Source organism: Schistocerca nitens, chromosome 5 (genome assembly GCF_023898315.1).
Source record: "Schistocerca nitens isolate TAMUIC-IGC-003100 chromosome 5, iqSchNite1.1, whole genome shotgun sequence".
Lineage (NCBI taxonomy): Eukaryota > Metazoa > Arthropoda > Insecta > Orthoptera > Acrididae > Schistocerca > Schistocerca nitens.
The window spans coordinates 321,704,052-321,776,140 of NC_064618.1; the positions used below are offsets into that span (position 1 = coordinate 321,704,052).

General features: G+C 41.7%; 1 protein-coding gene across 1 annotated transcript; it reads right to left on the bottom strand.

Moving 5' to 3' along the window:
• Positions 1-5,530: 5,530 nt before the first annotated feature.
• On the bottom strand, positions 5,531-49,735 carry LOC126259954 (uncharacterized). Its single transcript, XM_049957064.1, has 5 exons — positions 49,606-49,735; positions 47,789-47,908; positions 24,063-24,355; positions 15,297-15,479; positions 5,531-5,900 (listed from the first exon to the last, which is right to left on the bottom strand). The coding sequence occupies exons 1-5, from the start codon at positions 49,639-49,641 to the stop codon at positions 5,864-5,866; spliced, it is 669 nt and encodes a 222-aa protein (XP_049813021.1). The 5' UTR covers positions 49,642-49,735; the 3' UTR covers positions 5,531-5,863.
• Between the last annotated feature and the right edge of the window lie 22,354 nt (positions 49,736-72,089).

The window sequence follows — 72,089 nt, forward strand, 5'->3', positions numbered from 1 at the left end:
CCGACGTACCGTCTGGAGTCTTGGTATGAAAGATCAGTGTTCTGGACAATGTTGTTGTTGTTGTTGTGGTCTTCAGTCCTGAGACTGGTTTGATGCAGCTCTCCATGCTACTCTATCCTGTGCAAGATTCTTCATCTCTGAGTAACTACAGCAACCAATATCATTCTGAATCTGCTTAGTGTATTCATCTAGTGGTCTGCCTCTACGATTTTTACCATCCACGGTGCCCTCCAATACGAAATTTGTGATCCCTTGATGCCTCAGAACATGTCCTACCAACCGATCCCCTTCTTCTTGTCAAGTAGTGCCACAAGCTCCTCTTCTCCCCAATTCTATTCAATACCTCCTCATTAGTTACGTGATCTACCCACCTTATCTTCAGCATTTTTCTGTAGCACCACATTTCAAAAGCTTCTATTCTCTTCTTGTCCAAACTAGTTATCGTCCATGTTTCACTTCCATACATGGCTACACTCCATACAAATACTTTCAGAAACGACTTCCTGACACTTAAATCTATACTCGATGTTAACAAATTTCTCTTCTTCAGAAACGCTTTCCTTGCCATTGCCTGTGTACATTTTATATCCTCTCTACTTCGACCATCATCAGTTATTTTGCTCCCCAAATAGCAAAACTCCTTTACTACTTTAAGTGTCTCATTTCCTAATCTAATGCCCTTAGCATCACCCAAGTTTACTACATTCCATTACCCTCATTTTGCTTTTGTTGATGTTCATCTTATATCCTCCTTTCAAGACACTGTCCATTCCGTTCAACTGCTCTTCCAAGTCCTTTGCTGTCTCTGACAGAATTACAATGTCATCGGCGAACCTCAAATTTTTTATTTCTTCTCCATGGATTTTAATACCTACTCCGAATTTTCCTTTTGTTTCCTTTACTGCTTGCTCAATATACAGATTGAATAACATCGGGGAGAGGCTACAACCCTGTCTCACACCCTTCCCAACCACTGGTTCCCTTTCGTGCCCCTCAGCTCTTATAACTGCCATCTGGTTTCTGTATAAATTGTAAATAGCTTTCGCTCCCTGTATTTTACCCATGCCAACTTTAGAATTTGAACAGAGTATTCCAGTCAACATTGTCAAAAGCTTTCTCTAAGTCTACAAATGTTGGAACGTAGGTTTGACATTCCTTAATCGTTCTTCTAAGATAAGTCGTATGGTCAGTATTGCCTCACGTGTTCCAATATTTCTACGGAATCCAAACTGATCTTCCCTGAGGTCGGCCTCTACCAGTTTTTCCATTCGCCTGTAAAGAATTCGCGTTAGTATTTTGCAGCTGTGACTTACTAAACTGATACTTCGCTAATTTTCACATCTGTCAACACCTGCTTTCTTTGGGATTTGAATTATTATATTCTTCTTGAAGTCTGAGGGTATTTCGCCTGTCTCATACATCTCGCTCACCAGGTGGTAGAGTTTTGTTTGGACTGGCTCTCCCAAGACTGTCAGTAGTTCTAATTGAATGTTGTCTACTCCCGGAGCCTTGTTTCGACTCATATCATTCAGTGCTCTGTCAAACTCTTCAAGCAGTATCATATCTCCAAATTCATCTTCATCTACATCCTCTTCCATTTCCATTACATTTTCCTCAAGTACATCGTCCTTGTATAGATCCTCTATATACTCCTTCCACCTTTCTGCTTTCCCTTCTTTGCTTAGAACTGGGTTTCCATCTGAGCTCTTGATACTCATACAAGTGGTTCTCTTTTCTCCAAAGGCCTCTTTAATTTTCCTGTAGGCAGTATATATCCTACCCCTAGTGAGATAAGCCTTTACATCCTTACATTTGTCCTCTAGCCATCCCTGCTTAGCCATTTTGCACTTCCTGTCGATATCATTTTTGAGACGTTTGTATTCCTTTTTGCCTGCTTCATTTACTGCATTTTTATATTTTCTCCTTTCATCAATTAAATTCAATATTTCTTCTGTTATCCAAGGGTTTCTACTAGCCCTTGATTTTTTACCTACTTGATCCTCTGTTGCCTTCACTATATCATCCCTCAAAGCTACCCATTCCTCTTCTACTGTATTTCTTTCCCACATTCCTGTCAATTGTTGCCTTATGTTCTCCGTGAAACTCTGTACAACCTCTGGTTCTTTCAGTTTATTCAGGTCCCATCTCCTTAAATTCCCACCTTTTTGCAGTTTCTTCAGTTTTAATCTACAGTTCATAACCAATAGATTGTGGTCAGAGTCCACATCTGCCCCTGGAAATGTCCTACAATTTAAAACCTGGTTCCTAAATCTCTGTCTTACCATTCTATAATCTATCTGACACCTTCCAGTATCTCCAGGTTTCTTCCATGTATACAGCCTTCTGTCATGATTCTTGAACCAAGTGTTAACTATGATTAAGTTATGCTCTACGCAAAATTCTACCAGGCGGCTTCCTCTTTCATTTCTTAGCCCCAATCCATATTCACCTACTATGTTTCCTTCTCTCCCTTTTCCTACTCTCGAATTCCAGTCACCCATGACTATTAAATTTGCGTCTCCCTTTACTACCTGAATAATTTCTTTTATCTCACCATACATTTTATCAGTTTCTTCGTCATCTGCAGAGCTAGTTGGCATATAAACTTGTACTACTGTAGTAGGTGTGGGCTTCGTATCTATCTTGGCCACAATAATGCGTTCACTATGCTGTTTGTAGTAGCTTACCCGCATTACTATTTTTTTATTCATCATGAAACCTACTCCTACAATACCACTATTTGATTATGTATTTATAACCCTGTATTCACCTGATCAACGTTTGTTCCTCCTGCCACCGAACTTCACTAATTCCCACTATATCTAACTTTAACCCATCCATTTCCCTTTTTAAATTTTCTAACCTACCTGCCTGATTAAGCGATCTGACTTTCCACGCTCCGATCCGTAGAACGCCAGTTTTCTTTCTCCTGATAACGACGTCCTCCTGAGCAGTCCCCGCCCGGAGATCCGAATGAGGGACTATTTTACCTCCGGAATATTTTACCCAAGAGGACACCATCATCATTTAATAATATAGTAAAGCTGCATGCTTCTATATTTTAGAACGTCGTTCTCAAGGATGAAGTAATCCATTCCCCACTTTATTACTCATAGCATTGCCGCTTTGCCACTGATTCCTTTGCTTATAAAACAAGTAAAGTCCACATTTTTTAAGGATAGAGGACCATGCTATTATCCTAAAAAATTTCATGCATATGGCACAGTAACTCCATACAACATACAGTTAAGCAGTTGTGATTTGCAATGGATGTATTATACTACTACATACTCCTAAGGTTTTCGAAACAAGATTTTACCACCAGTAGATTAGATTGCCACAATTTCAATGTAACATAGAGATGTATGAGTAAATTACCACAATACTTTTGGCTTACCTGTAACAGAGAATACTATCGAAGATGCTGAGAGAATCTGCTATAAAAACCGATTTTGATAAAATATATAGCGAAGTTTTTTAGCATTATATACTTATTAAACGGTAGATATGATTCTCACATGGGCTTCACCTTAACAAACATAAAATTTGTTAGTCGAAAAACTGTACAGCACCACCAACGATTTATAAACAGTAGCTTAATACCATACTATTTAGCAGGGAGTAGTAAGGTCGATAAGACATCAATTTACATATTTCTTTCCTGTGCATGGTGCTGACTCCACATCCCAAACTACCTACTTAGGAATGAAATTGTATGACATATATTTATTTAAGCACTCTTTTCAGTAAATTCTTAATGTGAGGTCACATATCACATAGGCATCTGTATATAACAAATTAACTACAAGTCAAGGTTCTGCCAGCCAAATGTTATCAGTTTTAGTTACCCTAGCTTGATGATTACTACTATGTGCAGATGACATTTATACAGAATAAATAAGAACTAAAGTGATATTATAGCTTGTAGGCCATTGTTTTTAGCGCTTTAACAATGGTGTGACAAGTTCGTCGTGTGTTTTCTAGAAGTTATAATAGTCAATAATTGTTAATCATCTTTTAGTATAGCAGCCTTAATGATGTACCGTCTCAGTAATACACTCTAGGGCGCTGATGACCGAGCAGTTGAGCGCCCCACAAACCAAACATCATCAGTAATCCACTCTGGAAGTTGGGAAATATTAAAAGTCTTGTATTTATTTGTGTCTGTGGAGGATGGTCTAGAAAAGTGAGTATTTGGAATGCTGGAAGAAAGTAGCACCAAAACTGTAACTGCCCCAAAACTGTAAGTGTGAATGTAAGTTGGCCATGTGTTGCAGAAATTGCCATTGGGCAGCCATGGCGTAGTTAAATTATAGCAATTCAGCTGACTGGAGACCACACTCTTGCTTTCGCATGTACACTGTACTGTCAAATTGTATGACTTCTATTTTGGTTTAAAAACCATAGTATTCCAGCTCAACTTGACAATAATGCAACACTCAGTTGGCGTAGAGGAGTGGGGGCTGAAGGAGGGAGGGGAAGGAAGAGGAAGGAGGAGGGGTTAGATGATCCTCCAAGATAAATAAACAGTAAGAGCAGTGGAGCAAGGTTAATTTACATTAGGATCATAAATTATACTTGCATAATCATAAGTTAGGAGCATGTGTACACGGTTTGATTATGTAAGAGGCAATGCCACGTGAATTCGTGTTCATAGTGGGCCACAGCGAAGTGAGTGGTTTGTTTACAATAGAGTCCTGAATTAGACTTACATAAAGATAAGGGTTTTGCACTTTTTTTTCATTAGGAGGCGACCCCATGTGGCTGTGGGTCTATTTACGTAAGGAGAACAATGGCCCCTTTGTCCCAGGGTGGGGTGTGGGTAACCTTGAAAGTGACAAGTGGTGTTTCTTTACATAAGTCTCACAAAGAAGAGTTACGTTCTCCCCTTCCTCCCCTACTACTGAGATCATATATAAAGCTGTGTTCGGCTCTGCTGAAACCATCAATTCCTTATTTGAGTGACACTTGCGCAGTCACACCAATGTGAGGAGTGATACAGCTGTGAGCAGCAATATCATGCGAGCAGCAATAGTCTCTATTGGCCACACTCTATCCACTGGAAAGTTCCAGCATGTGATGCTGATAGGTATTTCTGCATCTAAAGCGAGACATGGCGCGATTTTCTCCAAATTTACCAACATTACAATATGTTTCCCGTATAACAAACCCACTCTCTAATCTTTCCTTGTATGTAGAACATAGGTGACGTTACTACTGCCTATGTTGTGCGGATGCGCTGAAATGCTAACCATTTCTGTATCCAAGGACATAGCACACCTCACGCTGTCTCGGCTTGTATTGCCTGCCGCCTTTATAGTGAACAAATATTAATGGCCAGAAGTGTTATGTCGGAATGGTCTGTTGTATTTGCTTGCATTCAGCATCAACTGCTATTGTTTGAATATCATTGTTGCTGAAATCAAATTTCCAAATTGCTCAACTACTTTTTGGGGTAGCGTACTAGTCTTCTGTTTGTATAAATTTAATCAATTTCTAGCAGGAGGAAATAAAGAACAACGCAATAGAGTTTATTTCTTAAATTTTATGGCAACATTGATACAAACAGCCAAGGCAACCACAAAATTAATTAAACACCTGTATAATCTAGACACTAAATATTACACTCTCACGAAATTAGCAAATCCAGCTATTGAAAGGTACCAAAAATGTAATAAATACGACACTCATCCAGACAAAAGTGCTTCATGTGACTGAAGTCATACTCCCAGTGCATATAGGATGTGAGACAAATCAACACTGCAGACGGTGAGAATCCACACGATCGGAGTAGTTCATCACGTCAGCGTGCTGAGTGCTTGGAATCGGGGTCGTGGTTGCTTGCCGATGGCTGCACTACCGTTTACGGTAGCATGTACTTCAGAGAGGAGTCAACACATCTGCAAAAGAAAAGTTTTAATGACGCTATAGGAAATTTAGAGATCTGTGTTTTGGAGAATACACATGGAAAACAGCGTTCATGTACAACTCTACACAAGCGCCAGCTTCAACTACTGTATTATGTTCTCACACAGCACAAAGTTCAATTGCATACTACACTCCTGGAAATGGAAAAAAGAACACATTGACACCGGTGTGTCAGACCCACCATACTTGCTCCGACGGACACTGCGAGAGGGCTGTACAAGCAATGATCACACGCACGGCACAGCGGACACACCAGGAACCGCGGTGTTGGCCGTCGAATGGCGCTAGCTGCGCAGCATTTGTGCACCGCCGCCGTCAGTGTCAGCCAGTTTGCCGTGGCATACGGAGCTCCATCGCAGTCTTTAACACTGGTAGCATGCCGCGACAGCGTGGACGTGAACCGTATGTGCAGTTGACGGACTCTGAGCGAGGGCGTATAGTGGGCATGCGGGAGGCCGGGTAGACGTACCGCCGAATTGCTCAACACGTGGGGCGTGAGGTCTCCACAGTACATCGATGTTGTCGCCAGTGGTCGGCGGAAGGTGCACGTGCCCGTCGACCTGGGACCGGACCGCAGCGACGCACGGATGCACGCCAAGACCGTAGGATCCTACGCAGTACCGTAGGGGACCGCACCGCCACTTCCCAGCAAATTAGGGACACTGTTGCTCCTGGGGTATCGGCGAGGACCATTCGCAACCGTCTCCATGAAGCTGGGCTACGGTCCCACACACCGTTAGGCCGTCTTCCGCTCACGCCCCAACATCGTGCAGCCCGCCTCCAGTGGTGTCGCGACAGGCGTGAATGGAGGGACGAGTGGAGACGTGTCGTCGTCAGCGATGAGAGTCGCTTCTGCCTTGGTGCCAATGATGGTCGTATGCGTGTTTGGCGTCGTGCAGGTGAGCGCCACAATCAGGCCTGCATACGACCGAGGCACACAGGGCCAACACCTGGCATCATGGTGTGGGGAGCGATCTCCTACACTGGCCGTACACCACTGGTGATCGTCGAGGGGACACTGAATAGTGCACGGTACATCCAAACCGTCATCGAACCCATCGTTCTACCATTCCTAGACCGGCAAGGGAACTTGCTGTTCCAACAGGACAATGCACGTCCGCATGTATCCCGTGCCACCCAACGTGCTCTAGAAGGTGTAAGTCAACTACCCTGGCCAGCAAGATCTCCGGATCTGTCCCCCATTGAGCATGTTTGGGACTGGATGAAGCGTCGTCTCACGCGGTCTGCACGTCCAGCACGAACGCTGGTCCAACTGAGGCGCCAGGTGGAAATGGCATGGCAAGCCGTTCCACAGGACTACATCCAGCATCTCTACGATCGTCTCCATGGGAGAATAGCAGCCTGCATTGCTGCGAAAGGTGGATATACACTGCACTAGTGCCGACATTGTGCATGCTCTGTTGCCTGTGTCTATGTGCCTGTGGTTCTGTCAGTGTGATCATGTGATGTATCTGACCCCAGGAATGTGTCAATAAAGTTTCACCTTCCTGGGACAATGAATTCACGGTGTTCTTATTTCAATTTCCAGGAGTGTATATACATCGACGCGACAGTCATAACACCACTAACGTTTCAAAAGCTCAATTACATACTACCTACATCGACGCCAGAGTCATAACACCCCTAACGTTTCAAATGCGATTCAGTATATATTTGCTGCGTTTTCTGAAATAGAGGCAAATATTCTTTTTTCACTGCGACAATGTATTTCTTACATTATTCAATCGCTCGTGAATTGAGTTTAGTTATGCATTATATCTCGGTATACAATATGAACAGAAAAAAGAAAGATCATAATATAGTTATCCTAAATATAACGTGAAAGTTGCTGGTACAGAACTGTTTTGTGTCTACAGTAGTGTCAAGTTCACTATTAGAAACATAGCATAATGCAGCATAAAAACAAAAAAAAAACATTTAGACAAAGAAGTTTGTGTCTAGAAATGATAACAGAAGGGGCAATGAACGCGCATAAAAGATAGGAACAATAAAATTAAGTTACATTCTCGAATTATAAAGAATGCTTCTATAAGGCACTTAATACAATAACTTAACGACTCATAATTATAATAATTATTTCCATTGTACACTAGTGAAGATACCAAAAACAATTAGGGGACACATTCGTTCTCAAGAAACGAAAATAAAATTGTTGCATCGGAAGAATAGATAATTATTTAATTTTAATCTCAAGACAAAACTACAGCTGCTTCTACGTCTCTGCAGAGAAGCACTGAGTATTAACGACGCAGTAAAACATTCACCTAATCGTCTGCTATAATTTTCCTAGAATCTCGTATGTCACCTTGAATTAATAATAAAAGTTTATGCCTGTTGTGACCATGGCGTGGAACATTAAGTGTAAGATTGGATGAACGGAAGCGGTACATAGGCAGTAGCACAAACACAATTAAAATACTAATCAAGTTCTCGTGTGATTATGAAAAACTTTTTGTTATTAGAACCAACAAGAAAATTTATTATTTTACGTAAACAATTTTATACTCCATCTCAATTCTACAAACTAATGTATATGGGAAGTCGATGACGTAATCACTCCGTTAGTGGTAACGGGACACGGGTCCCGAATCTCTGCTTTAAGCTGTTCGAGATCATTGAAGGTGAAACACGTCTGCAGATGAAAAGAAACGAATAACCTTATCGAATGTGGTTTGTCAGCGCAGTCAACCCAGTGTTCACGTTAACTGATGACAGGAAACCGTGGGAATTGTAAATCTCTATAACCTCATACGGATTTGAACCCTCTGCTGAGTACCACGTGTACACATGGTGTTAGGCGAGACTACCTAGCACGAAGTCCTAATTTGATCGCCCGTGTATGCTATAGAAGTCTTCTTACTGAAAACGAAAGCGTGTTGCTGTTCACGTTGCTGTGACGGTCTTCATTCCGAAGAAGAACTGTTGATACAGCTTCCCACGCTACTGTTACCCTGCTCGCGACCTGTCATCTCTGCGTAAGTATTGAATTGATTTACTGTAGTCTGCCCTCGGTGTCGAAGATGGTTAATCTCTTCGCACAACATACGTTGGTCAAAACAGCTGGATGATCACTCGAGATACGAACACTACATAAATTTGGGGCTGACATGTGAGAATGTGCTTAGAAAAAAGCCGTGGAAATCATTTACAATGGGAGTGAATTAACGAATAATCAACACATAGATAAGAGAATATTTATTCAGGTGAATAAGAGCCAAAGAAATAAACAGAAGAATAAAATGGCTTTGCGTGATTTTGGCAAACAGTTTCAATTCTGAGATCCCTGTGTGCTGATATGGAAATATTACAATCAATACATACTACCAGTTTTTGCTTGTATAAGCGAAACACGATAGTTATTCAGCGAGAAAAAGGCAGATGTTTGATAAGAATTGCTAGGAGAGGTAGAAAACAAATAAATGTGTGACAAAGCAGACTCAAGTAGAAAACATATTTGTATCTGTATTGAAAATGGAGGAACGCAGGACATATAGCCAAGCGAATGGTTTGATCGACGGACAAAGGGAGGTCTCTGATGGACTTTTGTCATTCAGAATGTCACATATTACGTTATAAATTGATAGATGTCTGATTCGAGCATCAAGGTGTCCACTTCTCTTTTGATTCCCTGTTTTTCACAGACAGGTGGTCATCCGCACTTGCTCGACTGCAATGGGAGCGTATTCGTCAAGTCCGGCGCCGTACGATGGTACAACTCTGTTGTACATTGGAACAAACTCAGACTAGTATTGTTGCTGCGCTGTTTCCCTTCAGATGTAGAAAGCGGAATGCTGCACGTACTACACTTTATAAAGGGGGTGAGCCGTACTGTTTTTGCCCATCTGGCGGTAATGTGACGTTGGGATTTCTTTGTCCATAAAGGAACCATTTAAAAAAATAATAACATAGTTCTAGATGTGATAGAATTGTATGACGACTACTCATAGTACAAAAGTAACGGAGCAGTCGGGCGAGAGGTTCCAAGCGACCTTTCTCGTAAATGTATCTCGCTTCTACATCGTGCTGTCTGGTACCCCATAACACATTACACGCTCGTTCAAATTATGAGACGATCGCTTACTTAAACTTAAAACCCTTTCACACTTTTTTTGGGCTCGTTACACAGCTTTTTGTTCTGTTGAGAGGTGGATGGGACTCTTCCCGTATGCTTTCACTGTATGGTGACTTTGCACCAATTCTCTCATGACGTGGCCTCAGCTTATACCGTTCGCCACCTCCAATATGTACGCAACGAGAAGGAGCGCCTATACCGTTCTGTGCAGATAGTCGAAAACAGAGACTACTCTATACGTAATACTAAATTTCTCCGCCACTTTATTTCGATCCAGTGCAGTGATTTAAAACCTGGTGGTAATTACTCCATGAGGGGTAAGCTATAATTTTCTGAAACGTATAAATAAAGAGCCTCAATTTTGTATAAATCATCGATCTAAATAATTTTTGAAGATCATTACAGTTATCTCAATTTCGTAAGACCCCGATACAGAATACATAAGTTACAAATAATTACATTATTTCAAATACTGGGATTAACGCATAATATGGTAGTAGTTACAGCTTGCGAAACGAGTGTATGAACATCTTCCACACCTTGTCCACCCAGTACACATGTACTTTGTATCATGCATCTTTGACAGTAAAATTAAGACATATACATCACATATTCTTAAATATCTCATGAAACTGTCTTCTCCATGCTATAGATACTCTCCGCAATAGATTACAAGTTGCTTCATTACTCACTGCGCAACAATAAACGAACTAATTGACAACACAACAGTAACTATGCAATGGCTACTACATTGTTGCAGACCTTCCACTATATTATGATTATTATTATTATGATTATTATTAATGTTAGTGACACAAAACATTCGAAACCTGACGTCTTCCTTTTTCTGACAATTCAGAAGTAAGGAATCCAGAAATCAACTGATTTACCAACAGTTGCCTACGTACAGAGTATACATTTTAATGTGGTTGATTTTAAGTGAGGTAACAGGGTGTGAGTAAAGTAAGTGCCGCTAGGTAGAGGAATGGTGCAGAGGAAGCTTGTTTTGTAATAAGTGCATATGCCGATAGTTAGCTTCCTTTTCTGATAATTTGTTAGTAGCACTCGTTATGTCCTACATCATTCTCACTGACTCATTAGATTAACACCTACACAAACTAAACATCATTTATCTTTTAAAGATGAAAATGTTCAAAGAAAATTCTTTTAGATTCTAAAGTTAGGTGGATGAAGGGAGGGGGAGGGGGGGGGGACGGATGATCCTAGTTAATATCTGATGGTACTCAGGGATCTCAGAAAGATAGGGTGCCACTGATCTAGAGCCTATGTTAATCTAATTTGTCAACAGAAGTGCTTGAAGGATGAAGCAAATAAAAAAGAAAACACACACACAAGGAGAGACAGGAGGGAAGAATTACAGGAAACAGAATAACAATTATTATAATATCAGAAACACTTTTTAATTTGTTTGAGGATTTGTTGCTCGCGTCGCCCGAGGTCAGAGTAGTAATTTATATCAGTGACAGTCAAAGACGCTCATGGCACGCAGTTTTTACAAAGCCGCAATATATATGTCAATTACTTCTCGTAATACAATACGAAATATACTAACTCAATGTCGTCTCTGATATCGGTAAGATAGGAAGGAAGACATTCTGTGCTCAGCAACCCACCACTGTACTATACAAGAGTTACAAGATTTATAATTAAAAGTGTGAGAATATTTAAAATTTACTCTTCTTATTATGTAGGTAAAGGTGCACATACTTAAATATCGTGTGGAAATTTCGCATTGAGGGGGATGGCAAAATATCTAGCGAGTTGGTTGTTCTGCGCATAGAGCCTTCAATATTTATAAGATTTGTTTTCCAGAGATCAATTAAAAAATAAATAACGCTGCTAACCATCAGTCCGATAAATACAATACCACTCTGCACCTTTCGGAAATACGTAGCCACCCACAATACGATGGCAGACAAAAAAAAAAAAATGGCTCTGAGCACTATGGGACTTAACTTCTAAGGTCATCAGTCCCCTAGAGCCTAGAACTACTTAAACCTAACTAACCTAAGGACAGCACACACATCCATGCCCGAGGCAGGATTCGAACCTGCGACCGTACCGGTCGCGCGGTTCCAGACTGTAGCGCCTAGAACCGCTCGGCCACTCTGGCCGGAAATGGCAGACAAAATTAAAAATAATTCAACAGTAATATCACATTCTACTGCAACAAATATAGTATCTGAAATAACAACTAAACTACGATATCACTCATTAGATGACGTTTAAGAACTATACAAATGACCTCTGTCAGCGGAGGAGCACTGTATGACGCAACAGGTGAAGCTCACAGAAGACTTCGTCAGGTGTCAACGTAACTTCGTGATCGTTGCACGTCATCGGATGGAATGTAACTGATCAACGTTGCAAATCTGTGTGAGAGGGCACCACAAGGCATTAGTGTAGTTCATCTTTAGCGCTGTAGTCAGACATGGTAAGTTTTATAAAGGGCACGAACAGCGTCAGAAACAGAGGGATGACTATGAACGAAACGGAGATGCAACCTATTCGGATGAGACAGCTTTATCATAACCTGAGAGAGTTCAAAGGGACCTCATTGTGGGTCTCCGGTTGGCCGGCCTGTTCGATCATGCGGTATCCAGATTTGTGCGACATTCGGATATGACAGTGACCCGACATTGGACTGCATAGGAACGTGGGCGCAGGGATACTCACCTGCAAGATCTCGGTAGACAACATGTGACCACCAGCAGGGAAGATCGCCGTATTGTGCACAGACTGCATCGCAACCATTTCACATCTGTGCCTACCGTCAGAGAACAAATAATAGATTCCCTGCTACACTGTGTCTCAGCCGCCCAACTGATGAGAGACTGGCAGCAGCCATATGAGGGAATTAGCGTCCCATGCGTCCGCTGCCGTTAGCACTAAACACAAACGGCTGCGTATGTAGTGGCGCAGAGATCGTCAAGCATAGTGTGCAACGATATACCGCGGTTTCACAATATCCCGGAGGTCCATCGTCTGCGAGTATGGCTGCCATCTCAGGAGAGAGCTCACTCTTCGAAAGAGAGCTACACTTGGCTTCATGCTGTGGGAAGCCATTTGGTATGACTTCAGAACACGGCTGGTGGTAACTGAGGGAACTCTGACGGCACAGTAGTACGACATGCATATCCTGCATCCTCCTGTGTTTACCTATCAAATGACAGTATCTTGGTGCCACTTTTCAACAGGACAATGAATGTCCACACTGAGGATGCGTTTATATCAATTTACTGCGTGATGTTCAGGTATTCCCATGGTCATATTCCCAGGTTCGTCCTCCACACAGCATTTGAGGGAAGAATTCGACGTCTGTCCCAGTGCCAGTACACACGATATCAAGACTGTTGGCCAGCTTGCTCTCGGCCTTTATGGCGCCTTGCTCCAACGGACCAATGAATGAACGCAAGCCAGAATTTGACAGCAGTTTGCGTGAAACTGCCAAGTTCCTTATAGCCCTGACACGATTTTGAAATCACCGAAATAACATCACATACCCTATCAACCTTTCATGTTTAATTTGATTTTCTACTTCCCTACTGGGTGCTTCAGTTTCTTCCACACAGTGTACACTGGTGTAACAAAAATCATGCGATAGCGATAAGCCCGTACACAGATGGTGGTAGTATCGCGTACACAAGGTATAAAAGAAAAGTTCACTGGCAGAACTGTCATTTGTACTCAGGTGATTCACGTGATAAGGTTTCCGACGTGATTATGGCTGCACGACGTGAATTAACATACTTTAAATGAGGAATGGTAGTAGGAGTTAGACGTAAGGAACGTACCACTTCGAAAATCGTTAGGAAATTCAATATTCCGAGATCCACAGCGTCAAGAGTGGGCCGAGAATATCAAATTTCAGGCATTACTTCTCACCACGAACAACGTAGTGACCGACGGCCTTTATTTAACACCTAAAGCAGCAGCGTTTGTGTGGAGTAGGCAGTGCTAAGAGACAAGGTAGGACGCACAACGAACGTATTCGTTAAGACAGTGCGGCCAAGTTTGGCTTTAATGGACTACTACAGCAGACGATACGCGAGTGCCTTTGCCAGCAGCAAGACATCGTCTGCATCTCCTTTATTGGGCTTGTGACCTTATCGGTTGGACCCCAGACGACTGGAAAACTGTGATCTGGTCAGATGAGCGCGAAGTTCAACTGGTAAGAGCTGATGGTATGGTCCGCGTGTGGCGCAGACCCCGCGAAGCCATGGACCCAGGTTAGGAACAAGACATTGTGCATGCTGTCAGTGGCTCCATAATGGTGTGGGCTGTGTTTTCATGGATTAGACCGGATCTTCTGGTCCAAATGAACTGATCACTGGCTGCAAACAGCTATGTTCAGCTACTTGGAGACCATTTGCAACCACTCATGGTCTTCGTGGTCCCAAACAACGATGGAATTTTTATGGACGGCAGTGCGCCATGTCACGGAAACACAGTTGTTTGCGATTATTTTGAAGAACACTCTGGATAGTTTGGGTAATGATTTGGCCACCCGTCGAACATTTGTGGGACATAATCGAGAGGTCAGTTCGTGCACAATATCTTGCACTGGCAACACTTTTGTGAGTATGGACGGCTATAATGTAGACACAGTAAGGCTCAATTTTCTTGAAGGGGACTTCCAACGACTTGTTGAGTCCATGCCAAGTCGAACTGCTGCGCTACACCGAGCATATTAGGAAGTACCTCAAGGGTTTTATCACCTCCGTGTATATTGAGCAGTAAGGGCCATAACCAATATTACGAAGGAAACTTTCCGGATGATTTTAATTCTGTTCGTAGCTTACGCGTGACTTCCGTCAATGATTTTGGGATGGCTCCCCAATGAATGGATATAGTCAAGCTGGTTGATCCTCGCCTCTAAAACCCTCTCTACCGACAAATGAACTGTGGCCGAACGGTTCTAGGCGCTTCAGTCTGGAACCGCGCTGCTGCTACGGTCACAGATTCGAATCTTGCCTCGGGCATGGATGTGGGTGGTGTCCTTAGGTTAGTTACGTTTAATAGTTCTAAGTATAGGGGACTGATGACCTCAGATGTTAAGTCCCATAGTGCTTAGAGCCATTTTTGACAAATGGAAAAAGATCGATTGTAACATTGCCCAGAAATACGCCAATGAGTGACCGAATGTTTACATTGCAGATTTTATGGACTTCGACAGTACACGAAAATTATGTTTAACGCCAAACTGAATACCAAGGGTCTACGTTTCGGTCTCTTCATTGCTATGGATACTTACGCAGCAGTGGTAACGTTGAAGGTCTGGCTGCCAGGACACCTGTACATTTCCGGAGACATGCCATCTCCCTTCTGTATGCAGATGTAGTAGATGGCTGGGTTCTCTGGGACAATACCCACCTGTCCCAGCTGCGTACAAGGCGTGATGGGGCCTTCTGTGCAGACTCGGTCGGATGTCGTCAGGCTGTCAACATAAAGCAAGATTTGATTTAAAAGAATTGCCGACCGCATCACATCAGAAGCATAAGTCAGAGGCTGCGAAATTGCAGTTTCTTTTAGGTTTGGCGGATATTGCAGTAAACGCACCATTACACCTCAAAAAAATTTAGACCTGGAAAGGATTCATGCTATTCATTTAGGAATCACTTCGTCGTCATCTTATCAACCCGCTTACCACGCATTCTACTGAAGTGGCCCAAAAATGGTTATAGCCGCTCAGCTGAATCAATTCCTAAAGCGAGCTTCTTCGTTTGATTGAAAGTCTAAGTTTTTTCCTGTGCTGTCGTTGCGTATTTTTGGTAAATTGTCTAACTCCGCAAACATACTGTGAATAATTTTGTAAGTTCGTTTTGTTTTATAATTTTCACGCATATACCATCATCTCCTGACATTATACCTTATTTATATCAAGCGAGATAGCACAGTATTAAAGACAGTGGAACTGCGTTCGGAAGAATCGGTGTTCAGTGCCACGTCAGCCATCCATTTATAAATTTTCCATGCTCTCTCTAAATTGGTTTAGGCCAATGGTAGGAGTGTTCCTCCCCATTTTATTCCATACCGACGATCTGCACCATCTCTAACCTCGTCGTCGACGAAACGTTAAACCACAATCTTCATATCTCGATTGGATATGCTTAAATCATGTAGCATACCTACAGCTATGCATTATTAAGTAAACATAATATCTGTTGTTTATTTTAAAATTTGTGGATACGGCTAACGTTTTAAATTATGTAATCGCGCCGACCTACTTTGCTGTGTACATGATTACAAGAGCGATTCAGATCAATATATTATGACAATGTGCAATTCCTTACGGTTTACACATTGAATTAAGTAATAATTTTTATTGCTACGGAGATGGCTCGTCAGTGAGATGAAGCTGGTAATCGATAAAGAAATTTTAGCGATTCTGACATAGGATTTTTATCCACACACTTTAACATAACAAATCACCTATCTTCCAGTATGACAGTGTTAAATAACAACGTGTTGTGTAGTTGATTTCGCGCACTATATAACCGTAACCTCGTGGTTTCTTTTGCCGTAGCCCTGTACTGTAAGTCAGAAAGTCGCCTTCAACGATCTCGGTGCTGATATACGCATTTAACCTCAAATATGTTAACAAGACAGTTCATTTTTTTGCATAGGCGGTGGTTAAATTAATGAAATACCTTTCTTAATCTATGGATTATCTACAGTTTCGATTGCTCTGCATGTAGCAGAAGAGGGGCAGGTCACAATTGATTGACCATATGCGGAGTTAACAAATATGAAGCAAATTTCGACATAATGTACATTTCAGATATGGTGCGTACATGTACTTTACTTCAAATGCAAATTATACTTAATACCTTTAAACACTTTATAGAGACAAGAACATTTATAAAGTAATGTCAGATTAGGTATATAAAACTTTCCGAGCAATGAAGAGTGGAATAGCGCCAAGGACTGCAAAAAGAACTTCCAGAGTCTTATGTAGAATGTATGCGACAGAAAACATCTCACCAAAACTGGAGCAATGTTATAACTTATTGAACAGTCCACGAGTGTGCTGCCGGACCATAGCGTCCATTGGGCACAGTATTTTGGCAACCTGTGTGAACGTTCGAATACTTGCAAAGGATAGACTAAGTTCGAGAACTGCATCAAACAGTCTTTGGGATGGAGATCACAACCGCCACAACGTTTACTTTAATGATATTTCTTGTATTAGACTTGATCGGAATATGTCAGTAATGTAGTAACAGGAAATGACACATGATGGTACATGGTCCCTAACAGGGAATAATCGCCAATGACTAGAGAAGAGCTATATCTTCAAATTATGCGTACAAGGTAAATGGAAATAAGTGGTGCCTTGTCAGAAAATACCCAACACAGGCCACTGAAAGAGGAATGCTTTTTCGTAAATATTAGCTCTGATATGACCTTTATATCAACAAAAAAATATCATTTGATGAAATGAAAGAAATCGTTGGTTCCATCTAGGTGCAACACATAATACAACACACAACACATCACCAAGTGGAGTCTCAAGAAGAACTGAAATAAGAGATCCGTCTTCGCGAAATGTGACAGGAGCCTTTCAGGTGAAATATTCTACCGAGTTAGCTACCCAGGCACAATATACAGGGAAACTCATAAGTTTAAACGTGCCACTGATTCCATTCCATTGACGTACACGTCACCAAGAGTATAAGAATTCTATTCACTTCTATGTGAGGTGACGGAAAAAATATATTAATGATCCCCACTAAAAGGACCGCTTGCTCGCTTTGGAGAGCTGCAAGTGGTTTAGAACTAGTACCAGTTGGAGTATCACTCTCGAGTAAAGTGGTAAATGTGTGCAGTCTCTTGTATGGGAACACCCCAGCGAGATGGGCTAATGTAGGGAAGTGGGCAGCGCACAAGTACCTGCTTTGAATTAGTTTACATCCGAACGAGCTGTTATAGTGTCCTGCTTCCAACTACTACAGTTTCTATGACCAATAAAATTTCTTTTTAGCATACTCTTATTATATGTGAATGGAAAGTAGGGCCCCTTGCAAAAACAGCAGCAACCAATAATTTACATATTCATGTTGTTGTTGTTGTGGTCTTCAGTCCTGAGACTGGTTTGATGCAGCTCTCCATGCTACTCTATCCTGTGCAAGCTTCTTCATCTCCCAGTACCTACTGCAACCTACATCCTTCTGAATCTGCTTAGTGTATTCATCTCTTGGTCTCCCTCTACGATTTTTACCCTCCACGCTGCCCTCCAATGCTAAATTTGTGATCCCTTGATGCCTCAAAACATGTCCTACCAACCGATCCCTTCTTCTAGTCAAGTTGTGCCACAAACTTCTCTTCTCCCCAATCCTATTCAATACCTCCTCATTAGTTACGTGATCTACCCACCTTATCTTCAGCATTCTTCTGTAGCACCACATTTCGAAAGCTTCTATTCTCTTCTTGTCCAAACTAGTTATCGTCCATGTCTCACTTCCATACATGGCTACACTCCATACAAATACTTTCAGAAACGACTTCCTGACACCTAAATCTATACTCGATATTAACAAATTTCTCTTCTTCAGAAACGCTTTCCTTGCCATTGCCAGTCTACATTTTATATCCTCTCTACTTCGACCATCATCGGTTATTTTACTCCCTAAATAGCAAAACTCCTTTACTACTTTAAGTGTCTCATTTCCTAATCTAATTCCCTCAGCATCACCCGACTTAATTCGACCACATTCCATTATCCTTGTTTTGCTTTTGTTGATGTTCATCTTATATCCTCCTTTCAAGACACTGTCCATTCCGTTCTCTGACAGAATTACAATGTCATCGGCGAACCTCAAAGTTTTTACTTCTTCTCCATGAATTTTAATACCTACTCCGAATTTTTCTTTTGTTTCCTTTACTGCTTGCTCAATATACAGATTGAATAACATCGGGGAGAGGCTACAACCCTGTCTCACTCCTTTCCCAACCACTGCTTCCCTTTCATGCCCCTCGACTCTTATAACTGCCATCTGGTTTCTGTACAAATTGTAAATAGCCTTTCGCTCCCTGTATTTTACCCCTGCCACCTTCAGAATTTGAAAGAGAGTATTCCAGTCAACATTGTCAAAAGCTTTCTCTAAGTCTACAAATGCTAGAAACGTAGGTTTGCCTTTTCTTAATCTTTCTTCCAAGATAAGTCGTAAGGTCAGTATTGCCTCACGTGTTCCAACATTTCTACGGCATCCAAACTGATCTTCCCCGAGGTCCGCTTCTACCAGTTTTTCCATTCGTCTGTAAAGAATTCGCGTTAGTATTTTGCAGCTGTGACTTATTAAACTGATAGTTCGGTAATTTTCACATCTGTCAACACCTGCTTTCTTTGGGATTGGAATTATTATAATCTTCTTGAAGTCTGAGGGTATTTCGCCTGTCTCATACATCGTGCTCACCAGATGGTAGAGTTTTGTCATGACTGGCTCTCCCGAGGCTATCAGTAGTTCTAATGGAATGTTGTCTACTCCCGGGGCCTTGTTTCGACTCAGGTCTTTCAGTGCTCTGTCAAACTCTTCACGCAGTATCTTATCTCCCATTTCGTCTTCATCTACATCCTCTTCCATTTCCATAATATTGTCCTCAAGTACATCGCCCTTGTATAAACCCTCTATATATTCCTTCCACCTTTCTGCTTTCCCTTCTTTGCTTAGAACTGGGTTGCCATCTGAGCTCTTGATATTCATACAAGTGGTTCTCTTCTCTCCAAAGGTCTCTTTAATTTTCCTGTAGGCAGTATCTATCTTACCCCTAGTGAGACAAGCCTCTACATCCTTACATTTGTCCTCTAGCCATCCCTGCTTAGCCATTTTGCACTTCCTGTCGATTTCATTTTTGAGACGTTTGTATTCCTTTTTGCCTGCTTCATTTAATGCATTTTTATATTTTCTCCTTTCATCAATTAAATTCAATATTTCTTCTGTTACCCAAGGATTTCTATTAGCCCTCGTCTTTTTACCTACTTGATCATCTGCTGCCTTCACCACTTCATCCCTCAGAGCTACCCATTCTTCTTCTACTGTATTTCTTTCCCCCATTCCTGTCAATTGTTCCCTTATGCTCTCCCTGAAACTCTCTACAACCTCTGGTTCTTTCAGTTTATTCAGGTCCCATCTCCTTAAATTCCCACCTTTTTGCAGTTTCTTCAGTTTCAATCTGCAGTTCATAACCAATAGATTGTGGTCAGAATCCACATCTGCCCCAGGAAATGTCTTACAATTTAAAACCTGGTTCCTAAATCTCTGTCTTACCATTATATAATCTATCTGAAACCTGTCAGTATCTCCAGGCTTCTTCCATGTATACAGCCTCCTTTCATGATTCTTGAACCAAGTGTTAGCTATGATTAAGCTATGCTCTGTGCAAAATTCTACAAGGCGGCTTCCTCTTTCATTCCTTCCCCCCAATCCATATTCACCTACTATGTTTCCTTCTCTCCCTTTTCCTACTGATGAAATCCAGTCACCCATGACTATTAAATTTTCGTCTCCCTTCACTACCTGAATAATTTCTTTTATCTCGTCATACATTTCATCTATTTCTTCATCATCTGCAGAGCTAGTTGGCATATAAACTTGTACTACTGTAGTAGGCATGGGCTTTGTGTCTATCTTGGCCACAATAATGCGTTCACTATGCTGTTTGTAGTAGCTAACCCGCACTCCTATTTTTTTATTCATTATTAAACCTACTCCTGCATTACCCCTATTTGATTTTGTATTTATAACCCTGTAATCACCTGACCAAAAGTCTTGTTCCTCCTGCCACCGAACTTCACTAATTCCCACTATATCTAACTTTAACCTATCCATTTCCCTTTTCAAATTTTCTAACCTACCTGCCCGATTAAGTGATCTGACATTCCACGCTCCGATCCGTAGAACGCCAGTTTTCTTTCTCCTGATAACGATGTCCTCTTGAGTAGTCCCCGCCCGGAGATCCGAATGGGGGACTATTTTACCTCCGGAATATTTTACCCAAGAGGACGCCATCATCATTTAATCATACAGTAGAGCTGCATGTCCTCGGGAAAAATTACGGCTGTAGTTTCCCCTTGCTTTCAGCCGTTCGCAGTACCAGCACAGCAAGGCCGTTTTGGTTAATGTTACAAGGCCAGATCAGTCAATCATCCAGACTGTTGCCCCTGCAACTACTGAAAAGGCTGCTGCCCCTCTTCAGGAACCACATGTTTGTCTGGCCTCTCAACAGATACCCCTCCGTTGTGGTTGCACCTACGGTACGGCCATCTGTATCGCTGAGGCACGCAAGCCTCCCCACCAACAGCAAGGTCCATGGTTCATGGGGGGAGGTACATATTCATATAGTTCATTAAACACAATAAGGTCCTGGGAAGGAGCGACACAGCCGTCTTCTCCGCGAATCAGAGCCTACCCCTTGACATGGCTTCCGTACATGGCCAATTCTTCCTACTGCAATAGTTGCAGCATTATCGCACCTGAAAAGAATGAGAGGAATGTTCTCTGTTGCGTAAAGAGCTCAAACGCATGGTAATACACATCCTTCTAAAACTTGCATGTATTTCGATATTGAGAATGTTACGCCACCAGTTGTCAAATGCGTGATATTTTTACGACAAGACGTTTCGGGATTACCCTATCCCGTTATCAGATACTATGGTGGATGAAACTGGCTGCCTTCAGTTTGCAGCTATACTTTGAGTGCATAACACGCCAACAAGACATCTTCTAGGAAGACTTTTATATTCGACAATGCTTATTTGCTCCTGGGTTTTTACTTTTGAAGAAGCCTAACGGCACAGACGCTTTTGGGTATGTTATACTGCAGGACGATATAAATATTTTCGTATGTTCGAGAGTACGTGTAGTATCGCGGTTCATTGGTTGGTTTCTGTAGTAGCGTAACTTATCGATACTGCCGGAGCCGCGAGCGGCGCTTTTCACATCGCCACCAATGAAGAGACTTCAGTCCGTAAACCAATGAAAAGAGCCAGGACGGTGTTGTAAGCGGCGGGCACCTGGGCTCCAGTCTGCTAGTTCAAGATTACTTCTAGTGGAGTTTATTTCCCTGTCGCTAGTTGGTGCCGAACTTTACAACTACCGACAAACATTTAGTGCACATATCTGCACTCCCGATTCAATCCTCTGCTTATAGCTAACCACGGCTGCCACAAGTTGTCAAAAGTGTAGTACTTCTTCAACCACAAGTTAAGTACAATATTTTTAATGAAAGTGAACAAGTGTCAACTAATCTTTTCCTTGTCTGTCCAGATTACTACGACAAGAGACCCTCTGGCCATCTTCCACCCACTTATCATTATCAGTGAGGACGTAACACTTGGCTCCTCGGGAGATAACGGTTACCGACTCTCAACGTAACCGTTTCTTTTTTTTACAACACTTGATAACGAGATAATGTGTCACAATTATCACACATTTGACAACTCCTGGCGGAATATTCCCGGTTCCGTTTCGTGTGACAGTTGTACGATGGCTTCACAACATATGCAGTGACTGCGAGAGGTGTGTGTGTCTGCGAAGATGAGCGGGTATTAAGTGTTGATCGCGAGGAGAGGAGATGGGGAGTTGTAGCGGGTTTGTCGTGGCAGTGAGCCTGTACAGAAAGGACGGAGAACTTGATGCTCTTGAGGATTATTTTACTGATGTGATGGAAGATACTATTATTCCAAACGGAAAATTCAACGCAGACATCCAAATAACGAATTTCTCGCTATTTTTAAAATCTTTTTTATGGTCAGTGTTAATGGATTTGAAAGAATGAATTTTCACGTTGTGTTACATTTTCCTATTTTTCCTGTGTTGGTATTTAGTTATTGTAATTTGTAATGAAATATTTTCTTACAGCTTACTAAGCCTTCATGGTGGACTTGTATGAATGGAATAGAGGCAAGAAATTTTTATGATATGGTTTTCTTTTTTTATACTGTTTCTTGAGAAGAATTTTTGTCTAGGGAGTAACTCAGATTATCCTACGTCATTATGAAGCTCCCATTACCTGATCAACATTCCTTTTTATGAGGGATAAATTTTACAAGAAACAAGTTTGCAGTGCATGTGTTTAAGAGATCGTATTGCACTAGCTCTATTCTCTGTAGTTAGCAGCAACTCAGAATTTGGGACACACATTTTCTTCTTGCTTCTCAAGAGCAGTAGCACAGGGCTTTCACTTGCGGCACAGATAAACCACATACAGCAAATATGATATTTCAATCTCACAGGGTCGATTGACAGCGTCGAAAACAATTACTATCACTAATGTTTAGAAGCTCTTAAAAAAAAAGTTGGATTTACTTTTCACTCTCGAACACAATTTGTTCTTAAGTGTAAACATTCGGTTAGCTTATGCACATATTTCTTTTCTATGAATGGAATTTTTGGTAGGCAACGGCTTACATTCATAAAGAGACTATACATGCACAAAGAGACAACTCAGAAGTAGAGGAAACAGGTGCACATTCGCATAAACTTATCTCTCTTATTTGCTAAGATAACTTACAATTGCACTTCTCCGACTTTGGAAGCCTTTTCTGAAGGAATTAGTCTGGAGCGTAGCCTTGTAAGGAAATAACGTCAACGATAAGGAATTCGAATAAGAGGAGACTAATGGGTTTTGAAATGTGAGGCTAGAGAAGAGTGCCACAGATTCGATGGGTGCATCACGTAACTATAGAGGAAGCACTGAACTGAATTGAGATAACAAATGCAGTATATAACCTGCCTAAAAGAAGGGAACAGACGATTGAACACCCACTGAGGCATCTGTTAATCGCCAGTCTGGGGATAAAAACTTTAGTATGAGACCATATACAGTATGCCTTTAGCAGTTATGCGGAGACGAGAAGGCTTGCAGAGAAAAGAAGAGTACTCTGAAGATTTTTATAAAACCCATATTCGAACTAAAGACCACAAAAACGAATACAGAAGGTATTCCTCACAACGAAATGAGCCTTGCGAATTATTCTGGGATGGAGAAGTATTCTTGGAGCAGTAAAATATATGCTCACCTGCAGTCTGCTTGCAGAGGATTGTACGCTGTAGTTCCGGAGCACGTTTCGGGTTGAGAACCTGTGTTGACCTCAGTGCAGATGTGGTACGTCTGGCAGTCGTACGGGTCAGGGAAGGATCCGATGCCGTGGCACGTGAAGTCCTCGCCGGGCAGGGAAGAGTGGCACTCAGAGTCCGCTGACGCGACGCAGGCAGCCTGCTCTGCGCTGCACTTCTGATCCGCGCTGGAGTCGCACACTGCCACCACCGTGGCGTAGAAGCCGCCTGAACCATCGCCCAAGCACACCAGCACCTGCACAAGCAGAGCAACGTACTGTGAAGAGATGTGGAAAAATAAGACAATTAGAACTCCTATTTTTTTAGTTTTATACACACAAATTCCAACACCTGCACAATGAAACTGCTTTTAGAAGACAAAGGAAATACAGACGTTGGTTGCTAGTCGGCATTGATTTAAATCAATGGGGAAAGATGAAAATTTATGCCGGACAGGGATTCGAACACAGGTCTCCTAGTTAATACGTAGATGCGCTGACCACAGTGCCATTCAGACGCAGCTCTCATTTGAACCGCACTGGCTACCGTTAGCACGCCTCTCGTCAGGCCCGAAGTCTCAACTTATCCACACTCTACTAATGTAACACCCCTTGCACATTATTCTCATTACCTGCAGCATTTCGTGTCCATCCGCACCGATATCACACACACACACACACACACACATATATATATATATATATATATATATATATATATATATATATATATATATAGGGTCGTCCATTGATCGTGTCCGGGCCAAATATCTCACGAAATAAGTGTCAAACGAAGAAACTACAAAGAACAAAACTTGTCTAGCTTGAAGCAGGAAAGCAGATGGTGCTATGGCTGGCCCGCTAGATGGCGCTGCCATAGGTCAAACGAATATCAACTGCGTTTTTTGGAATCGGAACCCCCATTTTTATTACATATTCGTGTAGTACGCAAAGAAATATGAATGTTTCAGATGGACCACCTTTTTCGCTTTGTAACAGATGGCGCTGTAATAGCCACAAACATATGGCTCACAATTTTAGACGAACAGTTGGTAACAGGTAGGTTTTTTAAATTAAAATACAGAACGTAGGTATGTTTGAACATTTTATTTCGGTTGTTCCAATGTGATACGTGTACCTTTGTGAAGACATCATTTCTGAGAACACATTCTGTTACAGCGTGATTACCTGTAAATACCACATTAATGCAATAAATGCTCAAAATGATGTCCGACCTCAATGCATTTGGCAATACGTGTAACGACATTCCTCTCAACAGCGAGTAGTTCGCCTTCCGTAATGTTCGCACATGCATTGACAATGCGCTGGCGCATGTTGTCAGGCGTTATCGGTTGATCACGATAGCAAATATCCTTCAACTTTCCCCACAGAAAGAAATCCGAGGACGTCAGATCCGGTGAACGTGCTTCGACGACCAATTCAGCTGTCATGAAATATGCTATTCAATACCTCTTCAACCGTACTCGAGCTATGTGCCGGACATCCATCATGTTGGAAGTACATCGTCATTCTGTCATGCAGTGAAACATCTTGTAGTAACATCGGTAGAACATTACGTAGGAAATCAGCATAAATTGCGCCATTTAGATTGCCATCGATAAAATGGGGCCAATTATCCTTCCTCCCATAATGCCGCACCATATATTAACCCGCCAATGTCGCTGATGTTCCACTTGTAGTAGCCATTGTGGATTTTCCGTTGCCCAATAGTTCATATTATGCCGGTTTACGTTACCGCTGTTGGTGAATGACGCTTCGTCACTAAATAGAACGCGTGCAAAAAATCTGTCGTCGTCCCGTAATTTCTCTTGTGCCCAGTGGCAGAACTGTACACGACGTTCAAAATCGTCGCCATGCAACTGCTGGTGCATAGAAATATGGTACGCGTGCAATCGATGTTGATGTAGCATTCTCAACACCGACATTTTTGAGATTCCCGATTCTTGCTCAATTTGTCTGTTACTGATGTGCGGATTAGCGGCGACAGCAGCTAAAAAACCTTCTTGGGCATCATCATTTGTTGCAGGTCGTCGTTGAAGTTTCACATGTGGCTGATCACTTCCTGTTTTCTTAAATAACGTAACTATCCGGCGGACGGTCCGGACAAATGGTTCAAATGGCTCTGAGCACTATGGGACTTAACATCTGAGGACATCAGCCCCCTTGAACTTAGAACTACTTAAACCTGACTAACCTAAGGACATCACACACATCCATGCCCGAGGTAGGATTCGAACCAGCGACCGTAGCGGTCGCGCGGTTCCAGACTGTAGCGCCTAGAACCGCTCGGCCACTACGGCCGGCACGTTCCGGACACTTGGGTGATGTCGTCCAGGATACCGAGCAGCATACATAGCAAACGCCCGCTGGGCATTTTGATCACATTAGCCATACATCAACACGATATCGACCTTTTCCGCAATTGGTAAACTGTCCATTTTAACACGGGTAATGTATCACGAAGCAAATACCGTCCGCACTGGCGGAATGTTACGTGATACCACGTACTTATACGTTTGTGACTATTACAGCGCCATCTATCGCAATGCGAAAGAAGTGGTCCAACTAAAACATTCATATTTCTTTAGGAGTATATAGAGGGTTTATACAAGGGCGATGTACTTGAGGACAATATTATGGAAATGGAAGAGGATGTAGATGAAGATGAAATGGGAGATAAGATACTGCGTGAAGAGTTTGACAGAGCAATGAAAGACCTGAGTCGAAACAAGGCCCCGGGAGTAGACAACATTCCATTAGAACTACTGATGGCCTTGGGAGAGCCAGTCATGACAAAACTCTACCATCTGGTGAGCAAGATGTATGAGACAGGCGAAATACCCACAGACTTCAAGAAGAATATAATAATTCCAATCCCAAAGAAAGCAGGTGTTGACAGATGTGAAAATTACCGAACTATCAGTTTAATAAGTCACAGCTGCAAAATACTAACGCGAATTCTTTACAGACGAATGGAAAAACTGGTAGAAGCGGACCTCGGGGAAGATCAGTTTGGATTCCGTAGAAATACTGGAACACGTGAGGCAATACTGACCTTACGACTTATCTTAGAAGAAAGATTAAGGAAAGGCAAACCTACGTTTCTAGCATTTGTAGACTTAGAGAAAGCTTTTGACAATGTTGACTGGAATACTCTCTTTCAAATTCTGAAGGTGGCAGGGGTAAAATACAGGGAGCGAAAGGCTATTTACAATTTGTACAGAAACCAGATGGCAGTTATAAGAGTCGAGGGGCATGAAAGGGAAGCAGTGGTTGGGAAAGGAGTGAGACAGGGTTGTAGCCTCTCCCCGATGTTATTCAATCTGTATATTGAGCAAGCAGTAAAGGAAACAAAAGAAAAATTCGGAGTAGGTATTAAAATTCATGGAGAAGAAGTAAAAACTTTGAGGTTCGCCGATGACATTGTAATTCTGTCAGAGACAGCAAAGGACTTGGAAGAGCAGTTGAACGGAATGGACAGTGTCTTGAAAGGAGGATATAAGATGAACATCAACAAAAGCAAAACGAGGATAATGGAATGTAGTCAAATTAAACCGGGTGATGCTGAGGGGATTAGATTAGGAACTGAGACACTTAAAGTAGTAAAGGAGTTTTGCTATTTAGGGAGCAAAATAACTGATGATGGTAGAAGTAGAGAGGATATAAAATGTAGACTGGCAATGGCAAGGAAATCGTTTCTGAAGAAGAGAAATTTGTTAACATCGAGTATAGATTTAAGTGTCAGGAAGTCGTTTCTGAAAGTATTTGTATGGAGTGTAGCCATGTATGGAAGTGAAACATGGACGATAACCAGTTTGGACAAGAAGAGAATAGAAGCTTTCGAAATGTGGTGCTACAGAAGAATGCTGAAGATAAGGTGGGTAGATCACGTAACTAATGAGGAGGTATTGAATAGGATTGGGGAGAAGAGAAGTTTGTGGCACAACTTGACTAGAAGAAGGGATCGGTTGGTAGGACATGTTTTGAGGCATCAAGGGATCACAAATTTAGCATTGGAGGGCAGTGTGGAGGGTAAAAATCGTAGAGGGAGGCCAAGAGATCAATACACTAAGCAGATTCAGAAGGATGTAGGTTGCAGTAGGTACTGGGAGATGAAGAAGCTTGCACAGGATAGAGTAGCATGGAGAGCTGCATCAAACCAGTCTCAGGACTGAAGACCACAACAACAATAATACGTACTACACGAATATGTAATAAAAATGGGGTTTCGTATTTAAATAAACGCAGTTGATATCCGTTTGACCTATGGCAGCGCCATCTAGCGGGCCAACCATAGCGCCATCTGGTTTCCCCCTTCAAGTTAGACGAGTTTCGTTTTTTGCAGTTTTTTCGTTTGATGCTTATTTCATGAGATATTTAGCCCGGTCACTATCAATGGACCACCCTGTATATATGATCAAAAGTATCCCGACACCTGTCTGGAAATGACTTACAAGTTCGTGGCGCCCTCCATCGGTAATGCTGGAATTCAATATGGTGTTGGCCCACCCTAAGCCTTAGCTTCTACTCTCGCGGACATATACGTTCAATCTGGTGCTGGGAGGTTTCTTGGGGAATGGCGGCCCATTCTTCACGTAGTGCTGCCCTGAGAAGAGGTATCGATGTCACTCGGTGAGACCCGGCACGAAGTCGGCGTTCAAAAACATTCTTTAGGTATTCTATAGGATTCAGGTCAGGACTGTGTGCAGGCCAGTCCATTACAGGGATGGTATTGTCGTGTAAGCACTCCGCCAAAGACCGTGCATTATGAACAGGTGCTCGATCGTGATGACAGATGCAGTCGCCATCCTAGAATCGCTCTTCAACGGTTTGAAGCGAGAGGGTGGTTAAAAACATCAATGTAGGCCTGTGCTGTGATAGTGCCACGCAAAAGAACAAGGGGTGAAAGCCCACTCCATGAAAAACACCACCACACCATAACACCTCAGCCTTCCGAATTTTACTGTTGGCACTACACACGCTGGCAGATGACGTTTACAGGCCATTCGCCATACCAACACTTAGCCATCGGATCGCCACATTGTGTACCGTGGTTCGTCACTCAACGTTTTTCCAATGTCCAATGTTTACGCTTTTTACATCAAGCGAGGAGTCGTTTCGCATTCACTGGCGTGATGTGTGGCTTATGAGCAGCCTCTCGACCATGAAATCCACGTTTTCTCACCTACCGTCTAGCTGTCATAGTACTTGCTGTGGATCCTGATGCAGTCTGGAATTCCTGTGTGGTGGTCTGGATAGATGTCTGTCGATTACACATTATGACCCTCTTCAACTGTCGGCGGTCTTTCAGTCAACAGACGAGGTCGGCCTTCGCGCTTTTGTGCTGTACGTGTCCCTTCACGTTTCCACTTCACTATCACAGCGGAAACGGTGGACTTTTGGATGTTTAGGAGTGTGGAAATCTCGAGTACAGACGTATGACACATGTGACACTAAAACTACAAACTACACTGCTGGCCATTAAAATGACTACACCACGAAGATGACGTGCTACAGACGCGAAATTTAACCGACAGGAAGAAGATGCTGTGATATGCAAATGATAAGCTTTTCAGAGCATTCACACAAGGTTGGCGCCGGTGGCGACACCTACAAAGTGCTGACATGAGGAAAGTTTCCAACCAATTTCTCATACAGAAACAGCAGTTGACCGGCGTTGCAAGGTGAAACGTTGTTGTGATGCCTCGTGTAAGGAGGAGAAATGCGTACCATCACATTTCCGACTTTGATAAAGGTCGGATTGTAGCCTATCAAGATTGTGGTTTATCGTATTGCGACATTGCTGCTCGCATTGGTCGAGATCCAATGACTGTTAGCAGAATATGGAATCGATGGGTTCAGGAGGGTAATGCGGAACGCCGTGCTGGATCCCAAAGGCCTCGTATCACTAGCAATCGAGAAGACAGGCATCTTATCCACATGGCTGTAACGGATCGTGCAGCCACGTCTCGATCCCTGAGTCAACAGATGGCGACGTTTACAAGACAACAACCACCTGCACGAACAGTTCGACGACGTTTGCAGCAGCATGCACTATCAGCTTGGAGACCACGGCTGCGGTTACCATTGAAGCTGCATCATAGACAGGAGCGCCTGCGATGGTGTACTCAACGACGAACCTGGGTGCACGAATGGCAAAACGTCCTTTTTTCGGATGAATCCAGGTTCTGTTTACAGCATCATGATGGTCGCATCCGTGTTTTGCGACACGCGGTGAACGCACATTGGAAGCGTGTATTCGTCATCGCCATACTGGTGTGTCACCCGGCGTGATGGTATAGGGTGCTATTGGTTACACGTCCTGGTCACCTCTTGTTCGCATTGACGGCACTTTGAACAGTGGACGGCCCGCATCTCGTGGTCGCGCGGTAGCGTTCTCGCTTCCCACGCCCGGGTTCCCGGGTTCGATTCCCGGCGGGGTCAGGGATTTTCTCTGCCTCGTGATGGCTGGGTGTTGTGTGCTGTCCTTAGGTTAGTTAGATTTAAGTAGTTCTAAGTTCTAGGGGACTGATGACCATAGATGTTAAGTCCCATAGTGCTCAGAGCCATTTGAACCCATTTGAACAGTGGACGTTACATTTCAGACGTGCTACGACCCGTGGCTCTACCCTTCATTCGATCCCTGCGAAACACTACATTTCAACAGGATAATCCACGACCGCATGTTGCAGGTCCTGTACTGGCCTTTCTGGATACAGAAAACGTTCGACTGCTGCCCTGGCCAGCACGTTCTCCAGATCTCTCACCAATTGAAAACGTCTGGTCAATGGTGGCAGAGCAACTGGCCCGTGACAATATGCTAGACATTACTCTTGATGAACTGTGGTATCGTGTTGAAGCTGCATGGGCAGCTGTACCTGTACACGCCATCCAAGCTCTGTTTGACTCAGTGCCCAGACGTATCAAGGCCGTTATTCCGCCCAGAGGTGGTTGTTTTGGGTACTGATTTCTCAGGATCTATGCACCCAAACTGTGTGAAAATGTTATTCATATGTCAGTTCTAGTATAATATATTTATCCAATGAATACCCGTTTATCGTCTGCATTTCTGTATCTAAAGAGGCATGGTCCAACATTAATACAGGAGGCCCAAAAGGCAAAAGACTCGCATAAAATTAAAAATAAACTTTACGTGTGTGCCATGTCAATATCTGTACTTGGCTCAAACGTCAGAAGTGTGCTTCCTCAGTCCAGCCAACGTTCGGTGGGCCGCCGGCTCTCAGGTACACTTGTACGCACATCATCCGGTACCACTTCATTCTGCAAACGTGAATGTGTGGTGCGAGTTGACGAATTCATTTGTCGTAGGTGCAAATTTTTCTAAGAGATGAGTCCTGCGGGTCCTGTTACCCTTACCAGCACTGGTAAGCACTAGGAGAGTCTTTTGCGCACAAAAGTCATTCCAGCTCTTCAACAACGAATATGTTTGGGTAGGATCATTTTTATGCAGTCCGTCCCCCGTAGCTAAGTGGTCAGCGTGACAGAATCTCAATCCTAAGGGCTAGGGTTCGATTCCCGGCTGGCTCGAAGATTTTCTCCTCTCAGTTACTGGGTGTTGTTTTGTCCGAATCATCATCATTTTATTCCCATCGACGTGCAAGTCAACGAAGTGGTGTCAAATCAAAAGACTTGTACTCGGCGAACGCTCTGTCCGACAGGAGGCGCTAGTCACACGACATTTATTTATTTTTGTGGAAGATGACGCTCCTCTGCACGTTGCATAGCCAGTGAAGCGGCTGCTGCAGAGGCACTTCGCAAATCCTAGAATTATTAGCTGTCACTTCCCTACAGCCTGGCCGTCCATATCACCAGATCCTGTGACGTTTGGTTGCGGGGCTATCCGAAGAAATGTTCAGTGTTTCAATTAAAGGCAAGTTGGACTCTTGCACAACGCGTGATCCCCGAGAAACTGCGACCTGTTGTGAAACATGCTGGTTTTCGATTTCAACTTCTATCTGAAAACGGTGGATAGCATACTGAACATGTATTGTGCCAGTCACACGACAGTTAGAAACCGATGTGATTTGGTTTTTACGCGTTTTTTGGCCCCACGACAATAAAAAACCGATTTTTCTCATCATATAGGGTGGGATCTTTCCATGATGGATGGGCTTACCTAACTAACAGTGCCACAACTGTTGACTGCCGGACCTGTGCAGTCATCCATGCTGAGCAGTATGGATGAAGTACTGTGCAACTCAAACCATAGCCGTCGTATTGCGATTCATTTGTAATTTGTAGCTGACGTTAAGACGCTTACAGCGCCACCTACTGGTAAAATTTTATTTAAATCTTTTTTTGTGTTTGTGTGTCTCCCATGACATCAATGGCATGGTATTCAAATTTGACGTCATTCTGAGCGGAGGTTCTCTTTGTACAGCGTTTTGAAGCTGACGCTTAAATTACGGTCACCCTGAACGTGTGTATCACGACTTCCCAGCGAAACAATCATGTCATACTGAAAACTCAGCTTTTGGTTTCGACTACAGAACAAAAGTTTTGCTGGAAGTCCCTTACACATCCTCCACACAGTTCCATTTCCACATTTTAGGAGTCCTGAAGTGGCCATCGATGTCCTTCCGACAAAGAGGTGCCCGCCTGGATGGTTCCGTAGGCAACTGCAATGTTTTCCCATTGAAGGTTTTGGCCGTCTTGTCTCCAACTGGAATAAGTTTATTAACAGTTATGGTGGTTACTTTTGTAATAATAAACAGTTTACTTACTTTTATTCCGTCCGTCTCGTTTTCATTTGACTACCCCTTACAGAATGATGTTATCGTCTGTGGACGCAACTTTGACCACATACCGAATTTGTTTATGTATCGACGAGGACTGTGCAAGGGATCTAAAAGGAGAGGACGATCATTCGCAGCAGTGTAACACGATGTAAGAACAACTGATATATAAATACTCTGGCCAGCAGGCACCGGAGAAAGGTCACTGACGATTGAAGCGTATATTTCAGGTCGGAGGTGTCATGTGGTGCTTTGTAGGTGTTTTTTGTACCACGATGGGCCCACTTATTCAGATTACAATGAACAAAATCAGAATATTTATTTCAACATTCTCAGTGACAGAGTATTGGCCTTTCTTGCCTGCGATGAATAAGCTGTGGGCACTCCCACGTTCAAATACGGCAACGCCCGTGTTCAAAGGTCTGCATGCGTACGTTCCTCACCCGACGAACACTCAGGTTCCACCTCTGGGGGCCCGGGAAATCAGCAGATTTTAATCCCAGAGAACATGTTTGGGACTATTTGGTGCAAAACATGGAAAGCAGCAGTCAACTTCCCCGTGATCCGGTAGCTCTACGATATCCATTCATCAATGAGTGTCTTCATTTACATATGGCATATCTGACGAAACTTGTCGACTTTCTTTCTCGCCAAAATGAAACCATTATCAAGGCTAGAGCCAGTGCCGCAATGTTTCCTGCTGTGGCTTACTAATTACTTGTCTGCTTACTTATGCTGTACACATAGATAATTATACAGTGTTACAAGGTGAATTTCTAAGCAACAACTTGCGAGTTTTATGGAAAAGATGAACACAAAAACATTCGAATATTAACAAGGACAAGGGAAGGCAATAGGCAGTTACATCAGTGGACGCAGTACCATCAATTTTAATTTTGTCGTTTAGGCAACATGAAGTTGGTCTCTGACAATCCTCCAAAGCGACAGTGTCCGTTAACCGCTTTTTGTTATTTTGGCATGACAATAAACACACCAAAAGTCGATATTACATCATCATCAAAGCAAAGCCAGAAGAGCTTAAGATAATTATCATATCTATTTATTATACACCTAATATAAAATAGAGATAGAAACATATTATCCCTATCATCTGGTCTGACAAATTTTAATGTGTGTACACACGGACGCTTGATATCGGGACTGACAAATAGTAATGCCTGTAGAGGTCCTTAGTACGGGGTGGAACGAGAGTGCCTATAGGCACACCTGTGGCTATTAAGGGTATCGTTAGCCCGCGTGTGTCCATGTCGAGAAGGGTCAGAACTGGTTGTAACTTGTATGTTAGCAGCTGAGGACCCCTACAGATGGCACAGTTTGTTGGGTGCCATACGAAGTAAAACACATCAGGCGAATAAATAAGGTGTGCTGTACCCGATATCAGTCTGACTGTACAACTATTACGACTTATTGGACCCGAAATCAGGGAACTACATGAAGTCGATTGTTCACACGATCCAGTTTTATATAAGCATAGGTCTTCGGTGTATAAATGGAAATACACTGCAATAAAATTTAGATTGTTAGTTTCTGATTCGATGGTACAATATCATCTGCAGATTCCATTCCGTCTCCCCAAAACTTTGGGCGCATTCGTGTGAACTGATTTCAAGTGGGCGCGTCAGTTCTTGCTTGGCTTCCCTAAATCGCTTGAAGTGAATGTTGGGACATTTCCTTCAAAGACTAAGTTTCTTCACAATTCTCGTCTAGTCTGAGATTAGGCTCTAACCTCCAAACCCTTCACTATGATTATATGCTGCAAAAATAAAAAATGAGTTTCTTAGCAAACGTGATAGAGATATTTATCGATAACTACGTCGCAATCTTTTACAATGTACAATTATCATATATCTGTTCAAAGACTTTTATAGTGTATTTTTCACCACAATACAAAACAACAAGGAATTTTACGATGCAAGTTGTAGAAATGACTAAACCAGAAAGCTAATTATCCTGTCGCCCATTTTTATGGGCGTCGGGGAAGGTAGGGTTTCTGCATACAATTTTGTGATTCTTTTTTGCTTATTATATATTTTGCCCTCAGCAGTCCTCTCCAGACCTCTCCATTTGACGATTTACTGTTTAACTTATTCAGATCATCTGATGATGATCTCTACATAAGTCTAAAACGATAATGATACCACTTGAATAGTCTACGGTAGAAGTATATAATTTTTATATATACCTTTTCCCAGGGGCTGAGTGCCTAATATTATTATTTTGGAATTATCACTTTGTCCGTACATTATTGAAAATAATCCAATCCTACAGATGATCCCCAGTGTACTATGTGCGTAATATTAGACAGCAAACGACTGCTTAGGTTAGCAGGTGTTCTGTCCTTAAGGATCTACGACCAACAGGTAATTAGTTATGTAGTCGTTACCATTTTGGCCAAATTATGAACGATGCAAAAGAATTTATGTTCCCTTTTAATTAAAACCCAGGATGGTAACATTAAGAGTGTAATGAGAATCCCACTGTTAAACACAAAGGAAAGAGTGGATAGGTGGAAAGATTACATTGAAAGCATATAAGAGGGTGAGGAATTATCTGACGACGTGACAGAAACCGACAAGAAAAACATAGGGAAACCAGTATCAGAGTCGGAATTTAAAAGAGCTCGGGAAGGCTTGAGGCCGGCAGCTGTGACCGAGCAGTTCTAGGCCCTTCAGTCTGGAACCGCGCGACCGCTATGGTCACAGGTTCGAATCCTGCCTCGGGTATGGATGTGTGTGATGTCCTTAGGTTAATTAAGTTTAAGTAGTTCTAAGTTCTAGGGCCCCCCCATGAACCATGGACCTTGCCGTTGGTGGGGAGGCTTGCGTGCCTCAGCGATACAGATAGCCGTACCGTAGGTACAACCACAACGGAGGGGTATCTGTTGAGAGGCCAGACAAACGTGTGGTTCCTGAAGAGGGGCAGCAGCCTTTTCAGTAGTTGCAAGGGCAACAATCTGGATGATTGACTGATCTGGCCTTGTAACAATAACCAAAACGGCCTTGCTGTGCTGGTACTGCGGACGGCTGAAAGCAATGGGAAACTACGGCCGTAATTTTTCCCGAGGGCATGCAGCTCTACTGTATGATTAAATGATGATGGCGTCCTCTTGGGTAAAATATTCCGGAGGTAAAATAGTCCCCCATTCGGATCTCCGGGCGGGGACTACTCAAGAGGATGTCGTTATCAGGAGAAAGAAAACTGGCGTTCTACGGATCGGAGCGTGGAATGTCCGATCCCTTAATCGGGCAGGTAGGTTAGAAAATTTAAAAAGGGAAATGGGTAGATTAAAGTTAGATATAGTGGGAATTAGTGAAGTTCGGTGGCAGGAGGAACAAGACTTCTGGTCAGGTGACTACAGGGTTATCAACACAAAGTCAAATAGGGGTAATGCAGGAGTAGGCTTAATAATGAATAGGAAAATAGGAATGCGGGTAAGCTACTACAAACAGCATAGTGAACGCATTATTGTGGCCAAGATAGATACGAAGCCCACACCTACTACAGTAGTACAAGTTTATATGCCAACTAGCTCTGCAGATGACGAAGAAATTGAAGAAATGTATGATGAAATAAAAGAAATTATTCAGATAGTGAAGGGAGACGAAAATTTAATAGTCATGGGTGACTGGAATTCGAGTGTAGGAAAAGGGAGAGAAGGAAACGTAGTAGGTGAATATGGATTGGGGCTAAGAAATGAAAGAGGAAGCCGCATGGTAGAATTTTGCACAGAGCACAACTTAATCATAGCTAACACTTGGTTTAAGAATCATGATAGAGGGTTGTATACATGGAAGAACCCTGGAGATACTAAAAGGTATCAGATAGATTATATAATGGTAAGACAGAGATTTAGGAACCAGGTTTTGAATTGTAAGACATTTCCAGGGGCAGATGTGGACACTGACCACAATCTATTGGTTATGACCTGTAGATTAAAACTGAAGAAACTGCAAAAAGGTGGGAATTTAAGGAGATGGGACCTGAATAAACTGAAAGAACCAGAGGTTGTACAGAGTTTCAGGGAGAGCATGAGGGAACAATTGACAGGAATGGGGGAAAGAAATACAGTAGAAGAGGAATGGGTAGCTTTGAGGGATGAAGTAGTGAAGGCAGCAGAGGATCAAATAGGTAAAAAGACGAGGGCTAGTAGAAATCCTTGGGTAACAGAAGAAATATTGAATTTAATTGATGAAAGGAGAAAATATAAAAATGCAGTAAATGAAGCAGGCAAAAAGGAATACAAACGTCTCAAAAATGAGATCGACAGGAAGTGCAAAATGGCTAAGCAGGGATGGCTAGAGGACAAATGTAAGGATGTAGAGACTTTTCTCACTAGGGGTAAGATAGATACTGCCTACAGGAAAATTAAAGAGACCTTTGGAGATAAGAGAACCACTTGTATGAACATCAAGAGCTCAGATGGAAACCCAGTTCTAAGCAAAGAAGGGAAAGCAGAAAGGTGGAAGGAGTATATAGAGGATCTATACAAGGGCGATGTACTTGAGGGCAATATTATGGAAATGGAAGAGGATGTAGATGAAGATGAAATGGGAGATACGATACTGCGTAAAGAGTTTGACAGAGCACTGAAAGAACTGAGTCGAAACAAGGCCCCCGGAGTAGACAACATTCCATTGGAACTACTGACGGCCTTGGGAGAGCCAGTCCTGACAAAACTCTACCATCTAGTGAGCAAGATGTATGAAACAGGTGAAATACCCACAGACTTCAAGGAGAATATAATAATTCCAATCCGTAAGAAAGCAGGTGTTGACAGATGTGAAAATTACCGGACAATCAGTTTAATAAGCCACAGCTGCAAAATACTAACACGAATTCTTTACAGACGAATGGAAAAACTAGTAGAAGCCGGCCTCGGGGAAGATCAGTTTGGATTCCGTAGAAATACTGGAACACGTGAGGCAATACTGACCTTACGACTTATCTTAGAAGAAAGATTAAGGAAAGGCAAACCTACGTTTCTAGCATTTGTAGACTTAGAGAAAGCTTTTGACAATGTTGACTGGAATACTCTCTTTCAAATTCTGAAGGTGGCAGGGGTAAAATACAGGGAGCGAAAGGCTATTTACAATTTGTACAGAAACCAGATGGCAGTTATAATAGTCGAGGGACATCAAAGGGAAGCAGTGGTTGGGAAGGGAGTAAGACAGGGTTGTAGCCTGTCCCCGATGTTATTCAATCTGTATATTGAGCAAGCAGTAAAGGAAACAAAAGAAAAATTCGGAGTAGGTATTAAAATCCATGGAGAAGAAATAAAAACTTTCAGGTTCGCCGATGACATTGTAATTCTGTCAGAGACAGCAAAGGACTTGGAAGAGCAGTTGAACGGAATGGATGGTGTCTTGAAGGGAGGATATAAGATGAACATCAACAAAAGCAAAACGAGGATACTGGAATGTAGTCGAATTAAGTCGGGTGATGTTGAGGGTATTAGATTAGGAAATGAGACACTTAAAGTAGTAAAGGAGTTTTGCTATTTGGGGAGCAAAATAACTGTTGATGGTCGAAGTAGAGAGGATATAAAATGTAGAATGGCAATGGCAAGGAAAGCGTTTCTGAAGAAGAGAAATTTGTTAACATCGAGTATAGATTTAAGTGTCAGGAAGTCATTTCTGAAAGTATTTGTATGGTGTGTAGCCATGTATGGAAGTGAAACATGGACGGTAAATAGTTTGGACAAGAAGAGAATAGAAGCTTTCGAAATGTGGTACTACAGAAGAATGCTGAAGATTAGATGGGTAGATCACATAACTAATGAGGAAGTATTGAATAGGATTGGGGAGAAGAGAAGTTTGTGGCAAAACTTGACCAGAAGAAGGGATCGGTTGGTATGACATGTTCTGAGGCATCAAGGGATCACCAATTTAGTATTGGAGGGCATCGTGGAGGGTAAAAATCGTAGGGGGTGACCAAGAGATGAATACACTAAGCAGATTCAGAAGGATGTAGGTTGCAGTAGGTACTGGGAGATGAAGAAGCTTGCACAGTGAAAGGTGGCTACACTGAGACACAGCGCCAGAGATCGCGCTAGAGAGTATTGTTCCGCCGCCTCCACTGGCAGTGATTATTGAGATGTCGTAGTGGGCAGTGCTTGGGGAGAGCTCGTGGTAGTCAGTGCTTGTTAAGAACTCGTAGCAGAGAGTGTTTGTTGAGATGTGCTAGTAGGGAGTGCTTGCTGAGATGTGATACTGAAAAGTTCTTGTTGAGATGTGGTAATAGCGAGTCGGTGTGGAGATATATTGTAATGATTAGAGTGATTTTGGTCAATATATGAAGGTAACGAAACTTGATTTATTTTTCATTATTTAATGTCGTAAATAATGCTTCATTACAGGTTCAGTCAACAAAGCATCTGGCTTGTGTTCTGGGATTAGAGTGTAATTCTGGTTCTCTTGAGTAATTATGGTATCTTTATTTTCTTTAATTAATTCAGTATAAATGATATTTAAAATTTCTTGTGTTATTGAAGAAGAACCGTGCCAGATGCGTACGTTGAGTCATACTTCCACACACAGAACAGTTATACTTGTGCTTTGGTTTCGTAGGTTTTATAGTTGCTGGGGACTTAATTAATTAATTGTGTTAATGAAAATTTCCATTTCATTCTTTGTTATTGTTCTATGCAGTCAGATAGCGTAATAATACTAGTCAGGGCCAACCGTTACGAGACTTCGTAATCGGACATACAGACACTAAATCAAAAAATTAAAAATTATTTCCATTTATTTTAATTAAGCCCCCATGCACGTTGTAAATTTAACTCTGAAAATTTTTGTACTATCACGCGATCTCTTTCTTCCTGTTCTCTATCTTGTTCCCTTTGTCTAATCTCTACTGCAATTAATCTATTATTGTGAGAATTCAAAATTGGTTGTACTTCTTCTCTGATTTCTTTCTTTAATTCATCTTTCATATTTTTGAAACATGTCCCTATTCGTGAGTCTAACCGTGTTTCCATTGTTTCCATCTCTGTTTCTAAACGTGTTGCCACTGTTTTTAATTCGGATCCTAACCGTGTTTCCATTGTCCCCATCTGTGTTTTTAATTCAGATCTAAACTGTGTTTCCATTGTTCCCATATCAGTTTTTAATTCAGATCCCAAAGTTCCCATCTCGGTTTTGATTGATCCTATTTGTGAGTCTAACCGTGTTTCCAATGTTCCCATTCGTGATCCTAGTGAGTCTAACCGTGTTTCCATTGTTCCCCTTTGTAAGTCTAACCGTGTTGTCACTGTTTTTAATTCAGATCCCAAATTTAATATTGCACCCATCAACTGCTCCATAATAGCCGGTTCGAAATTCTTTTCGCCCCTAACATTTCCCGCGAAACCAACTTCTTTCGTCATGGCTGTAAAGCTATCTGTGTTCGATACTATTTCAGAATCTTCTATCGTTATTCTCGTATTCTGTGAATTTTCTGATTGAGAAAAATTTTGAATTGGTTCCGGACTATTTTCCCGACTTATTAAATTGTTTTCCACTTCATTATTCATGATACTGTTTTCCTCTGTTGGCGAGTTCGCCATGTTAACAATTTCGTCATTCTCACTATCCACCATTTTTGCCTTTTTCATCGATCGTGTAATCATTTACAAAACATACAAAACTCGTCACTATATGAAAATTACACACAATGACACTTTATCTCCAACAATACCATTCACACCAAATGTTTCCCTCAAACACGATTAATCGAACAATTGAAATAATTGCACTAATTGTCAAACCCGTAGACAAGACAACAGAAATGATATTTTGCAAAAAAAATACCATTAGAAGAATGACAATTACCAAATCTACACATGCAAAATAGACTACAATTACTAAACTACAAATTACTACAACAATACTACTGTCTACACAATCAGAAGAATTCCAAGGGACGATCCGAAGCAGCGGTCGCCACGTGCATGGGGGCTTAATTAAAATAAATGGAAATAATTTTTAATTTTTTGATTTAGTGTCTGTATGTCCGATTACGAAGTCTCGTAACGGTTGGCCCTGACTAGTATTATTACGCTATCTGACTGCATAGAACAATAACAAAGAATGAAATGGAAATTTTCATTAACACAATTAATTAATTAAGTCCCCAGCAACTATAAAACCTACGAAACCAAAGCACAAGTATAACTGTTCTGTGTGTGGAAGTATGACTCAACGTACGCATCTGGCACGGTTCTTCTTCAATAACACAAGAAATTTTAAATATCATTTATACTGAATTAATTAAAGAAAATAAAAATACCATAATTACTCAAGAGAACCAGAATTACACTCTAATCCCAGAACACAAGCCAGATGCTTTGTTGACTAAACCTGTAATGAAGCATTATTTACGACATTAAATAATGAAAAATAAATCAAGTTTCGTTACCTTCATATATTGACCAAAATCACTCTAATCATTACAATATATCTCCACACCGACTCGCTATTACCACATCTCAACAAGAACTTTTCAGTATCACATCTCAGCAAGCACTCCCTACTAGCACATCTCAACAAACACTCTCACGAGTTCTCCCAAAGCACTGCCCACTACGAGTTCTCAATAATCACTGCCAGTGGAGGCCAAAGCACTGACTACTACGAGTTCTCAATAATCACTGCCAGTGGAGGCGGCGGAACAATACTCTCTAGCGCGATCTCTGGCGCTGTGGCTCAGTGTAGCCACCTCAACAAACACTCCTCACTACGACATCTCAGCACTGACTACCACGAGCTCTCCCCAAAGCACTGCCCACTACGAGTTCTCAATAATCACTGCCAGTGGAGGCGGCGGAAAAATACTCTCTAGCGCGATCTCTGGCGCTGTGGCTCAGTGTAGCCACCTTTGGCTACACTGAGCCACAGCGCCAGAGATCGCGCTAGAGAGTATTGTTCCGCCGCCTCCACTGGCAGTGATTATTGAGATGTCGTAGTGGGCAGTGCTTGGGGAGAGCTCGTGGTAGTCAGTGCTTGTTAAGAACTCGTAGCAGAGAGTGTTTGTTGAGATGTGCTAGTAGGGAGTGCTTGCTGAGATGCTTCTACTGAAAAGATGTCACCTGTTGATGTCTGCACCTGCTCAACATTGCTGGGTGCCACTGATGGACTGCTTCTACTGAAATGGTGTTACTTGTTGCTGTCTGCACCTGCTCAACATTGCTGGGTGCCACTGATGGACTGCTTCTACTGAAATGATGTCACTTGTTGGTGTCGGCACCTACTCAACATTGCTGGTGCCACTAATGGAACTGCTTATACTGAAATGGTGTTACTTGTTGGTGTCTGCACCTATTTAACATTGCTGGGTGCCACTGATGGACTGCTTCTACTGAAAAGATGTCACCTGTTGCTGTGTGCACCTGCTCAACATTGCTGGTGCCACTAATGGAACTGCTTATACTGAAATGGTGTTACTTGTTGGTGTCTGCACCTGCTCAACATTGCTGGGTGCCACTGATGGACTGCTTCTACTGAAAAGATGTCACCTGTTGATATCTGCACCTGTTCAACATTGCTGGTGCCACTAATGGAACTGCTTATACTGAAATGGTGTTACTTGTTGGTGTCTGCACCTGCTCAACATTGCTGGGTGCCACTGATGAGACTGCTTCTAGTGAAGATGTCACTTGTTGGTATTTGCACCTGTTGACCATTGCTGGGTGCTACTGCTGGAACTGTCAACTGCTTATTCTTGAGCTATGGAAAGCGTTTATGTGAATATTTGTATAAACTGATTTTTTGTGTATTACTGTTTGTGAAAAGTTATGAGACTCTTACCTGCACATATTCGTCATTGCTGACGCTATTGATTGAAATGTTTAACCACATAATACTTGTGTAAACTGTTATGTAAAGTCACATGTATGAAAGAATTTGTATTGCTTACTGTATTTTATATATTAGGTTATCGAAAGGTCAGTGCAAAGCCAAAATTTTATCTAGTTATATGATATTTATGCATTAATATTATCTTTTATTTTTGTCTGTTTTTCTTTGACGAATTTGGTGGTATTTTCACCACCAATGCTGGCAAAAATACCATCAAATTCTAGCCCGTGGAGGAAGGGCATATGAAAGGTGGCTACACTGAGACACAGCGCCAGAGATCGCGCTAGAGAGTATTGTTCCGCCGCCTCCACTGGCAGTGATTATTGAGATGTCGTAGTGGGCAGTGCTTGGGGAGAGCTCGTGGTAGTCAGTGCTTGTTAAGAACTCGTAGCAGAGAGTGTTTGTTGAGATGTGCTAGTAGGGAGTGCTTGCTGAGATGTGATACTGAAAAGATCTTGTTGAGATGTGGTAATAGCGAGTCGGTGTGGAGATATATTGTAATGATTAGAGTGATTTTGGTCAATATATGAAGGTAACGAAACTTGATTTATTTTTCATTATTTAATGTCGTAAATAATGCTTCATTACAGGTTTAGTCAACAAAGCATCTGGCTTGTGTTCTGGGATTAGAGTGTAATTCTGGTTCTCTTGAGTAATTATGGTATTTTTATTTTCTTTAATTAATTCAGTATAAATGATATTTAAAATTTCTTGTGTTATTGAAGAAGAACCGTGCCAGATGCGTACGTTGAGTCATACTTCCACACACAGAACAGTTATACTTGTGCTTTGGTTTCGTAGGTTTTATAGTTGCTGGGGACTTAATTAATTAATTGTGTTAATGAAAATTTCCATTTCATTCTTTGTTATTGTTCTATGCAGTCAGATAGCGTAATAATACTAGTCAGGGCCAACCGTTACGAGACTTCGTAATCGGACATACAGACACTAAATCAAAAAATTAAAAATTATATCCATTTATTTTAATTAAGCCCCCATGCAACAGGATAGAGTAGCATGGAGAGCTGCATCAAACCAGTCTCAGGACTGAAGACCACAACAACAACAACAAGTTCTAGGGGACTGATGACCTCAGATGTTGAGTCCCATAGTGCTCAAAGCCATTTGAACGATTGTTTGAAGACTTGAGATCACGTAAAGCGGAGGGATAGAAAACATTACATCCGAATTTCTAATCATTGGGGAAAACGGCGAGCAGACAACTAGTCAAGCTGATCTGTAGATTCTATGAGACTGGCGACGTACCATCCGACTTTCGGTAAAATATTACGAACAGAACTAAGAAGACAGTTAGGGCACATAGTTGCGAAAACTACCGCACAAGCACGTTAACATCTCACGCATCCAAGTTGCTGACGAGAATAATAAGCAGAAGAATGGAAAATGTGTTGAGAATATGTTACATGACGATCAATTTAGCTTTAGGAAAGTTAAAGGCACCAGAGAGGCAGAGGTGAAGGTGCACTTGATAATGAAAGCAAGCTCGGAGTAAAATCAAGATACGCTCATAGCATTTGTCGATCTCTAAAATGCGTTTGACAATGTGAAATGTTGCAAAATATAGGAAATTCTGAGAAAATAAGAGTAACATACAGTGAAAGACCGGTGACATAGAATATGTACAAGAACCAAGAGGGAACAATGAGATTGGATGAAACAAGAACGAAATGCTCCGATTAAAAAGGGTCTAAGACAGAGATGCATTCTTTCGGTGCTAGTGTTGATCCTATATATCGAGGAAGCAATGACGGAGACAACAGAAAATTTCAAGAATGGGATTAAAATGCAAGATGAAAGGATATGATAAGATCCGTTGGAGACATTGTTCTCCTCAGTGAAAGTGAAGAAGTATTACAGGCTCTGTTTAACAAAACAAACAGTCTAATCACAGCGGAATTTGGATTGAGACTAAAGCGGAAAAAGACAAGGTAGTGCGACGTAGCGAGAAATGAGAATAGCGAGAAACTGAACATCACACTTGGTAGTCACTAGGTAGATGAAGTTAAGGAATTCTGCTATATTCGAAGCAAACAAAGACGGTCGAACCAAGGACGACATAAAAAGCAGACAGGTACCACAAATGATGATATTCTTAACCAGGAGGAGTCTACTGGTGTTAAACATAGGCCTTAATGTCAGGAAGATATTTCTCAGAATGTGTGTTTGGAGCACAACATTGTATGGTAGTGAATCATGGGCAGTGAGAAAAACGGAACGGAAGAGAATCGAAGCGTTTGAGATGTGGTGGTACAGAAGAATGTTGAAATTAGGTAGGCAGATGAGATAAGAAATGTAATGATTCTCCGCAGAATCGCGAAGAAAGGAACATATGGTAAACACTGATTAGAAGAAGGGACAGTATGATAGGACATGTGCTAGGGAAGCAGGGAATAACCTCCAAGGTACTAGAGGAAGCTGTAGCCACTGGCGCCAAATAGGGTTGTGTAATCTATCTAGTGTGCCAATACAATTACTTTTACGTTCATAAGTTCTCAATTCCTTTTTTATTCGTTAGTCTTCTGGTTTCATTGTAAATATTTACACAATTTACCCGATGTGTCTATATACATTTGTCGATAGCAGTGCAACTGATCACCGTAACTCTTGTTATAAATTCCATGAAGGAGAATTAGATTATATGAAATGACGATGGACTTGAGTATAACTGTATAATAGATTTGCCATGAACATTTAAAATAAAATGCCCTCTTAACGTTACAGTAGGTACGTATGTCATTCCGTTTAGAAGTGAGAAACTTTAATAAGGCATATAATTATTTATAATTAACAACGGATCTCACTGTATCGAGACTATTTCAGTGAGCTTCACGTCAATTACTTCTGTAGCACAAGCTTCAAAATGCTAATCGCTACATCGGAGGGTGTATTTGGTATAAATGGTAACTCCAGCTTCCACTTCGCGTTTCAGAGTAGTCGTGGTCCCTTGATAACTATAAATTCTAACGTAAATTTCTTTCTGAATGTGGGCAAAACGAAACGAAATAAAACTGCACAACCATGCTTGATAAATGGGGAAACGCATTGCAGCCATATTTCCACACACCGCTACTAAGAGCCACGCTATTAGTGCATGCAGGGTAGGCTCAGTTCGACAGCTGTAATCAACGCACAAATGCTTATCTTGCAGAACATAGCAACAGCTTGCTAGTCTACTAACTAGCGTATAAATGGGTTATGTCATTACATCTACTAACTTGAATAATAAAAATGGCCAGAAGCAATAGTGTCGTCGCATAAACAACTGAGGTGGCCACACGTAACTGGTGGAGCACACACTGCAGCAGACCACAGGCAACTGGGCCAGTCACCACATTAAAGCAGAGGGATAGACTCGCCCTGCCCTGAGGTCGACAATTTGACTCTGCACAAGGGCCATTTCGCGTGAGTCTTACCCATCGCCATACCTGAACCGTGCTGCGGCTCGCGCTGGTGCTGTTGCTAGGTTGGTATCGTTTAGTTGGTATAGTTATGGATGTCGTCTTCTTCTTCTTGTGTTCATTGGCGCCACTCCGTTTGCAAGCATTGTCTGTCTGCTAGTGGCAGCAACGGTGGTTATCGGTATCCAGTAACGGTGGTACTATCTATGGGGCACCGTTGTGGTGTTTCCGTGCCGTGTGAGTTGGCAGTTCGGTTGGGGACGGACGAGCAGCCAGGTCCGAGGAGAACGTGAACACGCCGGGACCACTGGCGGCATGCATGCACAGCCAGATGGAAGGGCTGTAGTCGTGAGGGGTACAACCTCGCTGTCAACCGAAAGCAGGAAGTTTAAGTTGAGTGGACCTTAATTGAAGTAGTGGAACCTCGACCATTGTGAGATCTCACCATTTGCTTGTGTGTTGCTGCTCCCAGTGTCGCCGAAATGAAGAGCAGTAAGTGGAGCGTTTGGGGAAGGCGAACTTAGTTAGCCCTCCTCCACTTCTTATTATTAATCGTCACATTCTATATTTTATTATTTGTGAGGTTTGACCAGTGGTATTTTTTCTGTCTAGTGGCCACTAACGCCCCAGTTACCTGCCCTGGAGCTTAGTGCATATTACGGCAGTGTACGTTTCCTCGCCTTGCCACTGCTGTAAGAATGTAGGTCGGCAGCTTCCTTGATTTGTAGGCCAGGTGGTGTGTTTTATTTTTTCTTCCTACTGTGGTAGTAGTGGTTCCTTTCTGCTTCCGGATGCTCTACACACCGGAGTCTGAAGACATAGTGCTGACTGCCGGTTCCGGTTTGGGTGTGTTATTCCATCGTTTGATTGGTGATCGGACGTTAGGTAGATTTGGCAAATGATTACTAGTCATGCGTTTAAACTGACACTTCTCTGAATTACCGTCTCGTGAAGTGAATGCAACTCTTGGCTTCCTGTCTTATCGCTTGCGAAATTTGGGGGACTTTTCCTGGTTGATCCTTGGAGCAACGTCTGCGCACCCCCTCCCCCCTCCTTGGTTTGATTAGATTTCATGATTTTTTTAAATTAATAAATTTAATTTCAAGTTCGAAGATAGTTAAGTGGTTCTTAAGGGATTGCTAGTAAGACCTTCAGCCGTGAAAAATTTTTAAATTATTACTATTCGGGCCTTCAACGGAAAAATAGTTGAATTTGTTGGTATTAAGCTTTCAGCCGTGAGTGTTACTTGTCTTAAAATTTCAGTTAGACAACTGCATTCTAGCAGTGAGACTTTGATGATTGTTCTTTTAAAAATATTTTAATAACTGTAATTGCAGGTTGAAGTAGTTTAACTGGTTCTTAAGATTGCTATTCAGGCCTTCAACCAAGAAACAGTTTTAAATTATCACTATTGGGGCCTTCAGCAGAGAAATAGTTTTGAATTCGTTGTTATTAAGGCCTTCAGCCGTGAACACTTCTTGATTTATTGTCACCTTTGTTGTTGTTTCCAAATAAAGTGTACGTGACTGAAAAATAAACTAACCAACAGCGATTGATTACGGCCCCGTCCACAATAGTAACCCAATCCTGCCTCCCTTGGTACCAGGTCTCAACACCATCGGAAACAGCAAACTCACCTGTGAACAGTCGTCACTGCAGATAATCTCACTAGCCGCTGTGCAGATTCCCCGTTGATCGTGTTTGAGCCACCACGACACCTTGCCGAGAACCGAGCTGGCGTGGGTGGCACACAGCAGCTGCAACAGAGAATGGTATGTTTCATAACAGCCCGCAGCAATGTCAGTGTGATTCATGGTTCGTCACTGATATGATACTCAATGTGTTGTTCCCGTAAATTGTTACTACCATTAATTAGGATAAAAATGTAACCTATCTTGTATATGGGCTACTCTTCATGCTGTATTAGACGAGAATAAATACGTTCTTATTTTTGACACACTGAAGTTTCTTTGCGATGCAAACAGAAAATACTGAATACTTTGAAACAACGTAGTAGGCAGATATAATTATTGATCGTATTCCCGAGTTTGAATGTAAATTTTCAGATCGACAAATCCAAGACCTTTATCAACATAATAGTTATATTTTTATAATTTTTCCGGTTGTTGTCTCGTCTAGAAGAGCTTCTCCTTATGTTTTTAGGTTGTTTTAGTTCCTTTCACCAACGAGTAAAATGTGGAACTTTTTATTATTATCCTGACGCTCTGTTAGATTTTCAGTGGCCCCGGTATATGTTGCCAACATAACATTCATGTCACATGATTATGCTGACAGATGGATATTTAATTTGTGCGGCACACGTCGTGACCTGTGCGTCGTAATTCCGACATTACTCGGAACTCAATTATTAGTTAATGTATTCTTAATTTACAGTGAAAGCCAATATTCATTATGGTTCACTGAATCAGAATAGAAAAGGGACTTTCACTTTGTGGCAGTTGGACAGGAAAGTGAACCAAATTTATAAGATATTGCCTGAATAAGGTTAAGATCAAAATGGTAGTTCTAGACACACAAACAAATAATACTTATAATCGTTTCACCAACATGGAATGGAACAACATTGTTATGCATACCAAACAATAGCATCTGATATGTGGAATATGACATTGGGCTAATATTTTGTGTAATCAAGGTGTTATGAAAGAAATGAATGATTTAGTATTGATGTTTTCATTAATTTGTATTAATTGAAATACTATCTTGTGTGAGGTAATTCGTTTCCTGCTCCAACTGAGTTATTTCAACAGGCTCTTTCTTTAAAAGTATCTAAAACCAAATGATGCAATTCTTCATACTTTATGGTGGAACTGGATCAACAAGACTATCTTCCCATAAATGTATTATCTCACTCCTAATAAATATTAGTTCTACCTGTCAATAAATGTGTTATCAGCAATATATACAACAATTGTTGCTGTGAAAAGCAACAGGAAGTTTTAAGCAATCTTATATTGTAATCATGTTACATTCGAACTAGCTATTCGTATGTGAGAAATTATGTTACAGAACCAAAGAAGTTTTCCACACAAGCAATCCATGAGACAACGACAGAGTACTTACATCCCTTCCTAAACGTTGATAGTGGTGTCTGTATGAGAACTGTATCACAAGATTCACATTTCTAATGAAGAAACGGTCTTGTTTAGTGCTTAATGTAGCAGATTATACAGTAACTAAATTATTATTACAGACATCTATGACGCTAACTGCTGCAGGCCCATCTTACCATTTCATCACATTTTCCTCTATAACAGTTTAGATGATTCTTATCACGGTTATCTGATAATTTCTGGAACCGTTCCTTCCCTTCTGTTAGCGTAACTCTGAAACTGTTGTAAATCTAATAGCCCAGTTGTTAACAGAGCTTGCAACGTGACGAGAAATATGAACAATCATATTTGTCTAATAGAGTCAGATCAATCTCACTTACCAGAAAGGCAATCTTTACACCTGTTGATAGCTCCATGTCAGTCTGAATTTTTTTGAATGTATTGGACCAGCTCTTTAAATACTTCGCTCTAAGCTTGGTTTATCAAGAGACTTATGAGATAGTGTTCATATCAGAAAACTCCTTGCACAACACTTTATATTTTTGACGACTGTTATCGAAGCAATTAATGCAGTATGAGGAATGATTTACGAATGTCTTCGTACTTTCATAAACGGAATTTGATTGTATGGAACTGGTGCATCTAGAGTAGCAATATACACATATTAAGTACACGGGACACTGCAGTTATATTCAAGGTTTTGTGGGTTTCAAGTGGGACTCCTGCACAACAGTCTCCGGAATGTTACCCATTTCGCTGAGAATGTATGTGGGAGTATCATTACTACCATTATTTCAGTCATTCATTACACTGCCTGCTTTACGTTGTTTACCAAACGACACTTACTTCCCTTTCCGTGCAGTATGATTTTTGTCTTCAATATAAAGTACGCTACATTTCCTCCGTATCTATATTCAAATGGTTCAAATGGCTCTGAGCACTATGGGACTCAACTGCTGAGGTCATTAGTCCCCTAGAACTTAGAACTAGTTAAACCTAACGAACCTAAGGACATCACAAACATCCATGCCCGAGGCAGGATTCGAACCTGCGACCGTAGCGGTCTCGCGGTTCCAGACTGCAGCGCCTTTAACCGCACGGCCACTTCGGTCGGCTATCTATATTCGGTAGTTGATAACATGAGACGTGGTGAATGCTCTCAGCCTAATACTCCTGTATCGCTCCATATCTCAAATCAGAAGCAAAGGTTATATTCTCGTTTTTTTATTTATTTATGTTTTAAATTTTCTTTTATTATTAATTCTGGCGTGATCGTGCGTGAATAAATGCTATGGAGTGAGGCAACTTATTAAAATATGCAAGTAATTTCTTAAATAAATAATGTTTGTAAAACATTACTTTTACTGGGCGCGCTTGACAATGATTTTCTGTGTAAGGTCCGTTTTGATTCTTTTACCTCTTCAAATGAAAACTTCTTTTATCGGACTTCGAAAACATTTGCTCACCGAACAAATGGTTCGTACAGGACTGTTTATGTGTATTTCATGAACACGGAAACTTTCGCCATGTCAAGACGCAGTATAGCTGAGGATGACTTTTAACATAAAATGAAACAAATATTAAGTAATATCCCTATATTCAATTATCACACATAATTTGAATGTGGCGCGTGCAGCCGGTACATTTCAATGATCGCAGCGTCCGCAGCTCGTGGTCGTGCGGTAGCGTTCTCGCTTCCCACGCCCGGGTTCCCGGGATCGATTCCCGGCGGGGTCAGGGACTTTCTCTGCCTCGTGATGACTGGGTGTTGTGTGCTGTCCTTATGTTAGTTAGGTTTAAGTAGTTCTAAGTTCTAGGGGACTGATGACCACAGATGTTAAGTCCCATAGTGCTCAGAGCCATTTTTGAATGATCGCAGCGACTGCCGCGGTCACGCGCAGTCATGTATTCTCAAGTGCGGCTAACAGCTGTTACTTCATAGTCCATCTTGCAACACGTTGACAATTTGCTAGTAGTTTCGTTTGTGCTTGTGCGGAAATCATCACAGTGACAGAACACTACATGGAGCATTCAGTAGGAAATATGCTAAAGGATAATTGTACTATGCAGTTATATCTATAATAGGCAAAATAATCTTAATAATGTTGCATCTTCTTAAACAAATACAGTCCGTTTTGGTTGATTGTCTCATTGGACAATGTTGGTTGCTTTTAAAATATCTTTGGCTGCAGGTTTACAAGTCGTCCTGCAGTACTCATACACACAATTCACTATGAGATCAAAACTGTCCGCACAACCCCAAAAACATATGTTTCTCATATTAGGTACGTGTAGCTCCCAACTACCTCTAGGTACTCCATATCAGCGACCACAGCAGTCATTAGACATCGTGAGAGAGCAAAATGGGGCGATCCGCGGAACTCACGGACTTTGAATGTGGTCAGGTGATTGGGTGTCACTTGTGTCATATGTCTGTACGCGAGATTTCCACACTCCTAAACATCCCTAGGTCGACTGTTTCCGATGTGATAGTGAAGTGAAAACGTGAAGGGACACGTACAGCACGAAAGCGTACAGAGCGGCCTCGTCTGTTGACTGACAGAGAGTCGTAATGTGTAACAGGCAGACATCTATCCAGACCATCAGATAGATATTCCAAACTGCATCAGGATCCACTGCAAGTACTATGGCAGGCGATAAGTGAGAAAACTTGGATTTCATGGTAGAGGGGCTGCTCATAAGCCACACGTCACGCCGGTAAATGCTAAACGACGCCTCGCTTGGTGTAAGGAGCGTAAACATTGGACGGTTGAAAAGTGGAGAAACGTTGTGTGGAGTGACGAACCACGGTACACAATGTGGCGATCCGATGCAGGGTGTGGGTATGGCGAATGCCCTGTGAACGTCATCTGCCAGTGTGTGCAGTGCCAACGGTAAAATCCGGAAGCGGTGGTATTATGGTGTGGTCGGGTTTTTCATGGAGGGGGCTTGGAGCTCTTGTTGTTTTCTGTGCGATTATCACAGCACAGGCCTACATTGATGTTATAAGCACCTTCTGGCTTCCCACTGTTGTTGAGCAATTCGTGGATGTCGACTGCATCCTTCAACACGATCGAGCACCTGTTCATAATGCACAGCCTGTGGTGGAGGGGTTACACGACAATAACATCCGTGTAATGAACTGGCCTGCACAGAGTCCTGACCTCAATCCTATAGAACACTTTTGGGATATTCTGGAACGCCGACTTCGTGCCAGGCCTCACCGATCGACATCGATACCTCTCCACAGTGCAGCACTCCGTGAAGAATGGACAGCCGTTCCTCAAGAAACCTCCCAGCACCCGATTGAACGTATGCCTGCGATGTATTTTTACACAAATGTTTCATCGCGATTTCAGTCATTGCGATGTACACTCCTGGAAATGGAAAAAAGAACACATTGACACCGGTGTGTCAGACCCACCATACTTGCTCCGAACACTGCGAGAGGGCTGTACAAGCAATGATCACACGCACGGCACAGCGGACACACCAGGAACCACGGTGTTGGCCGTCGAATGGCGCTAGCTGCGCAGCATTTGTGCACCGCCGCCGTCAGTGTCAGCCAGTTTGCCGTGGCATACGGAGCTCCATCGCAGTCTTTAACACTGGTAGCATGCCGCGACAGCGTGGACGTGAACCGTATGTGCAGTTGACGGACTTTGAGCGAGGGCGTATAGTGGGCATGCGGGAGGCCGCGTGGACGTACCGCCGAATTGCTCAACACGTGGGGCGTGAGGTCTCCACAGTACATCGATGTTGTCGCCAGTGGTCGGCGGAAGGTGCACGTGCCCGTCGACCTGGGACCGGACCGCAGCGACGCACGGATGCACGCCAAGACCGTAGGATCCTACGCAGTGCCGTGGGGGACCGCACCGCCACTTCCCAGCAAATTAGGGACACTGTTGCTCCTGGGGTATCGGCGAGGACCATTCGCAACCGTCTCCATGAAGCTGGGCTACGGTCCCGCACACCGTTAGGCCGTCTTCCGCTCACGCCCCAACATCGTGCAGCCCGCCTCCAGTGGTGTCGCGACAGGCGTGAATGGAGGGACGAATGGAGACGTGTCGTCTTCAGCGATGAGAGTCGCTTCTGCCTTGGTGCCAATGATGGTCGTATGCGTGTTTGGCGCCGTGCAGGTGAGCGCCACAATCAGGACTGCATACGACCGAGACACACAGGGCCAACACCCGGCATCATGGTGTGGGGAGCGATCTCCTACACTGGCCGTACACCACTGGTGATCGTCGAGGGGACACTGAATAGTGCACGGTACATCCAAACCGTCATCGAACCCATCGTTCTACCATTCCTAGACCGGCAAGGGAACTTGCTGTTCCAATGGGACAATGCACGTCCGCATGTATCCCGTGCCACCCAACGTGCTCTAGAAGGTGTAAGTCAACTACCCTGGCCAGCAAGATCTCCGGATCTGTCCCCCATTGAGTATGTTTGGGACTGGATGAAGCGTCGTCTCACGCGGTCTGCACGTCCAGCACGAACGCTGGTCCAACTGAGGCGCCAGGTGGAAATGGCATGGCAAGCCGTTCCACAGGACTACATCCAGCATCTCTACGATCGTCTCCATGGGAGAATAGCAGCCTGCATTGCTGCGAAAGGTGGATATACACTGTACTAGTGCCGACATTGTGCATGCTCTGTTGCCTGTGTCTATGTGCCTGTGGTTCTGTCAGTGTGATCATGTGCTGTATCTGGCCCCAGGAATGTGTCAATAAAGTTTCCCCTTCCTGGGACAATGAATTCACGGTGTTCTTATTTCAATTTCCAGGAGTGTATGAAAGTGTTCCTTCACCCAGCTTTTTTTCCCTTAAGTCTTGAGTTTTTACCTGTATTTGTTTTATTATTACGTTACAATATAATCATATTACAGTTTGCTTTACATTCATTTAAAGATTTTACAGATTTTATAGATTTCTCAACCAAACTTTGTATCAGCAAATTATGTCACCTGAAACTAGAAAGATGAGATACGACGTTTTGATAACATCGGCAAACAAGCTCAAGCGCACACATAGTAGTAGACAAATATCTCATGAAACAAATATTAGTTCAAAACTACAGAGATTTCGCGTTACGGCTGTGTGCCTTTTTTGTATATGGTCTTGGCTTGCCGTGATCATAATTTCTTCTTCATGACGAGTACCTAAGTTGCTTATAGGCTGATGTGTTTGGTTGTGATCTCGTGTAGTGTACACGTCTATTAGTCGTGGATTGGCGCCAATCGACGGTACAGTTTGTGTTTCATTGCCTCATTAATATTTTGTCCATTGCTCATGCGTAAATATTGTTAAACATTTGCGTTATATAATGCGAAGATCAGGTTTCTTTTTCGTCTTTTCTTGCTGCTGCAGGTTGGTTCTGCTGAAAGTAAAATTCCTGCTTTATCTACAGTTCTTACTCAGGAGGTGTATCAGAGAGCACCTGAAGAAGACTGTGAGTCATACAGTTGAAATATCGTGCAGGAAAGACGCGAATAACCAGCAGAAACCCTATTAATCAACATGACAATGATGTTCATACATCGAGGTGTCATTGTGAAATAAATTAAATGCAAAGCAGCATATCCACATTTATACTACTCCGCTCACAAGTCCTGTGAAAAATGAATAAATACTGGGGGGAAATTATCTAATGATTCGGATACTCTAGCGAGGTGGGGCAGTGGTTTGAAAGGACGACGGTTCAAATCCGCGTACGTCTATCCTGATTTAGGTTTCCCGTGATTTCCCTAAATCGCTTCGGGCAAATACTGTGATGGTTCCTTTTAAAGGACATGGCCGACTTTCTTCCCTTATTCGATGGGCTCAATGACCGTGTGGTTTGATCCCTCCCTCAAATCAACCGACATTCGGATTCTATAAAAACATCTATCAGCCACATTTTCACACTTTCATTCAGGTTAGAACAATCTATCATGATGATGGTCGCTAATTCCTTAAATTTCTGTGGCCTGAGAATATATCCAAATTCTTCGCCCTCGTAGTAAGAAGAGTGAAAACTTGAATACATGTCATAAAGCAGACTGTGAATGTTATTACCCCAGTCAAATTGTAAATTATAATGTGGGTAAAATTCAGAATTCAGGTACACTTTAGCATTGGTAATTTTACAAGTTATGAATTCACTGGAATCCTGAAATCCGTTTCCAGATTTGTTCTCCTTTCATATTGCAGTGTCAGTACAATGAATCAAGGCATTTCCAGTTAAACAGATGTTTTAATGACCCATGTCTGACTGCGTGTTCTCCAACACAGTTTTACTCTCTTCAAGACATCTTGTCCTTCTTGAATGTATGAGTTGTTATAAATTGGACTCTGTATGATAGTTAGTTCTTACTTAGCATTCATGAAGACTCATTTCATATTCTCAAAGTAACCCAAGACGTCTTGAGTGGGATACATTCAATAAAGTGATCATAGTCACTTTTAAATCCATTTTCGAACTGTTCTGCATTTTGTAGACCATTCAAGTTTGGAGCTGATACAGAGACTTCGTTGAGGGTCAATGTAATTACGACATTTCTAGTATGGTCCATCACAATGCCATTGAGGTCGGGTATTATTTCCTGAAACAGAAGGGCTAAAGTATTACTTCTAAGTTACGATGTCGACATAGGGCTTCCATACTCCTTCACAAATTGTGCTTCCAGGCATAGCAAACTGTTGCTTGTAATTGTTAAATAATACAGGTCATGAATAACAATCCTAAGTTCATAAATATTTTTAAATCTCAGCAAAGGTTAAGGTATGTGGGACAAATATTCCTGGCAAATAAATCACTCATATTTTACTGGAGATCTTACATCAAGTGACGGCATTCCACGATTTCAGCCCTATCAACTGAAAGAATTGTAATTATCTTGTGTTATGGCATTGTGCCTCCACTGGGAAGTCTTTGGTCAGTCTTTGTGAGGTAAATGGTGTTTGTAGGCACTCAACTCTTTTATATTCTGAGCCCACTGTGATGTCAGTCATACTACCACACCGCCGCCTGAGAGATCGATCCGCCGGGTGCGATTCTCTCGATAAACAGAACAGAAGAACGGCTGTGCTGGCCAAAGAGTACACAGTCAGTCGCAGTACTTACGTTCGCCGCTAGGCCACTTCATGTGTAGCAGGAGTGTAGTGCAGTTGTGCCAGTCTACAGTGCGCAGCCACGCTCCGTGGTCAGCCAGCGTTGATGTTAATCAGTCATCGTCTGCACCTCAGTCATTACTGCCATCAAGTCTATGTAGCCCAGTTGTAAAGTTCCGTAGTAGTACTACAGTAAAGTCAACAGTACTAAGTTGGCAGATATAAACAACATGTCGACAGCCAAGTTAGTCTTCATATTCACCGGATTCGACATTCAAGATTACGAGATATTAATTCGTAAATGAGATACGCTGAGAAGGCTTCCTATACATTTAATTAAACGTACAATACAAATTGTGGATAAACAATTGGGGGGAATGGCCATTTTAATGGACCTGATATTCTTACAAACTTTGGTGAACGACAACCCACATAAACGAATAAAAAGGCAAAACAGTAAGGAATACAATAATATTATTAGACATGTGCCACCTCATATACATAGTGTAAGTGGAGGTATTGAAGCACAGGATAAAATGGTGAACAATCGCCCTCTAGAGTACATTAAATATTATGATGATACCAACGAAATAATAGAATGGCTACGATGCTTAATTCATTATCAGCCACAGAGAACATGGTTCACAGGAATGAAATCATGTCAGTTATTTCAGGACTTCGATAAAGACGCATTATTCACTAACAATCATAGAGACGCTTGTTTGCGAACCCCACAAAGGCGCACAAACATTGTCACATAGATGTGTTTTAATATGAGGAAACGATTTATGGCAGGCTTATCTTCCAGATTAAAGGCAATATTCACGAGCAAATAGAGGTTTCAAATGTCTTTAAATGGTTATAGACATGTATTACAAATTTTTCAGGGACCTCCTGAAAGAGCAGAGACTAGGAAGAAAGTGGCGCAGGAGTTTAATCAATTTCTGCAGATGGGGACGAATCAATGAGCAGGTAACCTTCACATCAACCAAGGAGGCGAATTTTATAATAGGTATTGTAGTGGAGTGGTATGGAAAAGACCACTACTCGATATTCACCTACATGAAAGAAAGTATTGTGAAACATTTGAACAGAACGACAAAACACAATAAGTTGATGTATTTTAATCTTTGAGGATCATATAAATGACTAAATGCTCTCCCACAAGTAATTTGGAAGTATAATGGAACCTATCATCATTTGATAAAAATGAATGCAACTGACTACAACATAGCATTTAAATATATTAGAATACTGGATCCACACAAGCAGAAATTTAATATAGATGATTCAGTACATAGTTCAAAATACAATTCTGTGTTTGAGGAATCTTACCTAACTAATTGATACCCAGAGATATGTACAGGTTCTAAAATGCAACGGACAAACCCAGGAAAATACATCTTAAAGGATGGCAAAGGTGAATAAATTGCTGGAAGTTTTTACACAGAAGGATCACAGAGAAGCAATCATGTCTATGGGAGAGGGTGCTATAAGATGATGAGGGAAAAAGGCCGTAGTTAAATTGCATGGCCTCCCATCACCACATTACAGTTGCATTAACGCTCATGATTTGGTATATAAAAACATGTAGTAGCATAACATGAGTGGCTGGAAGTGCATTGGAAGTGGTAGTGGTGTTGTTGTTGTTGTGGTCTTCAGTCCTGAGATTGGTTTGATGCAGCTCTCCATGCTACTCTATCCTGTGCAAGCTTCTTCATCTCCCAGTACCTACTGCAACCTACATCCCTCTGAATCTGCTTAGTGTATTCATCTCTTGGTCTCCCTCTACGATTTTTACCCTCCACGCTGCCCTCCAATACCAAACTGGTGATCCCTTGATGCCTCAGAACATGTCCTACCAACCGATCCCGTCTTCTGGTCAAGTTGTGCCACAAACTTCTCTTCTCCCCAATCCTTTTCAATACTTCCTCATTAGTTATATGATCTACCCACCTAATCTTCAGCATTATTCTGTAGCACCACATTTCGAAAGCCTCTATTCTCTTCTTGTCCAAACTATTTATCGTCCATGTTTCACTTCCATACATGGCTACACTCCATACAAATACTTTCAGAAATGACTTCCTGACACTTAAATCTATACTCGATGTTAACAAAGTTCTCTTCTTCAGAAACGCTTTCCTTGCCTTTGCCAGTCTACATTTTATATCCTCTCTACTTCGACCATCATCAGTTATTTTGCTCCCCAAATAGCAAAAGTCCTTTACTACTTTAAGTGTCTCATTTCCTAATCTAATTCCCTCAGCATCACCCGACTTAATTCGACTACACTCCATTATCCTCGTTTTGCTGTTGTTGAAGTTCATCTTATATCCTCCTTTCAAGACACTGTCCATTCCATTCAACTGCTCTTCCAAGTCCTTTGCTGTCTCTGACAGAATTACAATGTCATCGGCGAACCTCAAAGTTTTTATTTCTTCTCCATGGATTTTAAAACCTACTCCGAATTTTTCTTTTGTTTTCTTTACTGCTTGCTCAATATACAGATCGAACAGCATCGGGGAGAGGCTACAACCCTGTCTTACTCCCTTCCCAACCACTGCTTCCCTTTTATGTCCCTCGACTCTTATAACTGCCATCTGGTTTCTGTACAAATTGTAAATAGCCTTTCGCTCCCTGTATTTTACCCCTGACACCTTCAGAATTTGAAAGAGAGTATTCCAGTCAACATTGTCAAAAGATTTCTCTAAGTCTACAAATGCTAGAAACGTAGGTTTACCTTTCTTTAATCTTTCTTCTAAGATAAGTCGTAAGGTCAGTATTGCCTCATGTGTTCCAGTGTTTCTACGGAATCCAAACTGATCTTCCCCGAGGTTGGCTTCTACTAGTTTTTCCATTCGTCTGTAAAGAATTCGTGTTAGTATTTAGCAGCTGTGACTTATTAAACTGATAGTTCGGTAATTTTCACATCTGTCAACACCTGCTTTCTTTGGGATTGGAATTATTATATTCTTCTTAAAGTCTGAGGGTATTTCGCCTGTTTCATACATCTTGCTCACCAGATGGTAGAGTTTTGTCAGGACTGGCTCTCCCAAGGCCGTCGGTAGTTCCAATGGAATGTTGTCAACTCCGGGGGCCTTGTTTCGAATCAGGTCTTTCAGTGCTCTGTCAAACTCTTCACGCAGTATCGTATCTCCCATTTCATCTTCATCTACATCCTTTTCCATTTCCATAATATTGTCCTCAAGTACATCGCCCTTGTATAGACCCTCTATATACTCCTTCCACCTTTCTGCTTTCCCTTCTTTGCTTAGAACTGGGTTTCCATCTGAGCTCTTGATATTCATACAAGTCGTTCTCTTATCTCCAAAGGTCTCTTTAATTTTCCTGTAGGCAGTATCTATCTTACCCCTAGTGAGGTAAGCCTCTACATCCTTACATTTGTCCTCTAGCCATCCCTGCTTAGTCATTTTGCACTTCCTGTCGATCTCATTTTTGAGACGTTTGTATTCCTTTTTGCCTGCTTCATTTACTGCATTTTTATATTTTCTCCTTTCATCAATTAAATTCAATATTTCTTGTGTTACCCAAGGAGTTCTACTAGCCCTCGTCTTTTTACCTACTTGATCCTCTGCTGCCTTCACTACTTCATCCCTCAAAGCTACCCATTCTTCTTCTACTGTATTTCTTTCCCCCATTCCTGTCAATTTTTCCCTTATGCTCTCCCTGAAACTCTGTACAACCTCTGGTTCTTTCAGTTTATCCAGGTCCCATCTCCTTAAATTCCCACCTTTTTGCAGTTTCTTCAGTTTTAATCTACAGGTCATAACCAATAGATTGTGGTCAGAGTCCACATCTGCCCCTGGAAATGTCTTACAATTTAAAACCTGGTTCCTAAATCTCTGTCTTACCATTATATAATCTATCTGATACCTTTTAGTATCTCCAGAGTTCTTCCATGTATACAACCTTCTTTCATGATTCTTAAACCAAGTGTTAGCTATGATGATGTTGTGCTCTGTGCAAAATTCTACCAGGCGGCTTCCTCTTTTATTTCTTAGCCCCAATCCATATTCACCTACTATGTTTCCTTCTCTCCCTTTTCCTACACTCGAATTCCAGTCACCCATGACTATTAAATTTTCGTCTCCCTTCTCTATCTGAATAATTTCTTTTATTTCATCATACATTTCTTCAATTTCTTCATCATCTGCAGAGCTAGTTGGCATATAAACTTGTACTACTGTAGTAGGTGTGGGCTTCGTATCTATCTTGGCCACAATAATGCGTTCACTATGCTGTTTGTAGTAGCTTACCCGCATTCCTATTTTCCTATTCATTATTAAACCTACTCCTGAATTACCCCTATTTGATTTTGTGTTTATAACCCTGTAGTCACCTGACCAGAAGTCTTGTTCCTCCTCCACCGAACTTCACTAATTCCCACTATATCTAACTTCAACCTATCCATTTCCCTTTTTAAATTTTCTAACCTACCTGCCCGATTAAGGGATCTGACATTCCACGCTCCGATCCGTAGAACGCCAGTTTTCTTTCTCCTGATAACGACATCCTCTTGAGTATTCCCCCCCCCCCCCCCCGGAGATCCGAGGGGGGGTGACTATTTTACCTCCGGAATATTTTACCCAAGTGGACGTCATCATCATTTAATTATACAGTAAAGCTGCATGCCCTCGGGAAAAATTATGGCTTTAGTTTCCCCTTGCTTTCAGCCATTCGCAGTACCAGCACAGCAAGGCCGTTTTGGTTAATGTTACAAGGCCAGATCAGTCAATCATCCAGACTGTTGCTCTTGCAACTACTGAAAAGGCTGCTGCCCCTCTTCAGGAACCACACGTTTGTCTGGCCTCTCAACAGATACCCCTCCGTTGTGGTTGCACCTACGGTACGGCTATCTGTATCGCTGAGGCACGCAAGCCTACCCACCAACGGCAAGGTCCATGGTTCATGGGGGGGGGGGGGGGGGGTGGTAGTGGTATTTTCGACAAAATACCATCTGAAATGCATATCCTTAACATATTACTACTAGGATCTGGAATTTAGTTTGAAAAATTGCTTGTACATATTGATAATGCCATTAATTGTTGGACAAGGCCTACAAGGAACACTATTTCGCATATACTAGAAATATAGTTCCTCCAGCGTGCCACTGTGCTGACTTTAGCTGATAACTCCTAGCGGATACAGTGAGGAAGAAATATAGTTGTAGGACACATATGGAACCATTTTCTTTTGCGAAAGACATGTGTTCCCTCTTTAAACTGGGAGCTGGGGTAATTTTTCAACAAGTCATTAACACAGTCAAACACTAAAGAAGCAACATAAAAAAATCTGCGGGATTTTTACAAAATTACCTCTCATCAGCAGTGTGAGTGGCCAGAAATCTTTCGAAGCAGGAAGGAGTAAGTAGAAGAAGAAGACACGTTAAAATGTCTATCGTTTATCAATGCTTAAGCCCTCTGAAGGAATTATCCCATTTGTAATTTCTGTGCTGGTGGGTCTTTCAGAGATTGTCTCTTTAGCCAGAGGGGCAACAGCCACACACCCTGAGTGATTATGTGGAATACGTTGCCAAAGACAAAGTGGAATACTAAAGAGTTGGGATTCTAAAGTTAGATGTTGCAGGCGGATCTAGAACCTATTAGGTCGAATATGTTCGAAAAACGGAAAATGTATATTTCTTTGACTCATTGGGAATTTGTCTCTGCCTGTATAATTACGATGGAACTCTGGCAACAACCACGTGCTCCACAATTTTCGAAGCTAATAAGACACCTGTACAATAGTATGTGGCCATTTCTCCCTCGTGTTCCTCCTGTTCCTCCTGATGACTGAATAAAATCAAGCAACATGCACATCATTGCATCAGTTTAGGTATTGATGTGGTGTCATACACTATGACATTAAATGAACGAAATTTTGTTCTACATGCGAACTACTTCCACCATTAGATCTCTAGATCTACACGAGGAGGAATCTGAGTGTCACATCGATGGTTTGGAGACATACAAGTACAACAGCATTCCCATTAACACCGACAAAAATAATAAACTATATCTAGGAAGAGGTAAATTTGTAGAAATATCCCCCTACCCCCAACAGTCTCACAAAATACCAACTTTTAAAGGTATTTATAAAACGGTGTATGAAAGGGTTTGAGTCAGGTTAAAATGTTAATAGATTTAAAACGAGATAACAGACAACAGCAATCAGCAAGGAAGTCTCAATACGACTGCTACTATACTTCTCAAGGCGTCAAGTGTTGTATAGGATCAGAATAAACAGCGGATGTACTACTACTTAACATGATTTGTATCAGTTCCTATATTACAACAAATTCGTATCTCAATGAGAGATTCTTCACTATTGTGGGTGATGGCTCTCGATCTTCCACCATAACCAAATCCATCAACATGAAGTAGCAAATGTGAGGTAGCCAAGGAGGTGGAAACGTGGGTTCTACTACGCCAAGACTGCGTAGCAGAACAGCAAAACACAATTAATTAGCAGGAGTACAAAACAAGAGAGTATTTATTAAATAACTTTACTGTAGTCCATGATCGGTTGGTTAACAATTATAGAAGATGCTACTAGACTAAGCATCTGCAGAACGACACAATTGACAAGTCACAAATCTTGCAGTGACGAACTAATCTCTCGTAATCTTGAATGTCGAATCCAGTGAATCTGAAGACAAACTTGGTTGTCGACATTTGTTTATATCTGCCAACTTAGTACTACTTACTTTACTGTAGTGCCACTACAGAACTTTAGAACGGGGCTACAAAGACTTGAATTCAGCAATGACTGAGCCGCAGACGATGACTGACTAACATCGGCGCTGGCTGACCACTGAGCGTGGTTGCGCACTGTAGACTGGCACAACTACACTATACTCCTGCCTAGTGGCGCCTCGCCGAGAGCATAAGTACTGCGACTGGCTGTGTACTCTTTGCCTAGCACAGCCGTTCTTCTGTTTCGTTTATCGAAAGAATCGCATCCGGTGGAATGATCTCTCTGGCGGCGGTGTGGTCGTATGACTGACATCACAGTGGGCTCAGGATATAAAAAAGTTGAGTGCCTACAAACACCATTTACCTCACGAACACTGTTCAAAGATTTTCAAGTGGAGGCACAATGCCATAACACAAGATAATTACAATTCTTTCAATTGATAGGGCTGAAATCGTGGAATACCGTCATTTGATGTAAGATCTCCAGTTAAATATGATGGGTGATTTATTTGCCAGGAATATTTGTCCCACAAACCTTTTTCTTTGCTGAGATTTAAAAATATTTATGAACTTAGGATTGTTATTCAAGAGCTATATTATTTAACAGTTACAAGCAACAGTTTGCTATACCTGGAAAGAAAATTTGTGAGGGAGTATGGAAGCCCTTTGTCGACATCGAAACTTAGAAGTAATGCTTCAGCCTTTCTGTTTTAGGAAACAATACCCAATCTGAATGGCATTGTGATGGACCATACTAGAAATGTTATCACATTGACCCTTAAAGAAGTCTCTGTATCAGCTCCAAACTTGAATGGTCTACAAAATGCAGAACAGCTCGAAAATGGATTTAAAAGGGACTATGATCACTTTATTGAATGTATCCCACTCAAGACGTCTTGGGTTACTTTGAGAACATGAAATGAGTCTTCATGAATGCTAAGTAAGAATTATCATATAGAGTCAATTTATAACAACTCATACATTCAAGAAGAACAAGATGTCTTGAAGAGAATAAAACTGTGTTGGAGAACATGCAGTCAGACATGGATCATTAAAACATCTGTTTAACTGGAAGTGCCTTGATTCATTACACTGACACTGCAATCTGAAAGGGGAACAAATCTGGAAACGGATTTCAGGATTCCAGTGAATTCATAACTTGTAAAATTACCAATGCTAAAGTGTACATGGATTCTGAATTTTACCCACATGATAATTTACAATTTGGCTGGGGTAATAACATTCACAGTCTACTTTATGACATGTATTCAATTCTTCACTCTTCTTACTATGAGGGCGATGAATTTGGATATATTCTCAGGCCACAGAAATATAAGGAATTAGCGACCATCATCATGATACATTGTTCTAACCTGAACGAAAGTGTGAAAATGTGTCTGACAGATGTTTTTATAGAATCCGATTGTTGGTTGATTTGATAGATTGACCAAACAGCACCGTCATGGAACCCTTCGAATAAGGGAAGAAAGCCGGTCATGCCCTTTAAAAGGAACCATCCCAGCATTTGCCTGAAGCGATTTGGGGAAATCACGGAAAACCTAAATCAGGATTGCCGTCCGCAGATTTGAACTGTCGTCCTCCCAAATGAGAGTCTAGTGTACTAACCATTGCCCCACCTCGCTAGAGTATCCGAATCATCAGAAAATTCCCCCCAGTATTACTACACGATGGCATGATAATCATTCATTTTTCATAGGACTGGTGAGGGGAGTAGTATAAATGTGGATATGCTGCTTTGCATCTAATTTATTTCACAATGACACCTCAAGTATGAACATCATTGTTATGTTGATTAATAGGGTTTCTGCCTTTTATTTACGTTTTTCCTGCACGATATTTCAACTGCATGACTCTCAGTCTTCTTCAGGTGCTGTATCAGACAGCACTTGAAGAAGACGGCGAGTTGCGCAGTTGAAATGTTGTGCAGGAAAGACGCGAAAAGCAGGCAGAAAGCCGATTAATCAAGAAGACAACGCCTCGCTGGGAAAGCTTGAAGAATTGCATACGAACATCATTATTGACACACAAGATATCTATGTTGAATGCGGGCAAATGTTATTTAAGGATATCGCCTTTGTCACAAACACAAATATTGTAGGTCTCATTAAAAGGTCCTCCATAAAAGTTGCATCACAAAACAGTTCAATGAATGAAATGTGCCAAGACTCCAAAAACTGCATCATGGTTAATGTGTCTGTATTATGAGGAATGATGTGTTCACCATGCAATAGCCTACAAAGATTTAGAGACATTACTCAAATTCTTTGACCACATAGACACATTTTTTCATGTGAATGACAGTGAGAGAACACTGTGGATGAACGAGGTTTACAAGAATTCCGTTATTTGGAATCTGGAATCATACAATTTGACATTTATTCGACAACTTAAGCAAATGTATGGGGAGGAAGAAAATTGTTTTTGTGCATTTCTGATACCTTAGGATTACTTTTAAGCTGGGTAAGAAATAAATGAGATTTTTTCAAAAGGTTCCTGTTTCTTGCTATTCTCTCCATCGTCCTCTACTGCCAAGTTCATCAGGTAAGGATTTATGTGAGGTAAGCTTGTAATTTCATCGACAGATGTTGCCTATGCTGCTCATTCACTATAGAACAGATAACATTTTAGACATTTATTTTATATACCCTTGAAATAGACAATATTTATGATTCCTAAGGTTCTATACATGCAACTCCAAATTGCAAAATCCTACAAAATTCTAGCACAAACTGAATTACACTTACCATCTGGAAACTGTACTTTCTTCATCACTGTACTCATGCTCAATAAACCACCTGTCGTGTGTGTCACCCAGTCTGTTGTACAAACACAACACTACAGAGAGACTTGTGTAGTCATTTGACATGCAGCTCTCTCCAGATACCCAGCATCTCAAAGCCAGTCAGAGTGTATCGCTACATTCGTGAAATGATATAGACTCACAGGAATGTTCCGGTAGTTAGAGATAAGTGACCAGTTGTTGCAATATAATCACATGACGTTGAACAGCACCTCACTGGTGGAATAAGAAATTGTTTCTTCTGTCCAGTGTTGCTGTCCACCAGCAGTTATAGTGGAAGCAATGCTCTGATAGCAGTGTCACAGTATTTGACCCACTGTTAGATATCATCATCTATGTAATATTATTACCTGACACTGTAGTGGGGGATAACATGCAAATATCACTACCAATATACAAAACCTTTTTATACTACTGGTTTATAAAAATTGGTGGAAGGTAATTGTTTTCTGGACTTGCTTCGATGTATGAACACACAGCTTCAAAAAACTGCTGAGAAAACTTGTCAAGAGGACACGCAATTCCCTAGAGCTGCACATTTCGACCGTTAAAGGTTAAGTTCATGATAAAGAAGGAGGTCTTCACATACATTCATTGGAGGGACTCAGGAAAGCCACACTGCATAAAGTAACCACATCCACCATAAATATTTGATACAATGCCACAATAGATGCAGACTATGGATACGTGGTGAACGTCTGGCAGAAATTCGATGTACGTAATTTAAGGGAGGATACAAAACTATATGTGGCCACAGGTGTATGTTGTCTTCCAGCTATTTTCGAGAAATTGCAGAATATATACATGGAATCAAATACACTACACCCTGCCTTCTGTTGCACCATGCCAGGGTTTTTGGGTGATACCATGTTAAAAAAAGGACATTTGAGTATTAAACTATTGATCATTGTCGACACACTGTCTTTTTTTGAATATAGGTTCTTGGGGCATTTTACCACTGTGTCCGCGGGTATACCGAGGCAAATATTCCCCTAATGAAGGGATAAGGTTCAAATGGTTCAGATGGCTCTGAGCACTATGCGACTTAGCTTCTGAGGTCATCAGTCGCCTAGAACTGAGAACTAATTAAACCGAACTAACCTAAGAACATCACACACATCCATGCCCGAGGCAGCATTCGAACCTGCGACCGTAGCGGTCGCACGGCTCTAGACTGTAGCGCCTAGAACCGCACGGCCACTTCGGCCCGCAAGGGATAAGGGTAAGCAGGAACCGATGATTGAGTTATGTTCTGTACCTGTATGTAAACAAATTATAGGCAAGCAATTCAATAATCTCTATCGATCAGAAGGCTCTAATGGCTGTCCAGTGAAGAAGTCATTGGACTGGGTAAATTCGAAGAGATGACTGCGAATTCTGCGGCATAGGGTATGTCGTGGAGACAGAGCTGACATATCTTAATTGTATGCATGACATACACAAAGATTTGGTGCTATGTCCAGAGCGAATGTTTCCATGCAATGGTTCTCTCCCTAAGCTGATTCAGTCGCTGGGGATAAACAAAGATACTAAATTCACTACAGAAACCTCAAGCAACATCTGAGCTTGGGAGAGGGACTTATTAAAGTCACCCTTGTTATCTCCTTCAATCAGTGATAGTAGGTGAGTGAATATATTGCTGTTAAAACCAAAAAAAAAGGTTTCTGAAATTACGATTTCGAAAAGAACTTCTTTAAATTAATGAAAAACGCAAATTTCAGCAAAACCATGGAGAATCCGAGAAACCATAACGAAATTTACATTTACCAGCTCAAATGGGTGTTATGGGACAAGAGTTTATATCACCAGGACAAATTTAAAATGGGCCAATATCTCCAGTGAAGATTTTGTCACTCTGAAGCTGGCTAAGATTTCGATAGAGTTCACAAAACCTGTTTATTTATATATGTGTATTTTCTATCTATATAAACTCTGCAACTACTTGTTTCAAACTCATTTCACACGTCCCAACTTACTTTATAGCGATGGACAACTTCCTCTATTGATTGAAAGGTTGCAATCCATATGAAGTAATAAGGATACCACCTCAATCTGTTTGACACATCTGGATAGGCAGCTGATAATCCTTAGTTCATAATCCATCAAAAAAAATGTTTACTGGTCTCCATTAATAAGAGGCGAATGTTCACATATTATGCAGTCTATTGACCTAAGGGTTGTGTGTTATGCGTCCTCAATGGCACTCATGAATGATTATTATGAGATGTTCTACCTCGGTGGTGCTGGTGCCTGTCTGTCTCATCCTCCACAGATAGTATACCAAGTAAATATTTAGTTGCAAGACCATGTGGTACACCACACTGTGTCACACCAGAAAGTCAGTCTGTCATTCGACAATGACAAAAGGCTCATTTGTGAGGGCGGAATCGAAACCCTCCTGTACACACACTATCCTCTAGTGATAAAGACAGTGGATGGGCATTTATTTCTCAGCAGTGTATCTGTGCAAAGGTTTATGCAAAGTAGTATGGACTGTTTCTCATAGTGCACATAAGTGTTTGTGTGTGTGTGAGAGAGAGAGCGTGCGCGAGTGTGTGTATGTGTATCTGAGTTGATTTCACACTAAATAATGAAAGCTTCTATATTGAAACAGTGGTTTCATGGAATGATAACTGTTTCAAAAGACGTCTCTCTTACCATAGTTTTTCAATGACCGCAATCGTAAATGTAGTATTCAGATTAGTTTTTTAGTCTTCCATTCCGTCGCTAGTATCGGTGTAAAAAATATGTGTCTATAAGTTCCTAGTCATTGTTAAAGTATATCTCTACATAAACAAGATTGTTAGCAACTATAAATGTGTTGCACAAAAATCTTTGACAACTAAGAAAATAGTACATGTATGTATTGTGCATAAACCAGAAAATAGTGTGCTATCATGTACATCAATATCATTATTTACAACAAATCTAACATCCTGAATCCATCGAACCAAATCACATGGGCAGTTCAGCTGTTGCTGATCTCTGCTGCTGGCGCTTCTTGATGATCCTTTCGTTAAGGCGTAAGGAGCTTGAATGACGAGACAAACACAAATGGATTAGCAAGGCAAGGGGGAACAGAGGATGGAGGAGGACAGGCGACACGAACTCTGGAGCCAAAACGACGGAGCCCATAGACAGTTGCAAACTGAGTTGTCTAAGAAGGGAAACCTCATCCGACATTGCCTGGGAGTGGCATAGCTGGTAGCCGGGGTGTGGGGTGTGGGAGGCGGGGCGGCACAATCATAAAACACGACTTGTTGTTTTTCACGCAAATGAAGCAGTGATTCTCGTTAATTATGAAGCAAAATTAATGTTCATTTCTTTGTTATGAGAAACATACATCACCGCAAACAATTTTCCCTACCTTAATCACAGGTTCCTGCTTTCGTTTTTCTTCCATACTCTCCTTCGACACCCCAACATCCATGGCTCTTCCCTCCCTCCTCCCCCCCTCTCTCTCTCTTTTTCCCTAGACCCCCCCCCCCCCCGCTCACCCAATGGCCACCCAAAGGTTTGCTACATACAGCAGACTCTTGGTCGTATGTGCACATCAGGACATAACAAAAATTTATATTGAACCTCCAGCATGATGCAGCAAAAATTGACCAGCCACTTATTTTGTTTTATTAAAGTTGCTGTTTGTGGAGCTGTCGAAGTTCCGATGAGAAATATCCTTTATTGGCAATGACTAGTTTCTGATGTAACGTCCATTACCAAACCATCGCCTTCATCGTAAGTACTGAAATGCGGTACATCCAGTATATTTATAACTGTACATTTCCAGCAGTCCTAAGTAACATGTACAGCACGTTTACAAGCTATGATCATTTTTCTAACGAATAAAACGAGGAAAAGTGGCTACCTTCAAATGTGCACGATGTACTGCATTTGAAAACTTCCAGTGATGGCGATGGTTTGATTATGGATATTAGGTCCAAAACTAGTGACAGTAAAGAATATTTCTCATTGCAAATTCGACACTCCATAAATTATAGTTTTAACAAAATATTTATGTGTTCAAACCTGTTTGCACTGTCTCACCTAAGTGAACGCTCCCGATACTTAAAAAAATTTCATTCGCAGTTTCACTGCTCAAGAGCCTGATATCCTCGCTAGATTGTAAAGAAATATAAGTATTCATATGAATATTGGACATGACTTCACATCACCGAGGATTGTCCCATTCTGTATACGCAATAGCGCCAAACGAAGAGCCAGATCACTATATTAGACAGTATACTCAAGCACACATAGGCCAGCTTTGGGAAGGATCAGTTGTTAGGTATCTACTGTACTTTGAACCTATTAATAAGCTTTGTATAAAGATTCATTTTGTTATTTCAATGTAATAGCTCGTAAGTTGTAGCAAGATGGTGCGAGATAATAATGTCATTATCCCCCTTTGAGTGATAATACATACAAAAAACGTAATTATGTTTTCCTTAACATAATCCACACTTATTGGTTGTCATTTTATCGCTTGCTTTTACTATCGAAATTTCCTTGTCAGATAAGAAAGATACAGCTCTTCTCAGAAGCAATGCCTTCGAGAACTAAATTTATGCCAGATCTGTTGTGTAATTCAGTTCTGGAGAAACGATCTAGATCATCAAAGACCATGCGATTATTTTCCTTGTATTCTGTGGGAAACTACTTACGTCGCGCCGGCCGGAGTGGGCGAGCGGTTCTAGGCGCTTCAGTCTGGAACCGCGCGACCGCTACGGTCGCAGGTTCGAATCCTGTCTCGGGCATGGATGTGTGTGATGTCCTTAGGTTAGTTAGGTTTAAGTAGTTCTAAGTTCTAGGGGACTGATGATCTCAACTGTTAAGTCCCATAGTGCTTAGAGCCATTTGAACCATTTTGAACTTATGTAGCCCAAGTCATTCCAATTAACTACTACGTATTTACTTGAGATTCTTTTTTTAGATAATCAAACTATGTTTCTAAATAATAGATTTGTAACTGCAGTTGTAGGGAAAGAACTACTGCATTGAAAACAATTTACCTTGATCGATTTAGAGAAACCACGGAAATGTATGTCAGGATGGGGATTCCAAGTGCTGTCCTCTCGGATGTGAGGCCATTGCCTTAAGCACTGCACACCTCGATCTGTCCCACAATTGCAGGAATCTTCTGAGTTTCATTAGGGAACTGGCAGGAACTAGTATTAGTGCAAAAGATTTAACTGATAGAGTACAGTCTATCATGGTACATGTCTAAGATTATCAGCTTGTAAGACAAATCAATAAGGTCACAAACACAATTGCTTTTCATTTCTTGTTCATCAAATTTCTTGCACGACGGAGCAGTAATGACATGGTCCCAAAACAACATCAACCAAAAACGAGCGCCATTCGTCATTTCCGGTTAAACTGGGATTTGTACGCCAATACATCATGCGGGAGATCGCCTTACAACAAAGCAACTAAATTCTAGTTACAGCGATGCAAAGAAGAGGTATGATGCTACGAGAGGATGGCTTTTAGAAAAAAGTTGGAATCGGAACTTTGCGAGCTAACATCCCAAAGTTGTTTGGGCTCATATGCGGTTACTATACGTCGAACTGTCTTGGTTCAAACTCGTCTAGGGTTCCAACGGCACGTGTCGCATTATACGCCCTAAATTAGACGCTTGTGACTCTTTGGTTAATTCGTCTGGCTGATGGCAAGTTTGCGAAATTGTATGAATCATACAATGTTAATATAAGATATAACAACAGTACTAATAATATTGAGAGTTAAATTAACGACCCATAATTGATGTAGGCCACACAGTTGCGCTTTGGTTAGAATAATGTTTATTGAGAAAGCAAACTAATAGTGAAAGTGATCGTATTTAGAATTACTATTACACACGAGTGCATATTCGCTTGACACAGTCCGATCATTCACAATCTCATTGTGAATTTTAAGTCCACTACTCAACCTCGTTAACTACGCGAAAAGTTAAGAAATCACACCAAGCGCGCGGCTGCTCACCGCTCAGAGACTAAGTCCCGCGTTACCACACAACGCAATATTTTCTAAGTCGTTTCACTTCCTAACTCCCTAAAGACCGACAGTCCGCTTTCGCTTCTCCACCAGCACTGTACCCTCTGGTGTCTACACCAGAACTATCCCTCTGCCCGTCTCCGGCAACGTTTTCCCGAGCGCCGAATATCCTCGCTCAACTGACTAGTGTAGTTACCTTTTCTGAAGCCGTCCACCTGATTGGCTACAGCTTGTTC

Coding starts and splice junctions, on each gene's coding strand:
- LOC126259954 (XM_049957064.1), bottom strand. CDS start 49,641: ATGGAGCTATCAACAGGTGTAAAGATTGCCTTTCTG. Junction 47,909..49,605: donor GTGTAAAGATTGCCTTTCTG/GTAAGTGAGATT, acceptor TCTCTGTTGCAG/CTGCTGTGTGCCACCCACGC. Junction 24,356..47,788: donor GCAGTGACGACTGTTCACAG/GTGAGTTTGCTG, acceptor CTGCTTGTGCAG/GTGCTGGTGTGCTTGGGCGA.